Consider the following 63,209-nt stretch of genomic DNA (forward strand, 5'->3'; position numbering starts at 1 on the left):
TAGGCGGAGCTTGTTAGTTCAGTAAATAGGATGTATTACAAAGCTATTAACGTATAATGCACGCTAGATATTGACAACAGTCACCCACTACCCTCATTGTCACCCACTACCCTCATTGTCACCCACTACCCTCATTGTTACCCACTACCCTCATTGTCACCCACTACCCTCATTGTCACCCTCGGGCTGTGTGTGTGTTGTGTGTAGTTCATATTACTTAAAACCACATAGTACTTACTAAAGTAATTATAACAAACGAAAGTGTACTTCTTTTAAAGGTTCCCAAATAAATATAAATGGCGCATATTCTACGTTCTAACATCATAGCTAAATCCGTTTAATTCATGCAACATAAAATGACTAAATCGAACTAATGCGTTCCACAACATAGATGATAAATTAAGGTAAAAGGTTGTTATTTATTGGGAGATCTTTGTGGACATTAGACGTTAAAGCGTAGCACAGCTAGACGAACGATTAATTTTTCATAAGGACCTCCAAATAAGTGATAAAGTATACAATGGTTGAAATCTTTTATATTAACTGCCAAGACAAAACCCTTTCCTTGTCTTATACCTTCAGTGTGTGTAGACACGTGACAATAAGTCATAAATGCTACGTCGGAAGGCAACATTTTGCTTCAAATGAAGACCTAAAACAAAGATAACTTTTCTTTTTGCTCATCATTTTAAATAAAACAAAGGGCAGTCTTTGCCGCTTAAAGAGCCCCGTCTTCCTTTTATATCCGGGTTTGATTAGATGATATGTTTCATCGATCACTTCAACAAGGCTGTTTCCAAAATAATGTTTTGACAGTCCTCCATCAGTCGGCGATTTATGAAAAGGTTTGTCGAATTGTTTTAAGAAACTAACTCTCAATCAAAATCTGCTAAAAACCCAAAGGCGGGGCAGTATAAGCGACAAAGACTGCGATATGTGCCTTTTGAAATGTTGAAGAAAAAGTAAAGTTTACTTTGTTTAAAGTTTTCATTTAAAGAAAAATATTGCCTTCCGACGAGTCATTTATGACGCTGTTTATCGCTGTTTATCGCGTGGTATACACACACTGTACCACTTAACAAGGTATATATTTGAAGTTTCGACTGAAGTTTTCAATTTAATAATTGTATTGTATGCATAAGAGACAAGGTGGTACTGTTGATGTCAGGAAAAAATGTTGAACATTAATTAAAGGTTATTAAAACTACTTCCGTACTGAAATCATTTTTTAGGACTAGCATAACCATCTGAATTAATGTTTTAAGTTATCAGGCAAAACATAAGTTCACTCGTGCTCGTGACTAACGGACGAGTGATTTCATCTGCATACAAAAATTTTGCTGGTTGCATAGCATTAAACTTCAGTTTCACAACGTTGACGAATTTGGAAATCAACACTGTATAACCATAATCGAATTATTACAAATTACCCGCTATCTTCTTACGACACAAAACTGGGACGTAGCTGACTGTACGCAAATACGCAATTGCCTTATAAAATTTTGACAGGTCGAAGTTTTTGTCATACCAAAAACACCGATTTTGAAACAAAAACCGAAGGGGGTAGGGGTTGAAAGGATTAATATACTGTCCGCGTACGGCACGTAAAGCGTCGATCAATATGGAATTTAGAGTCGTATGTGTTGAAAAATATTGCCATCTGATTGGCTCAAAAATGATTTGAATCAGTGATGTATTCGAAATACGATGAGCGCGCATGCAAACGTTTAAAAATAGATTTTGCAAACTCAACTCAATTTGACATGAATTTGTAAATATGCGTATGGGTCAACGTTAATCTTGGTTATTGTAACCTCTTTAATACACCTTATTGTATACAGTAAAATACAGACAACAAACGAAGAAATGATTTTCCGAACACCGCAAAAACATTACAGATTGTGTCGTAAAAAACAAACAGCAAAAAAGTTGTGCACAACTCCAGCAAACATATATATCTGCATTAAAACTTATCAGTTTCGTATTGTATTGTATAAATAACCTCACGATTAACGTTTTGCATCCACGCCTTTCTTCTTGTGTTTGTCTAAGGATGGTTGTCTAAGGTTTCAAGGAAAACGCACAACTCGTGCTTTTATTTCCTGTCATTTTGAGGTTTTTGTTCAGATTCTCAATTTTATGTTTCGCTTTCGTCCTTCGGTTTGCAGATTTAACATCTTTATTGTCCATTTTTTGGAAAACAGGTACATGGTTCATTTCTCTTAATCGTCTGGCTGAGGCAATGAGGGTATCCTCTCCATGCTCACATTGTTCACTGTTGTCTCGGGGTAAAAACGGGACCGGAGATTGTGTCTCAATGTCTTAAATCCTTCATATATCCTCGGCAGGTCCGCTAAAATGATTGCTGAAATTGATTGAGGCAATGGCAAATCAAGAGTTCCATTATAGACAGAGGCTAAACCGGTACCGATGATTGTCATAGGTGGTAGTTTAGGTAGGGATGGCGAAAATTATTTTTGCTATAATGTATGTTCGTTTATAAAAAATAATTGATTGATTTAGTGTAAGAAAGCAAGGTGTTTCACCGAATGAGGACCAAAGGTTATATGTCATGAGTGTCTGTGCACCGAGTAAATAAGTTTGTTTGGTATTCAAGAGGGCAAACATTGTATAAATATTGACTGCCTTGAGGGTGACAGTACATATTGTCCACCTGAGGTAAATACTGTCGACCGAGGAGAGGTATAATTATAAGTGCCTTTTAAGGTTGCAATGCCAGTTTTATTTATCATATTGTTCACATACAAATCCAACATGGCGCGTATTGTCAATTTCATGACGTCAGAGGGTAACACTGCGGCAGAGGGTGATAGTGCGGGGTGTTTGTCGAAAATAATGCCCTGGCGTTTTCACTACATGTTTTATAGAAATGAGGTATAATAAATTGCAATATTACACTAAAACATAAGTTAAATCAAATGACGTCAAAACCGTGTGCAAAAGCGTTGCTGTTGAAGACAGAAAAGAGCTCAACATTATTGAAATAGTTAACTAAAAAGTTGTATTTTCGATAAACTCACAGTTTTAAACGGTTGGATTATCCATAAATTGCATTGTTGATTTTCAATGAACCACTGACAGGCATGGAATAAATAAAAAAAAATATTTATAACTTAGAAACTCCATGTTCTATTTATTATGTTGTGATATAATACAATATAATAGAATTTGTAACCACTCCTTACAATGATTATATTTTAAACTGTGTACTGTCTATGTACAATTTTTGTTTCGTTAGTACCTTGTTAGCATGAATGAATCTGCATGTATTCATATATATTGTGATCAACGACCGATTGACATAATTATATAATTATGAATTCCACTGATGTATACTCCTGGGCCTATGGACTTAATGTATTTGAATAAACTATGAAAAAATATACACTATGATATTATCAAAAAGGATTTAAAGCAACATGCAACATCTGTTGTATTAATTTACTATATTTCATTAGAAATATTTCGTATAAGAATTCCACGAAAGAGACATACCACCAAAAATGCACGTCAGCATGGCAACACCAAGAGTGTATCCAACCGCCACAGCGGAAGTCCGATTATCCTCGGCGCTTGTCAACTTCCGGATGGTTGAGGAAAGCTCAGAGCGGTTCACGGACAATTCTTTCTCAATCTGAGGATGTTGAAATGATAAAAGGAAAGGAGATTGTTTATGTGTTTCTACAAGAGTCAGGTCCTTATTTGTTGCTCTCTTGTCACCAATGATAACTGTCAAAACTGAGGCACATTGTTTGATAGGGAAGATAAGTGAACGGTGATCCGTCTTAAGAAGCAGAGCAGATTTCCACCACCGCGAAAAATAGCTTACTATTTGTGTTGTTTATTTGATATCAATGCAATATTATTGTAATTTTAAAAAATCTTAAAAAACTTAATGTGTCAAATCTTATGTAAAAAAATGAAATCAAAAACACGTTGTAAGCATCCGCGTGATTGTAATCATCATCACGCTATATGTGTGACGTCAATGTGATAACTGTTTAAAGCGTGACGTCGGTGTTTAATGTATATAGCGTGATGTGACGGTGATAAATGTATATGGCGTGACGACGTCATCAATATGTACATAGCGTGATGCAATGTGATTACTGTTTATAGCTTGACGATGATGTTTACCTCATATAGCGTGACGTCACGGAAATAAATGTGCACTACGTGACGGCGTGATAAATGTTTATAGCGTGACGTCACGACGATAATGGTATGGCGTGGCGGTTAAAAATGTATAAAGCGTGACGACGGCGATAAATGTATAAAGCGTGACGACGGTGATAACTGTATAAAGCGTGACGACGGTGATAACTGTATAAAGCGTGACGTCAAGGTGATAACTGTATAAAGCGTGATGCAAGGTGATAACTGTATAAAGTGTGACGACGGTGATGACTGCATAAAGCGTGGCGTCAAGGTGATAACTGTATAAAGCGTGATGCAAGGTCATAACTGTTTAAAGCGTGACGGCGGTGATAACTGTATAAAGCGTGACGACGGTGATAACTGTATAAAGCGTGACGACAAGGTGATAACTGTATAAAGCGTGATGCAAGGTGATTACTGTATGAAGCGTGATGCCAGTGATAACTGTATAAAGCGTGACGACGGTGATGACAGCATAAAGTGTGACGACGGTGATAACTGCATAAAGGGAAATAACCACCATGTGTGTTTAGGATTTATCGAAGACTTAGCGTTTTGTACATTGTTATTTGAAGTGGTAGATTTCATGCCATAAGCATACCTGTTTAGTAACATTTTCAAGCGCTTTCTCGATCTCAGTGTAAGATAGGTTTGTAAAGGGCGAGTCCCCATATAGCAGATCATACACCCAGCACTCGCACTCGCATAACTCGCCTGAAATAGTGAATCACTCGGTTACAACTGCACATATCTTCAATTAAGGCACATACGCCTACTGAAATAGTGAATCACTCGTTAACGACTGGGCCTAACTTCAATTAAGGCACATACGCCTACTGAAATAGTGAATCACTCGTTAACGGCTGCGCCTAACTTCAATTAAGGCACATACGCCTACTGAAATAGTGAATCACTCGTTAACGGCTGCGCCTAACTTCAATTAAGGCACATACGCCTACTGAAATAGTGAATCACTCGTTAACGACTGCGCCTAACTTCAATTAAGGCACATACGCCTACTGAAATAGTGAATCACTCGTTAACGACTGCGCCTAACTTCAATTAAGGCACATACGCCTACTGAAATAGTGAATCACTCGTTAACGGCTGCGCCTAACTTCAATTAAGGCACATACGCCTAGTGAAATAGTGAATCACTCGTTAACGGCTGCGCCTAACTTCAATTAAGGCACGTACGCCTACTGAAATAGTGAATCACTCGTTAACGACTGCGCCTAACTTCAATTAAGGCACATACGCCTACTGAAATAGTGAATCACTCGTTAACGGCTGCGCCTAACTTCAATTAAGGCACATACGCCTACTGAAATAGTGAATCACTCGTTAACGGCTGCGCCTAACTTCAATTAAGGCACGTACGCCTACTGAAATAGTAATTCACTCGTTAACGACTGGGCCTAACTTCAATTAAGGCACATACGCCTACTGAAATAGTGAATCACTCGTTAACGACTGCGCCTAACTTCAATTAAGGCACATACGCCTACTGAAATAGTGAATCACTCGTTAACGACTGGGCCTAACTTCAATTAAGGCACATACGCCTACTGAAATAGTGAATCACTCGTTAACGACTGGGCCTAACTTCAATTAAGGCACATACGCCTACCGAAATAGTGAATCACTCGTTAACGACTGCGCCTAACTTCAATTAAGGCACATACGCCTACTGAAATAGTGAATCACTCGTTCGATCTTATGCAACTAAAATACATCGCATGTGACAAAGCGAGTTTTGGTAGATTGATGAATTAGCTTTTACACTTGCATTATTCTTCTAAGAACATAGCACTCTTTGAAATTATAAATATATTGTTGTTAATTTAAACTTGTACGCTGTTAATTGGTCAGATGTAAATAAAACACTCGTTTTAAATCATATACAAGTATAATGGGTCTGTAGTTGAAGATGGTAAATAGCGAGTCTCTGAATAGCAAACCCAACATTCGTACTCGCTGAATTTGAAAACTCGCTTAAGTAACTACAACTGATGCATGGCTTGCATGGTATAGGCTTTTGGAAGATGTTTTAAATACAAATGCCATATGGTCTCGTTCAGATCGTTTAGGTTAAAATAAGACGTTCTCCTATTTTTTTTTAATAATTCTGAATTTCGATTACAACCATAATCTTACCTGAAGCTATTTCCCAGGAGGTTTCTATAACTAAATAATCTGCGGTTATGAATCCACCTGAAAGGAAACTAAAAATTGTACTTACGTCTCGTTATTTAGTTTTAAACCTATTGAAATCAGCTGCATTTCAATTTTCAGTGTTCATGTTTAGGTAATTTATATACTTTACCTATACATTTAACTACTGTTAAAGAATGCGATAAGATTATTATTTAATCAAGTATCGTTGACATTATCATCTTGTCAATAAAACGTCAACATTATAAACTAGTCAAGAATACGTTTAACATTATAAACTAGTCAAAATACGTAAACATTATAAACTAGTCAAAATACGTTAACATTTTAAACTAGTCAAGAATACGTTAACATTTTAAACTAGTCAAGAATACGTTAACATTTTAAACTAGTCAAGAATACGTTAACATTGTAAACATATATAGTATAGAATACATCACATTTTAAACGAGTCAAAAATACCTGAACATTTGACTCGTCAAGAATACAGCAACATTATAAACTAGTGAGGAATACGTTGACATTATAAACTAACCAAAAATACGTTTAACATGATAAACTAGTCAAGAATACGTTTAACGTTATAAACTTGTCAAGAATTCAGTAACACTATAAACTAGTCAAGAATACGTCAACATATATAACTCTTCAAGAACACAGTAACAAACTAGTGAGGAATACGTTAACATTATAAACTAACCAAAAATAATATTATAAACTAGTCAATAATTCGTTAACATTATAAACTAGTCAAGAATACGTTTAACATTATAAACTAGTCAAAATACGTTTAACATTATAAACTAGTCAAGAATACGTCAACATTATCAACAAGTCAAGAATACGTCAACATTATCAACAAGTCAAGAATACGTTAACATTAAAGCTAGTCAAAAATACGCTAATATTTCAATCTAGTCAAGTATCGTTAACATAATCAAATAGTCAACAATACGTCAACAATAACCAATATTCAATAAAATAGTAAAATACGACCTTATGCCTTCATTAGCCGGCGCCGACTTTATTTGATTTTACTAAAGACATTGCTCAGATTAAGAGACAAGTTCATAAATTGCACGATAAAATGTGAAGTTCAATGTGTTCGATAAAAATTTACACTTTAATTGATTATGAAACCTTAAATTAAAATAGCCCTGATTATCATTTTTTGAAAATTTTGATTTTAAATACCAACTTCCCCCCAAATAGATGAAAGTTGCACGGTTCTATTACCATATCATTTATGTTTTTAAAACTCCTACCCAGTAATCTCCCACAAAAAGCGAGAAAAATTAACATTGAGCTTAATTGTTTGTTTTGAAAATGTCATTTGAAAGAATGAATTCAAGATAATTCCCTCTTAATGTATATCATTTTTATCCCCGTACTATTTACTCATAAGAGTAAAATGTGTTCACAAAAACAGATACAATATATAAAGCCCGAAATTCACATAACATGCCGGTATAATTAAAAGGTGAATTTCATGCTATTGAAATTCATGTATTAGACCATTGACTCTATTGTTTTCGAAGTAACGTGTGTATATTTTTGGTATAATTTTGTTTGTACCATAGAATTAGCTTGGGAAAACCAGAATATCTATCATTCCGGGCATAAACTATTGTTACAATATTATCAACCATAATGTCCTTCGGACATATATGTATACCCAACGTGTTATCATTGAAATAATAACCTTTTTTTTGGTTATCTACATGCACGTTTTTCTTCTGATTTTATTGCGCCGACTTGATGCTATGCATCAGTTTTTTCTTTTCTTAAATGAAGTAACACAAAACAACAATGTCTGTGCCAACTTACCCTCTAATACGGTAGGTGTAAAAGTCAGAGTGTTAGGGAGTGGGTTCCCAGTAGCTGTTTCGTACACGTTGATGTATAGACACTGTACTAATATGGGCTCCATCTGAAGGTCATAAAAACCCGGGCTCGGTGGAATTATGAAAGTCTGAAAGAAACACAATGCATATACTGCTTGAATGGTATATGGTGCACAAATAAGGTCAAAGGAATCGAAACATGAACTAAAAAATCGATAATAAAACTGTTGAGAAACACAACATGTACATGTAAAAAGTTGTTTTTAAGTTAAAAGGTGGTTTGCAAAATTTCTTGTTTGAATAAAGCTTCGCTGGCAGTCGCATTAATCGCATTCCTTGTGATTCCAAACTTGTAATATTAACATATATGCTCCTGGAGGACGAAGTGCACAAAAGGAAGCTCACACTACAAGTAGTGTTCTCGAACCTCATCGTGTTCAGTTCAATAAAAAATATTAAACATTTCAGACAAGAAAAACATGTTAAATTGGAAATATAGTCCAAATAGAACGACATTGTTGGTGCATGTAGAGCCCTAAACTTTGGATTGCCACTAAAACATCTAAGTAAACCTTATCAGTGTGAGACGTCTCTAAAAATATCTTTGTGATGCTTATCTATGTGGTGCTTGCCTCAAGAACAATCAAAGTGAAGCTTATCTATGTGAGGCTTGCCTCTAGAACTATCTAAGTGAAGCTTATCTATGTGATGCTTGCCTCAAGAACTATCTTTGTGAAGTTAATCTATTTGATGCCTGCCTCTAGAACAATCTTAGTGAAGCTTATCTATGTGATGCTTGCCTTTAGAACTATCTTAGTGAAGCTTATCTATGTGAGGCTTGCCTCTAGAACTATCTTTGTGAAGCTTATCTATGTGATGCTTGCCTCTAGAACTATCTTTGTGAAGCTTATCTATGTGATGCTTGCCTCAAGAACTATCTTTGTGAAGCTTATCTATGTGAGGCTTGCCTCTAGAACTATCTAAGTGAAGCTTATCTATGTGAGGCTTGCCTCGAGAACTGAAGTTTTAAAATTTAGACGTCGAAGGTTTTATTCGGGACGGCTTTGGCGAACCATCGGGAACCATTCGCGACGTTCGGGAACCCATCGCCATTAACTCGGCATCTTCGGAAAGCCTTCTGCGAGGCTTAGGTTATCATTTAGCCATCCCGAGCGGTATCTGAAGGAAGCTGAATCGATGCTGAAAGCTCCCCAAAGACAACGAGTGAAGAGTTTTATTTCGCGTATACACGCGGAATCTATGCAGATCGTGTATCGCTATGCCGATCATCATGCCGAATCTTTGCTGAAGACACCGATTTAAAAAAAATATATATAGTCATGGTGCGAGACAAGGGCAAGCTACCTAAAAAAGATTTGGCTTGGAATATACTAGACAGCTAGCCCCTGAACACTCAAGTTCGAATGAAGACATAAATCCCTATCTGCCGGGCACCAAGAGTATGAGGCATGTTCCACTTTCTTTCAAATTGGGCGGCCACTTCACCCCAGGCCTCTGGAGTATTGGGAATGGCCCCAGAACGTCATTCTTATACTCCTGAAACAGATCAGTACACCTTTCTGGGACGAAATGGCATACACTTTCCGCAGCAACACGAAAGTCATACGTCAAGGAGGCGTACGTGTCCCCAGATGCCATGTATCTCAGAGTCATCGCAAGCTTTAGGTCAGCAGGAAGGGCATAACGGATCCTTGTGTCCTTTTTCTGAATGCGAGACGCTGGAGTATGTCGTCAAACATTGTTGGCGCGATCCTCAAATACCGTTTGAAGGAGGAGGCATGTTCATATGGGAGTTCTTGCATTACTGTATTATACTGTCCATACTGAAGCCTCCTGTCGTCTGTGAGCCAGGGGCGGACCCATCATCGATGACGACTTCTTCTTCTCAGTCTCAAATACAATGCCAAGGCAAGCATGGCATCCGTTTCAGCTTAGATTTGAAACTGAAATACAAGGTGAAGGCCTCTAACATCCATGGTGTCCCACCAACAATTGATAACAAAATAGTAGTTTGGCATTGTTTATATACCCGGACTCTCAACTCCGCAACATTTCAGCATTCTTTCGCCAACGATTTGGCCACACTTCAGCATGTTCTGCAATGTTACCGTCAACTTTCCGCACGATCGGGAAACATTCGGGAGCCAATTCATGAACTGTCGGCAATCTTCCGCGTCGCATTCGGCTACTTTGGATAGGTGTCGGCGTTCATACCGCAACCTTTCGTATGTCACGCCGCTAATGCTTGCGAATACATGCCGAACTGGCCTGCTTCGTTCATTTATTGATTAGGTTCACAAAACTAGCAAAATGTTATCGAAAACCCTTTAGCAAACCATCGGGGCTGTAGTGGAAGGCAGCTATTAGTGTAGCTTATCTTTGTGACGCTTACAACTAAATCAATCTGAGTGAGGCTTAAGCAAGCGATGCTACTCACTAAAACCAGCTAAGCAAAGATGGCCTACATCCTTACGAAGAGTTTGCACTGGCAGAATTAGCATTTAATCATAGCAGCACGGTGGTCTCTTGTTGTTGTTTTAACCCTCGTTAACCCACCAAACATACAACAGCTACCCACTGATTCATAGGCCAATAGACAATAGACAATAAATTGAAATCCTAAAGCAAATTAAACCACTTTCGTTTTCATCGCTCATCATTTGACTACTGCAAATATTTACCTCTTGGTGTGTTTTATTCAGCAACTCCGTTCTGTTACATGCTTCGTTCCGGAAGTACAACACGAGATCTACGCTGACGTCACTAATCAGCGGTGACGTCACACTCACGTTGAAACCGTAAATCGCTTGGCGAGCGATAAAGGATACCTACATCAAGATAATGAAGTTTGATTTTTTACTCGCAGAAAGTAGGTAAATTATTGAAAATGAAACTGTTTTATAACGTTTCCACTTTTTTTATTTTACTTATGTTACATTATGTTAAATTTCGTGTGATTTCATGGAATTTTCTCAGTACGTATCATGGCGTCTAGGTTTTGTTTAAATTTCAGTTATTACCAAGATAGTTTAAATAAATTTCGATATGGCGAGATTTATACAAGATATGTTACCTACAAAGACATTATTTCCAACTTTATTTTTGGATCACAATTAAGAATCTATACTCAAATGTACTTTGCTGTGTACCTCTATGGCTTCAGAAACTGTGATCGATGTTCCGTCTGATAATGGTGCATCAAAAACTTGGGTATTTACTGAAATACATAAAACTACATACATACTAACCTAGATATGATTGAAAAGAGGTTGATAACAATCACTAAAATAAGCATCCATCATCATCATCATCATCATCATCATCACAGCAACAAAAGCAGCAGAAGAAATTTTGTCACCATCATCAATTTATATTTAATGTTAGCTTTAAACTTTGTTCAAAATATATCAAAATAACTCTCCAAAATATTTATCAAAACTGAGTCGTGTTCTCAATAAAATGTCGTATTATGTCGTATTAAACGTCACTCACTATCCGTGTTGACGTAATTGAACGGTAGGACATTGGAGTTAAATCCTCCACACGTTTCTGTGACGTCACCCTCACACGGATGGGTGCATGTTCCTTGTGACGGAGACGTTGGAGTTGCCGCTAGACACGCGCATGTCACGTTCTAAAGAAAATGGTGAACTAGATTAAACATACACTTATTATGCAATTGTAACCACGCCCCCCAGGTCCGGGTGTATACTGGGGATAGCGGGGAAAATGGGCATTATTTTGAACCGCAGTGCATAGTGAATTCGTAGGTTTTGTTTACCTGGAAGGTAAAAACACGGCCCATTTCCCCCGTTAACCCTGGTGTACCCCCGGACTGGGGAGGGGGGGGGGTGCATGGTTACAATGTTGACCGGTGCATCATACCAGATCAGAAATAGGTTATGAGTTTGCTCCTGGGCCCGTATTCGCTGACATCCTGCATCTGACTTTGAGACTCAGGCTCAGAAAACCAAATTTCAACTTTGTATTAAACTTCTATTTCAGGAGCAAATATGGTCAAAAGTGTTGTATATCTTACAAATAATCTTCTCTACAATCAGCCAAATATCTTTTATCAAACATTGTTCTGTTACAGATATTTAAATTTTTTAAGAGTTCTCAGACTCGGACTCAGCGCCTCAGTGAATAAAGCCGCTGTTATAAACATGATAAAGGGCTAACTATTGTTTGAGAAATTGGATCCAGGTTTGAAGAAGTCAGTTTGTGATGATCATAACAATTTCAAATTAGTGTTCCAGCATTTCGTTTTTCAATTACAGCTTAATTGTTTTATTTGCGAATATTTAACATATTCAAAATGTAAAGAAAGGTTTACTTATTCCACTTCAATACGGGAAACAGCCTTACGTGGAGGGCGCCGTGTGGGTAATTCCTCTCCCGGCAGACGGCAGCACAGTACTTCCGGTTGAGGTTGTAGACGGTCATGTTGACCAGAAACGGATTGGCGTCTAAGGGCTCGTATGAGTAGGTGCAGCTTACTGCATCTATGGCAAATAAGGAACATTGTTAAACCATTTGTTGTTTTCTTAAAGCTTCAATCCCACAAATTCACCGTTTTGACAACTTTTTATTTATTTGTCTTGGAATGAGCCAAATTTTGCGAAAAATTCTGAAAACCATTGATATAAAACTGCTGCTAAACGACCAGATCGCAGTTTTAATATTAACGCTCAAAATTTGATGTTTTATGGCTAAAAGCATTATTAACGCTTTAAGAAACATGAAATTTTAAGCAGTTTCCCAAACAATTGAGATCTGTTCTTTTGTGACTTATATGGCTAAATTGAAAGCACTGGTGCCAAAAACTTGTCAAATCAGCCAAACGTTATTCTCTTAATTAACCATTCAGCGTCTTATAAGAATAACATTTCTGTTGATTTTTAACACGATAAAATGGAATAAACAATTGTTTTTCTCCATAACCTTTTTATTATTTTTAAACACGATTTCAGGAAAACGGTTGACCATTTATGCTCATCAAGGCAAATGCAGTTATGTGCCCCATACTTTTGTGTTAATATTTGAAATGTCTGATTAATTGAGCAAGGGTTAACAACCGTTTCGGAGAAATTGCTTAAAAATGTATAATTGTATATTATTGTTAATAGTATTCACCATCTCTGATGGTTACTGCCACGTTATGTCTATGTTTACCAATACATTATTTGCATTCCTCGCGTGGGCTTGCTTCAAATATCTTTAATCTGTTGGATCTTCATATATATTGTTATTTTCATTAAAAAATCGACATATTTGTCTAGTTCCGTTACGACCAAAACATGTATATCGCATTTTAATCTTTTATAAATGTACGTATCCTTAAAAAGCAACCACATTCGTATTTTCAGCTGCCTTCTGTAGAAGAAGGTGCTCTTTATAAGCTTTTAACTTCCGATCATATTCTGAAATATTTAAAATGAAATAAATGATGTCACTTGTACATTTTCATGAAATAAATATGCTTAAACAAAATAAATTAAATCCGTTGGAACGTCACAGTAGGCATCAAGTTGATTTCATTTATTATTATTTTCATTTATTCAAATATGTTTTTAATTATATAACTGACAAAAAATAATAGCAAACTAATAAAAATATGACACTGAAATATGTTAAACTTAATTTTAAAAAAACGGGTCAAAGACTGAAACAGAGAAATATTGCCGTAGTGAATATTCTTATTGTTCCATTCTTTGAAATTGGATTGGAGACTGAGCCAAAATCTATCTCGAATAAATTGGCAGTAACTTCCGTCAGATAACTTCAGGCCGTATATATATACCTACCGTTGATGAGCGTCACTTACCGTCAAGAAGCGTCATAGGAAGCAGATCCAGCGTGCCACCGGAAGGAACCACGTACACGTATGTGCCGTTAGGAAGGCTGACGGCAGCGGCGGAGTAACGCTCCACTCCCCAACTGGAGTCGGTAAATGCTAGCTGAACGCCGTAGCTACAATCATGAAAGTAACGTCAGATTTAACCTCGTTATAGAGGCCAATCGAATTAACAATGCGATAAGGCTATCACACTATTTTTACTTTTTTATATTTACTGTTTACTGTTCTTCCTTTGAGGATTATTGCGCCTGTAGCGAAAATATACTAGAGGTCAAATTAATTCCGTTTTTTTAAGTAAACAAATCCCAATTTTGTACTTGTGGTTTAAACCTGCTACCATGCTACATTTAAGATTATCGAGAAATCCGATCCTGTGAATATGAGGATTAATAGATGTACATGTGTGTATATTCGTGTAATATAGCTGATCATAGTACAAATTGTGTCCATGTTTTTTGTATTTCTGAGTTCATAAATACATTAACAATCATGTTACTTAAGTTTAAAGTTACCTTATATAGTCTGTAGACCACGTGACCTGTGAGTAGGCATGGCTACCAAGGAAATGCGACATATCAAGCCAATCGGTGTCAGAACTTCCGGTTGCATTAAAAATCGCAGAAAATAGCACGAAGCCTTCGCCATTCCGATAACTGACGCGTACCTGAAAAAATATAACAGTTATATTGAAGATGATAAGAATCAGGGGGTCAAAATGTGTGGATTCTGAATGTATAAGCTGCACGATTGCTAGTTTACATAGTGAAAATAGAAATTTGACTTGAAACTGAGTTTTAGTCAAAGAGTACCATTCTTGTACCTATTTTATCTATTTTATAATGCGATTTTGCATCTGTTTTTTACGTTGGACCCACTGAAGAATAATTGCAAAAATAATATTTTAAAATGTATTTAAAGTAAGCAGAACAGCACTAAGAATCCGATCATATAAATATAGTATTCGTCCCTAACATCGCGACCAATTCGGAGCTCCTCCGCCATTTTTACCTCGGATGTATTTGGGCGGTTAACATACTCAAAAAGTGGTACGTTTAAGTCATCTGCATGTATATCGCGTTGTAATTATGTTTTGCAGTTAAACTTTTTGACTTAACTCTTGGTAATCTTAATTATGTTTGCAATAATACACTTCACTGGCAATCAGTTTAAACTTAGATAAAAAATACAACTCTAAAAGACAACATTTAATCACAGAGACTTGCATTTAATAAATGATATAATTCAAAAATTTACGAACTACTTTAACTGATGTACAGGCATACATCCGAGGTTGTTTTCGATATAAATTGCCGAGGAGCTCCGAATGATCGCGACCGACCTCTAATTCGCGGAAATATTTGTATCTGGTTATTGCGAGATTTGAGCGTATCTGCGAGGCTATTACGGGTTTTCAATAGCGTAGCAGCTGTCAAACTCGCGAAAAGAATGTTTCAACAGATAAATTCACTACAAACAAGTGTGCACATTGCAAAGAAAATATTGTAAGAATTGTATTGTCATGGAAAACAACCATATCTGCCACAAAGCATCTTTCAAAACACGCTGGCTGCTACCTCTTCTGTATATACATATTATCAATGGCCAAAATTATTGTAGTAAGACAATTCAAAAGTCTTAATGTCAAAATAATGTAACTAATGAATGTTAATATCTGTTTCTTTTATTTTGGCACAACCCAGGCAATACAGACTTAATTTTCCAACTGCTCTTAGACATGAGTTTGTACAATAGAGGAAGGCACCTGTGCTTTTAGAGAATCAAGAATGTTAAGATGAGGATTAGTTCTTCTCTCCCCAACTGCGAGAAGAATAAAGTGTAATTTGCAATGATATAATGTTGGGTTTACAAAAAAACTGTAAAAGATTGTGTTTAAAGTTGAAATTTTAACATGTCTCAACTCAAAAAAAATAACAACAATTGATCAAAATAGTGTTAGCTTCATTGAAATGTTTAGACCTAGATTACGACAGAGCTTGGTACTAGAATCAAGACGGTGGCCTAGTATGAGTGGCTGTACTCTGTTGACAATATTTACGTGAGCTTTTGACCAGTTGTGTTTAAATACTTGTGGAAATAAGGATGAATAAATGGCATGTTTGATGAAGTCAGTAAACAAATTGTTTTGTTCAACTTTTTTGTTATTAATCACTTACATCCGCGAATAATGGTTAGTCGAGGATATATATAGAAAACTTCATCGATGTGGGCATCGTCTGATATCCCCGATACACACTTCGCTATGCTTCGTTGTGTACCGTGGGCAATTTGGCTAGGACAATCTCGTAATCATGAATAATTAATGAGGCAGTTTCATTGGTTCCGCAAAATATTAGATGTTTTACGGTTGAAAAATATTCAGGCGATTGCCGGAGTTGAACCGGGTCCGCCGAGAACAGTTCAAGAATATTTGGCAATAGTGAAGACCACATTGACATTGTATTGTTATTAAAAATATTTAAGTGTATCATGGGAATTCATTAGAAGAAGAGTTGTCTCTCCTGCCTCATGCATATTCATTAAAACGAGATTTTGTCAGTAAATTGCCCCATGGTATGTATGAAGTGTGATGGAAGAAAGTACCGTGGTTGGCGCCGATGCGATGGAAGTCGTGCAAACCATGTGCCCAGTACAATACCGTATTCTTATGAAATGCTGGCTTGACCATTGAGAAAACATTGCAAAGAATGTAAAAGCTCTGTAACTATGAAGGTGGTTATAATATATATTTGAATACGGATTGAAAACCTTCTTTCTGCCTCAGTTTAACGAGGACACAATAGTAGGCGATATTCTGAACCGAGCATTTCAGCATAAATTTCATCTATAAAAAGATTCAGAGAACACAATACCTCCGATTCTTATTCAACCAAAAAATTTCCCTTAACGTTCATTGCTTTTATGCGAAACAAAATTGCAAATTAAAATAAAATATAGATTAATATTCCAAAGAGTTCTGAAGCCTAACGGTTATCATTGTGTATCACTGGGTTCCTAATCACACGTGACGATCTTGTGTCACGTATGAATGTATGCTGCAGTGCAGAATTTTCAAACCCGCGAAAAAAGCAAATTGGTGTATAAAGGTGTATAATTAATTGCTAAATTATTCATCCTCAATGCCTCGGATAGAAGGCATCCTATGGAACAATCTATAAAAAATGAATGTAGTATAGCCTTATCGGGAGATTTTATCTCATTTATAGGAGAGGCTTAGTCCTAATAAGGATTGACTTCGTCAAAAATTAAAGATATTTAGTCCAAATGAGTGGTAGTATCTCGTTATTAGGAGACTCAGACTCAAGTCGTTGGTGAAACTGAGCCCAAGATCCATGGTTACGAACAGTCGCGAGTCCGAGTCTTAACTCAGACTCAGAAAAGCAATTCAATTTCATTATAATGTCATCTTTATTCCATGCGTTTAAATCATTGTATAATTTCGAATATTTACAAAATTCATACGATTGTTTGTATATTTGTCCCGACACGCTTTCCGAATGTTCGTACTTTAAAATGAGACTGATAATCAGTGTGTGTGTACCACGTGATAAATTACGTCATATATCCTACGTCGGATGGCAACAGTTTGCTTAATAAAGACTTAAAACAAAGATAACTTTTGTTTTACTACACCATTTTAAATGATACAAAGGGCAGTCTATGCCGCTTATTTAGAGCCCCGCCTCTTTTTATCACCGACGTTTGATAAGGTGATTAGTTTCCTCAAACACTTCGACAAACCTGTTCCCAAAATAATGTTTTGACAGTGCCCGTCAGACGGCCGTATTGTGAAAAGGTTTGTCGAAGTGTTTAAATAAACTAAACTCTCAATCAAACTTTGGTAAAGACCGAAGGCGGGGCTGTGTAAGTGGCTTAGACTGCACTTTGTTTCATTTAAATTGGTGAAGAAATAGTGAAGTTATATTCGTTTAAAGCCTTCATTTGTAGCAAAATGTTGCCTTCCGACATAGCATTTATGACGCACTTTATCACGTGGTATACACACACAGTATAAGGTACTCATGCAATCTTGTGGACTTAATGAGATATAGCATGACATGTCCATAATGTATAAAATAGTTAAAGCTGCGCTCTCACAGATAGACAGTTATGACATTTTTTTATTTTTTTGTCTCAGAATCAGCTGATTTTTGGCATCAATGCCTTCAACTCAGTCATAATAGATATTTTCTTATAGAATAGATCGCCAATTGTTGAAAAACGTCCGAAAATTGCAGTTTTTTTAAAGCAGTAGTAACGCTTTTAGCCATAAAACATTAATTTTCCATTATAAAAATATGAAAATCTGCGATCTAATCTTTTGACTGGTTTCCTGACTTTTACACGAACACCGGCTCATTCCAAAACCACAAATCAAAACAAAGTTTTCAAAACGGTTAATCTGTGAAAGTGCAGCTGGACACTATTCCTGACAAAAAGGTCGAAATATACAGTAAATTAACGAGCAAGCAACATAATTTTGATATATTGTCTGCATATAATTCGTCAAGTCGACTAACATGTATCCGACATTATCACATCATCTGCATTCCACAGAAAATTTGTATATAAATGAACAGGATACATGTCATGTTTTAACGATGCAATTATATGAACTCCAACCGACGACATGTGACCTAAGGATAGTTTACGTTTTTATCGCGAGACTGATTTGGAAACAACGTTTTTATGTAACAAGTGACAAGCCGGTATGAAAGGTTTAGAAAAGCAAAAAGGGTGAGAGGAAAAAGCATTGGATTTTTTTTTGTGTTTACTTAGTTAAAATTAGAGTATGTTTGGTACTTTACGCAAAGAAGACCAAAACAAATGCGATCTTTCTTAGAGTTCAGCGGGAAATGCCCCCGATAACGCTTTTTATATCCGCCAGTGCGCATGTGCGAGCTTCTTAGTAATGAATGAACGTTAGTTTTCGTTACTTCTAATAAATGGAAGTTTGTCGGTAAAATCTGCGGAATTATTTTCTGGTTGTCAGAGCTTTTCTTAAGGTTTTAAACGTGAATCTTTCCAGCAATCCAGTTGGCAGCATGAACATGGACACTAAACTTGATATAAAGTGCTTCGGTTTGGACCTACAAGGCAACAATGGGACATTTGTGATGACACATTAAGTTCGATTTAAAATGGATGAAATAATGTTCCCAATGCAGATATATTGATATGCGACTTAAGTAATCCGATTAGCTACATCGAACTTAGATCCATTGAAGACTTACATTGAATAACATCCCTGGTTGTCTTTTCAGCCATCAAGTGGTAGTGATGTTTAATGTTGATGTCTAGTGGTCCCGTTTATTTTTAACTTTGATATCACTTACTGATTATATATATGTAAATTAAGTAACAAAAAAAGAAAATAAAAAAAGATGCAGTTTGATTTTTTTGTTCTTTATTTCAAACAAAATCGGACGAAAAATGACCTACTAGTATTTTACAATTTCCCAATACCAAAGACAATTGTTTCAGATAATTTGATACCAAAATGTTATGATATCACCAGACCTCCACATTTCACGTTAGCGTTTATTGAACACCTTTAAATACAATTGTTGTGCCCATTCTCTGATAAGATTTGATCGATGTTAAAGTAAATAAAGACATTTCCATTTCCTTTTCCATTTCCCATACACTACGTTTTAAACTCCAAACCAACTATTTCAGAGAAACTAAGAAACTTTAAAAAATCAAATCGAAAAACGTTCATGCACGTACGGAACGATTTGTCATTTTGAAATTTACTTCAAACTCATTTCTAATTACATTATGTCCTGCCGTTCTATACGTATCGTTAGTCCCAAAGATTATTTGATATGCCTTTTTTTAGAATTAGCAGAATCCCTTATGGAAATTTTAGTAATCTTCTCTACAAATAAGTCAGTACTCTGATATAGCTCTGTGAAAGATGCTTTTACTCCTAAATAAAATGTACCACAATTAATACATTTGTTTTAATTTATCGAAAAGGATTAATAAATATGGTACAAAATGGTAATTATGAAGGATATCGTGTTTAATTTGAAAGAAAGGTGCAAAAACACGGTATTTCTACCTTATGGGACGATAGTTGATCACTGTTAATCTTTTAGGACCCACCAGTCATTTAATATTTCAGCTATTAAATACACAGTAATATCTTGTTATCAGTAATAAATAGTTTCCATAAATACATTATTTAGTAAAAAGTTAAAGGTTTATCACTCAATGTTTGTTAAACATGAGTCTGTATCAATTCCCACTTTAATTTTGCAATGTTTGATGGCCAATATTGTTAATACACTGATTTCAATAGTTTTGTATATTTCTTTTTCTGGACACAAAACCTTAAAATGATACCAAAACAATATTGGTTTACAAGGCTTCAAAAGTTCACATATATTTGTGTGTGTATTGGAATCACTTAGAATTTTTTTATACTAACTCTATCCGGTGCATATGACGCCCAGTTATCGACAACCGGCCGGTTCCGGTAGCCCTGTGAGCCGGAGGCCATCAAAGCGCTGAATGTCGTATTCACGTCACTGTTGTACGAGCTCGAGACGTCAGACCATACGTCAACGGGGCTGACGGTTGACCCAGGCTTCAGGAGCAATAGTGTGGTCCAGTCTGAAAAAGGATGGAAAAATGGTTTTTATATGCTCGTTGGCGAAACGCCAACCCTAACCCGACACTGTCATACTCATGATTCTACTACTACGACTACTTCTGCTGCTACTACTGCTACTGCTACTGCTTCTGCTTCTACTACTAGTAGCTGCTGCTGTTACTACTGCTGCTGCTACTACTACGACTACTACGACTTCTGCTACTGCTTCTGCTGCTGCTTCTTCTACTAGTAGCTGCTGCTGTTACTGCTACTACTGCTGATGCTACTACTACGACTGCTGCTGCTACTACTAAGACTACTACCACTGCTACTGCTTCTGCTACTGCTTCTTCTACTAGTAGCTGCTGTTGTTACTGCTACAACTGCTGATGCTACTACTTCGACTACTACTGCTGCTGCTACTACTACGACTACTACTGCTGCTGCTGCTACTGCAACAAGGAGTTTCGTGATGCAAGATTTTGTCCAAATTTCTGTATAGGCGTTTTGTGTTACAAGTTGTTGCCAATATTTCCATCTAGGAGTATCCTGTCAAAAGTGTTTGTCCAGATTTCTATGTAGGAGTTTCGTGTTACAAGTTTATGCTCGGATTTCTATTTAGGAGTTTCGTGTTACAAGTTTTTGCTCAAATGTCTATGTATGAGTTTGGTGTCACAAAGATTTTGCCCAGATTTCTATGTAGGTGTTTCATGTTACAAGTTTTTACTCCGATTTGTATATGGGAGTTTCATGTAACAAGTTTTCACTCCGATTTCTATATGGGAGTTTCATGTAACAAGTTTTCACTCCGATTTCTATATGGAGTTTCATGTTACAAGTTTTCACTCCGATTTCTGTATGGGAGTTTCATGTAACAAGTTTTCACTCCGATTTCTATATGGGAGTTTCATGTAACAAGTTTTCACTCCGATTTCTATATGGGAGTTTCATGTAACAAGTTTTCACTCCGATTTCTATATGGGAGTTTCATGTAACAAGTTTTCACTCCGATTTCTATATGGGAGTTTCATGTAACAAGTTTTCACTCCGATTTCTATATGGGAGTTTCATGTAACAAGTTTTCACTCCGATTTCTATATGGGAGTTTCATGTAACAAGTTTTCACTCCGATTTCTATATGGGAGTTTCATGTAACAAGTTTTCACTCCGATTTCTATATGGGAGTTTCATGTAACAAGTTTTCACTCCGATTTCTATATGGGAGTTTCATGTTACAAGTTTTCACTCCGATTTCTATATGGAGTTTCATGTTACAAGTTTTCACTCCGATTTCTATATGGGAGTTTCATGTAACAAGTTTTCACTCCGATTTCTATGTTGGAGTGTTTTTGCTTCGTGTTAAACGTTTTTTTCCTATTATCCTGTAATTGTACTCATGTCCTTTTGAGTTGTGCTGCAGACGTGTACCGAGGATAAGGCGGAAATGGGGTCAACTTTGGACGTGCATTTTTTCCATTATTGTCGTAAGTGGGGTTTTGGGCGCGACCATAAAAAAATAAAATAATAAAATGAATAATAAAATAAAAAATCAATCAATGAAAATAAAATAAAAAATAATATTAAGATAAAAAGAAAAAAACCCATAAAGAAATAAATAGACATACAAACAAACATAAAAACAAACAAATCAATCAATCGTGTAATCAATCAATTGGTCAATCAATCAGTCAATCAATCAATAAATAACAAAATTATAAAAATAATAATAACATAATATAATCCGCAATGACGTCGATTCTTAAGCACATTGTTGTTTATAATGCTTTATTACATTTTTATATTTCCTGTTAAGAAATGGTTCCGGTTGAAAATCATTCTTATGTCACGAGTGTATTGAAAAAACCCATAACGATTTGATAAATATTGTGTTCTTTGGAGATGATATTAATGAGACGATTGATTAATTTAGATAGAAGCCTGATTGCCCAATTGGACCAGCGCAAATATAGCGAATGTTTGCATGGAATTGTAATATGATCTGGTATACATCTGCAATATGATCGTGGAAAAAAGTGCACAGGAACAGATCGATCGCAAACGATAAACATTGCATTGTATATTAGCAGCATTGTCATTCAGGTATAATTCCATATAGATAATCAGTATAACAATGGTTACAATGTCTGCATTTCAGAGCATCTTTAACCCACAGGGCCATTGTAACTTTGAACAATCATTGTAAAAGACAACTACATACAAGATGCTTAATGAAGTAGTTTGGAAAAATTAAGAATTATTTTCTCCATCTTAATTTGTATGCATTAGATAACTCAATAATTGCAGCAGTTGGCCATTCTTGTATTGTTATATGTCACTGTCCTGATAGCTCCCTATCTCAATAGATGCAAAAGGTTGTAGATTCATGATTCTCCTGGTCTAATATGTCATACAGAAAGAAGATGTTGAATGTAGAATCAAGAAGCTTTCTTTTCAGGCACTCCAAATTGAATAGTACTGTAATATTTGGAGTGCCAATAATTTGTTGGATTCCTAAGCAACAGGTATCAGGTGTTGCAGTACATTTGGCAAATACTTTTCACCCGTCCTTGTAAATCTAAAAAAGCTTTCATTTCGCAAAAGTAGTTCATATAACTATATTAAGATTGCTAAATCAGAGTTTGAATAATTCTGCAAACTAGACGTGCCTTTAATTGCAGCAATTTGAACTCCAACTCATAATGTCAATTAAGCTGGTTAAGCAATACTGCAGTTCCTTGGTGTGGGGATTGCTTTATTTACTTTAATAAACAAACAGTTCTTACGTTGGAAAGTACAATGTATTAATATGCATTTTACTTGCCCTGACTCCATCCAAGCCTTAAATCTTAGATCATCATGTACTTGGGGCTATGTGTAATATCAATGAGAACTATAAATTATGTTCAATTTAGTGCCACTTATGATATTTCATTCCACATACAAAAACACTAACATGTTCTTTAAAACCAATATCCTATGTCATGATAAAACCATTGCCAAGTTGGTAATTTGAAAAGACAAGAAATTATATCTGGTCAGGGTTTTGACATAGTCTTTCTAGATAGCGTGCTGGACTTGTTTTGCAGTTACTTTGAAAATATTCAAAAGCTAAACTGAACAAGACTGGAGCAAAAAACTCACAATACCAAAAGGGGTTTAGACCTACGAGATCATTCTCACATCACCTATACCATTAGTTCTTATCTACAAACTTAAGTCAACATAATAATTAATATGTTTAAGAAGCCGTAACTTTATCAAAACTTTTGTGTCAAAACAACGCAATCTGCCCCCTGTCTGTGGTAAGAGAGGAAATCAAAATTGAGCATGCAAGATTGTTTTATCAATGGCGATGGTTTATCACAATGTCATGTACTTACACTGAGAGTGGCTCCAAGACTTTTCTATACAAATAGGTAGACAATCATCTTATTCATAGATGCTGTGCACATATTCATGCATGTGGCTTCATTTAGAATGAAACTTCATAAATAAGTATGCGCATATTTGATATTTTTTATCTCCATTTTGCAAAACGAACTTGGTATTGCTTGAAAATTTACGTGTCAAATTAAAAATGCTACCCACGGTAAGATGAAAATAAATCCGTTTGATGGTGGTAATCATTCAATGGCGGCTTTATTGATAAATTTCCTCAATAAAACACTATGAAATTCACATCATCAGCATCCGGAAGTAGTGATAACATACATGTCTGTCTGAATCATTCGGCCGCTCTAATCAGAGTAAATTTTGAGGTCAATAAGTAGACTGGTACCCTGATTTACTTTTCCTAAAAAATATATACAGGTACGCGGCATATGGTTTTTAGTCAACATTAATAGTATTTGAACAATAAATACCAAAATCATGTTGTATTTAAAAATGTGTTAAGTGCCATGCGATGATTAGTTAAAAAACTTTGTATCGAAAAGACAATATCACGGAAACATGCAAATTATGTCGAAAAAAAGAACAGGGACCGACTTCGGAATACCAACATTGTATGCAAAGGATAACAATACTTTTTTTAAACCAACTTTCCTGGTTGTTTTCTACTTAGACCGCACGCTTTATTCGCTTTACGTATGAATTCATAAGACATTTCGAATGCGCGACAGGCACCGCAGTTAGCCGATACTGGTTTCTTTTCGGATAAAAGAGAAAGAGGGTACCAGTCTATCAATACAGAGCGTTGAACGGAAAAATTTCGATGCGTACTCTTCCAATATGTTCATATTCTTATTGCATATAATCTGACAATATGCAAGAATATTCATGTAGTTAACCCGATTAACTCACTCGCTACGTATGAATTTCTTGTGCTTCATTTAAAAGAACATACAGTTAGCTTGAATTGTTAAGAGAACTATTTTTATTGGATGTTTTCATTGTAATCAGTTCTGGTACTACTTTGATTATTCAAATTCGCTATCGGCACTCCAATCAAAATACAGCGTATGAATACATTACGTCAGTGAACCCCCAGATGCGGCTTGAGAATGCAGAGAGCGCGTTTTTGGCTATGAACTAGGCCACAAGTGCCCTAGTCCCAAAACAGTAAATACCACTGAGTGCGTTCTTACAGAAAGGTGACCGACCAGTCAGCCCACTCACTTTGATCGGACAGAAGCCAAAGGCCGAGATCAATTCTATGTGTGTGTGCGGACTGGGAGGTCAGTATAGTGTCAGTAGATCCGGAATGGCCTGTACTAGTTCTTATCAAACCGCTCTTTATTGCTTTAAAAACAAATATAAAATGTTTTCTACGTAGAAAGACATCTTTTTCTGTCAAAGAAGCTCATTCAAACGACAGTCTGGTTTTGGACTGAAACGCTTAAGTAGAGCCTGCTTAGCTGGTACACACAAGTAGCCTTCAGCGGGCCTTATTTAAGAAATTGTATACAGACCACTGAGAACCACTTTGCACTATTGTGACCTCGCAGTCAGGCTACAGACGTTGAACGTTTTCTGGCTGAGGTTACTAAAAGTCAGGAGATCCGAAGTATTCTGTATCATTTCTTATATTGAACCGCTCCTTATTGCTTTAAACTTAAAAAGGAAGTGTTTTTTTTTTCTACACTTAAATTCATTTTATTCTGTAAAACAAGCACTAAGTCCGCCCACTATAATTTTGTTCTGCAGTTTTTAAAACATAATGTAAAATTATGATAAAATACGAGTTTTCAGGTTCATAACCGGTAAAACAAAATTTTGATCGAAAGCTAGGAGTGAGTTCTTTTAAATATAAATGATATAAGATAAACGATCTTTATTTTCCTTGCAGTATATTTCATATTGAACGTAATCATTGGGTGTGTTCAGAGTTTCCGATTGCAAAATTCAGTCTAATAGCTGTTGTCGTTGTAAATTGAGCGATGTTTTAAAATCATTGTTGATTATAGGACATGTCTGTGGCCTTGTAATGTTTAAATAAACGTTGCATTGTCCCCAGTCAATAACTTGCCAGGGAAAACATTAGAACGTATTGAAATAGCTTTCAAATATAAGCGGAATGAAGTGACGTTGCAGACAAAAGAATGGAGTGCCATTTTTAAATAAACGAGCTTTGAATGCTAATTGAACTTTGAAATGTGTCACATGATAGATGGGCATACTCCTTTGTAGTGTATGTCCGTTATTATGCTTACACAATGAGAGGAACAGAAATTATTCATCAATATATGTAGACCACATTTTAGCCAGATTTCCAAAGTTTGTATCCAGTGTTTTTTTTTTCTTGCTTACTTATTTTAGAATGCACGTTAGGTCGTTCTGATCAGAATTGTATTCAATCAAAGACCAGTCATATGATATTGATAATATTACAAGGCATTTCTGAAAAAAACTGTATTAAGGTAACTATTTCTGTTCTTTTTTTCTGTTTCCTTGTCCGTTCCTTCAAAAAACAAGTATTGGGTAAGACAAGGAGTTAGAAAATAAAAAAATAAACTATTCTGATGGAGTGTATGATCATTTCAAATTCCACTAGAAATCACATGAGATCTGCTATTCCTTTTTTAAAAAAATACTGAAGCTATAATGAATTCAAAAGCCACTAACACTGCCTCGAACGTTACTCTATATGTTATGATCACAAAGTCCTATTGAATTATCACAAAGTCCTATTGAATGATCACAAAGTCCTATTGAATTATCACAAAGTCCTATTGAATGATCACAAAGTCCTATTGAATGATCACAAACTCCTTTTTAATGACCACAAAGTCCAATCTAATGATCACAAAGTCCAATTTTATGATCACAAAGTCCTATTTGATAATATCAAAGTCATATTCAAGGATCCCGAAGGACAAGAATATAAATAACTACATCGTGGACGACAACGTTCGGTGATCTTATCTCAGCAGCAACATGGCTCTTAAAGATTCACTCTTACTCCTAGATATGATGTTGCATTATTATAAACACAATTGTTTTATTATGCCAAAAAGGATAAATAAATGTCGAAAACAATGGTTCCCATTAAGAAGACCCTGTTTGTTTTGAAAGGTAGGTGCAGAAAACACGGTTTTTCTACCTAATGAGACGATAGTTGATCACTGTAAATCTTTTATAACCCACCAGTCGATTAATATTAAGCGTTTTCAACTATTAAATCCATGGTTACAATATTCTTCTCAGTATTGTGTTTTCCATAAATGCATTATTTAGTTAGAAGTTAAAGGTTTATCACTTAAAATTTACGTTTGCTATACATGTGTATATATTATTTTTAAATGCGAGTATCACGTTAACGCCAATTACTAGTATAGTGGAAGTATACAATATTTTCGAAAATTTGTGAACGTCTCACTTCGGTTAAAGAATTGTTTGGTATTGGCTTTTAATAGTTAATTTCTCTGAACAACAACGTATCGTGACAGGTCATTGTATGAAGTATGTTTACTTGGACATTACGCCCAATAAAATGTGCTTTTAACCAAAGGTACGGGGTATCAGAAGACGTTTGTACCTGATGACAGAATGCGTAGTAGCCCACACAGAGTCTACTGTAATGTCTTAGAACCTTCACTTTTTCCGACTTCCGATTTTGAACTAGTAAGAGATTTTAAGCTCTGATGATCAAAGAATATTAAATAGCTTTATTCAGAAATATTCGATGATTGAGTTTCAGTAAATAAATATCAATTTTCACAAGTCCGGTGAGCTCGCAGAGTAGAATAATTTGTGTTTGATTGAAAGAATAGGTTGCTGCTTGTATAAATTGGACCAACTTTGTTAAGCCATCTAATTAAAATGGTGTCGGGTTGAATTTCTAGGTAATTGGGTCCTCAATTGGCCGTCAACGCCGTTTTCCGGTAGGAAATGGTTAAATGCGGTAGGCAAAAGCAAAACAAGAACAAGAGTTGTATTCAATTTTTACAATTAAATGAAATTTCGCAAAATTTAATATAAAAAATGTTTATTTATTCTGCCCAGAATTTCATACTAATAGTCTTGTGAATGTCAAATATAATTAAAGGTTCATGATACTCGAAAGAAATTGTATCGTTTTTTTTCTAAATTGGAAAGATGCATACTGAAAATCTGTATCAAGGGGCCCAGATTTTAAGAGGCTGTAGAGGTAGACGAAACCATTGCTTACTGATTGGCAAGAAGACATTTAAAATGGTGGGAATGATATTCAAAAATCTGTTTTTAGAGGCCCAGATTTCAGAACGCCCGGATCAGTCAATGAATTGAGAAAACAATATAAAAAATGAAAAAAAATAATAATGAAAAAACATAATCCCCAATAATACGTCGATTTTTAAGCACATTGTTGTTTATAATGCTTTATTTCATGTTAATAATACCTGTTAATAAATGGTTTCGGTTGAAAATCATTATTATGTCACGAGTGTATTGAAATAACCCATAACGATTTGATAAATATTGTGTTCTTTGGAGATGATATTAATGAGACGATTGATTAATTTAGACAGAAGCCTGATTGCCCAATTGGACCAGCGCAAATATAGCGAATGTTTGCATGGAATTGTAATATGATCCGGTATGCATCTGCAATATGATCGTGGGCAATAGTGCACAGAAACAGATCGATCGCAAACGATAAACATTGGAGCAAGTGTGAAGTAAGCTAAACATACGACATTGGACATTGGACAATGGGATTTCGAAAATAAATGTCTTGCTAGCACGACATTGGACATTGGACATTCAAAATCGAATGTTGTGCTGGCACGACATTGGACATTGGACATTCAAAATCGAATGTTGTGCTGGCACGACATTGGACATTGTACATTCAAAATCGAATGTTGTGCTGGCACGACATTGGACATTCAAAATCGAATGTTGTGCTGGCACGACATTGGACATTCAAAAATAAATGTCGTGCCAGCACGACATTGGACATAGGACATTGGGATTTCGAAAATGAATTTCGACATTCGACATTGGACATTCAAAAGTGAAAGTCGTGCTGGCACGACATTGGACATTGGACATTCAAAACTGAATGTTGTGCTGGCACGACATTGGACATTGGACATTCAAAAGTGAAAGTCGTGCTGGCACGACATTGGACATTGTACATTCAAAAATGATTGTCGTGCTGGAACGACATTGGACATTAAAAAATGAATGTCTTGCTGGCATGGCATTGGACATTCAAAAAAAGAACGTCGTGCTGGCACGACATTGGACATTCAAAACCGAAATGGCACGACATTGGGCATTCAACATATGTCGTGGTGGTTAGTTGTCTAGTTAATAAATATCAATTTTGGACCCATGATAGAGAGACTTCGAATGATCCTTTAAGATAGATTTTAGCAGTTTACGCGTCCATGAGCTGAATAATACGGGACCAGTACTGTTGTCGAATTTAACTGTTTGTTTTATATTTGAACAATTATTGAGCGCGTAATTATGAAATGTTGCAGATGTTAGCACCAAAAAATTGAAATCCAAATTGTACATAGTTATAGTCATTGTATACATAAAGGTAGTAGATATATCACTAAATAATGATCCTTTACAAATTTTATTGTATAACCTCAATATGAATTATTGTTTGGTGGGACGCAATTTTGCAATCGATTGTGTTTTTTTTTCTTTTACTCATAAATTGTGTTAATTGCATTTATTGTTGATATACAGCATACGTCTTATTTTAATTTGGATAGTTTTAATCCATCAAAGGTGGACACCCTGCTGAGAGCCGGAATATGTTCAGTAAGGGTGTTATATTTTTATTGCTCAATATAATCCGCAGAAACAATAACGCTTTATCTAGCTCTTTCATTTTACATTTTATTATTTTCATAATCATCAAAGTCTTTTGTTTGAAAAATAACTTATACAAGGTATGCATACTTTTGATGACTAACCAAAAAAACTGATATTGAAAAGGAATAGGCCATTTTGTGAACATATCTAAGTAAACCTCAGAGAATGAGTGTCGAGCGGATAATTTCAAACCGTTTTGATTTTGAATGTCCAATGTCCAATGTCCTACCAGCACAACATTCGATTTTGAATGTCCAATGTCCAATGTCGTGCTATCAAGACATTCATTTTTGAAATCCCAATGTCCAATGTCCAATGTCGTGCTGGCACGACATTCATTTTTGAATGTCCAATGTCGTGCCAGCAAGACTTTCAATTTTGAATGTCCAATGTCGTGACAGCACAACATTCAATTTTTAATGTCCAATGTCGTGCTAGCACGACATTCATTTCCGAAATCCCAATGTCCAATGTCCAATGTCGTGCCAGCACAACTTTCAATTTTGAATGTCCAATGTCCAATGTCGTGCCAGCACAACATTCTATTTTGAATATCCAATGTCGTGCCAGCACGACTTTCACTTTTGAATGTCCAATGTTCAAAGTTATGCCAGCACGACATTCATTTTTGAAAGTCCAATGTCCAATGTCGTGCCAGCACAACATTCGATTTTGAATGCCAAATGTCGTGCCAGCACAACATTAGATTTTGAATATCCAATGTCGTGCCAGCACGACTTTCACTTTTGAATGTCCAATGTCCAATGTCGTGACAGCACGACATTCTTTTTTGAATGTCCAATGTCGTGCCAGCACAACATTCGATTTTGAATGTCCAATGTCCAATGTCGTGCCAGCACAACATTCGCTTTTGATGTCCAATGTCCAATGTCGTGCTAGCACGACATTCATTTTCGAAATCCCAATGTCCAATGTCGTGCCAGCACAACATTTGATTTAGAATGTCCAATGTCCAATCTCTTTCATTTTTGAAATCCCAATGTCTAATGTCCAATGTCGTGCTGGCACGACATTCATTTTTGAATGTCCAATGTCCAATGTCGTGCCAGCACAACATTCGATTTTGAATGTCCAATGTCCAATGTTGTATGTTTAGCTAACTTCACACAGCTTAACATTGGATTGTATATTAGCAGCATTGTCATTCAGGTATAATGCCATATATATAATCAGTATAACAATGGTTACACTGCTTGCATTTCAAATAACCGAGTCAGTCCAACAAAGCAAGACCGCAAATTCATTTTATACCGAAGGTACAGTCTCAAGACTTGGTTTAACTTTTAAAATGGATTACATTTTCACCGCGCCATTATGAGCGTGATTTAAAGCTACTGTTTTTGTCTGTAGCAGCATAATATGTAAACCGGTCGGGTTGTTTTATTTAAAGCATGGGCGACCAGGATTAATGTTAGTTTTTAATGAAAGTAAGTATTGAATAACAATTTTGGAAAGAAATAATGAACTATTACTGTAAATGAAAGGAATGCATTGCGTGATTGATGTCATGATCGGGAATATGAACGCAATTGGGTTGGTTGATGGGCGCATGGAGTCCGAATTCGAACCAGCCTAACTGCATTCATACCCCGATAATAACATCAAACATGCAATTCGTTTCTGAATTGATATGTGATATATTTAATAAAGCAGTAAAGTGATATTCTAATCATAATCCTATTCATGCAACAAAATGTCAAATAAGGGTGGTTCATAAAAGAAAACGAGGGAAAGGGGTCGCAAGGTTTGATCGTAGAATGAAACGAAAATTACTTAAATATACTAATAGCGAATAATTTAGCTATGGAAGACATCGATTACTTTTTAGGCTTTTCTGTAGACTTTTATAATCGTAAATCGGAATCTATCATCGGCAGGTCGACATCACATCTTTAATATATGACGAAATAATGCGCACACGGGCGTATCGAACCCAACGCTGAAAGAACTGCGATGGTCAACGACATTTTATACGTTTACATTTACATTTAATTTATCTAATTACAAGTCGGTACTTATAGCTACGGAGATGCGTTCTGCATTTTAAGAAGCCTGCTTAAAGTAGCGCTAAAATTAGTATTCGATATATAATGCGATTAATATAGTGCGAATAAGCTGCGTTTTTGTGTAATTACGCAATTAAAATCATAGAAAACGCAATCAACGACAAGTTACAAAACGTAACATAAAAAGCAAAATACGCAAAAAGGTTCAAAATGAACGCGTACTGAATAAAAAAATATATACGTATATATATGCGTACGTAGGCGGCCGAAAGCATTTCAACGCCTTAAACCCTTTGATTTTACAACTAAGCTCACGTACGTGATCACACTACCTAAAACAGTAAATACCACTGAGTGTGTTCTTACAGAAAGGTGACCGGCCAGTCAGTCCACTCACATTGATCGGACAGAAGCCAAAGGCCGATATCCACTCTATGTTTGTGGGCGGACTGGGCGGTCAGTATAGTGTCAGGAGGTCCGGAATGGCCTGTACTAGTTCTTATCAAATCGCTCTTTATTGCTTTGAAAACAAATATGAAATATTTTCTACATGAAAAGACATATTTTTCTGTCAAACAAGTTAATTCAAACGACAGTCTGGTTTTGGACTGATACGCTTAATAAGAGTCTGCTTAGCTGTAACACACAACTAGCATTGAGCTGGCCTTATTTAAGAAATTGTATACAGACCACTGAGGACCACCTTGCATTATTGTGACCTCGCAGTCAAGCTACAAACGTTAAACGTTTTCTGGCTGACTGCTAGGTTACTATAAGTCACGAGATCCGAAGTAGTCTGTATCATTTTATTCTGTAAAACAAGCACTAAGTCCTCCCACTATTATTTTGTTCTGCAGTTTTTAAAACATAGAGTAAAAATGATAAAATACGGGATTTCAGATTCATAACTGGTAAAACAAAATTTTGATCGAAAGCTAGGAGTGAGTTCATTTAAATATAAATGACGTATGCTTAACTTTAAATCTTTATTTTCCTGTTTTAATATTTCATATTGAATGTAATCATTGGGTGTGTTCAGAGTTTCCGATTGCAAAATTCAGTCTAATAGCTGTTGTGGTTGTAAATTGAGCGATGCTTTTAAATTCATTGTTGATTTTAGAACACTTCTGTGGTCTTGTAATGTTTAAATAAACGTTGCATTGTCCTCAGTCAATAACTAGCCAGGAAAAAATTAGAACGTATAGATATAGCTTTCAAATATAAGCGGAGTGAAGTGACGATGCCGACAAAAGAATGGAGTGCCTTTTTTAAATAAACGAACTTAAAATGCTAATTGAACTTTGAAAACTGTCACATGATAGATGGACATACTCTTTTGTAGTACATGTTCATTTTAATGTTAACTAAATGAGAGGAATAGAAATCAATCATCAATATTAATTATGTAGACCACATTTTAGCCAGATTTGCATTGTTAGTGTCCAGATTCCTTTTCCGCTCATGCACGTAAGGCGGTTTTGATCATAATTGTATTTAACCAAAAAAGCATTCATATTATACATTTTGTATTGGTAGAATTACAAAGCATTTATGAGAATCATTTTTAGGCCATTATTTTTGTGTGTGTGTGTTTTGTATCGCTGTCCTTTCCTAACACAAAACAACATTGGGTCAGATAAGTAATTAAAAAAAAAAAAATAAGGCGAAGGTCCAATAAAAAAAATAACCCTGTTCTGATGTAGTTTATTATCACTGTAGAATTCAGATGAGATATGCAATTCCTTTATAAAATCATAAAAGCTAGGATCGCAACAATAGCTTCTAACAATGGCTCAGATGTTTGTCTACATTCACTTATCAATAAGTCATATTCAAGGATCCCGAAAAATACGAATATAATATTAAAGATATGATAATGTATATGATATGAACAACTACACTATGGAGCCTCCACATGGCTCTTAACGCCAACCATAGTGGTTTGCTTATACACTATATCTCAGGTAACACATGTCGTTGAACATTCGTGAATGTTTCACCCTTTTTCATGCTCCAAATATGAAAATCAGGTCAGCTCTAAGACAAGGATTAGTTTAGTCCTAAGGCAGGGACAACGGGATGTTTATATATAAAGCTTAGTTGTAAAAACGTCCACGTGACCTATAAACGTAACAATATGTGTATAGTTTTTCAAGTTTATTACTATTTTTTTTAAGAAAGTAAATAAAAGTCCGTACCGGTCAACTCCGAATATCCCATGTCTAGAAAGAATATAAGCACCGAAAATTCTTGGAAGAGGAATTCTATTTTCAGTTATTTTGGAAGAATTATTTCACGAAATAAAGTAACAATGTATTTCAGCATTTAATATCTCTTGCCCAATGGTGTTGAACTATTAAAAAAATATTCAGAGCAGCTTTTCTGTCCAACTCTCTCGACTATTGGAGATGAAAAATGATCGATGTAATAGATTTTGAACTGACATCAATGACAAGTTATCAAACAGAGTTCGCTTTACGAACCATATTAGGAACAACTTAGTTTAACCAGCGAGCCAGCGATCCGGAGGGTCGCAGGGGATATATCCATTATCAACACGATTCTGTTTTTCCTCGTCCCGTGACAATCCTTTTGTCGGCCAGGGTTGGGATTAAATTCCAATATAAAAAGAAAACTTAACGGTTATCTGGTTAAAGAAGTGTTTGGAATTGGCTTTTAATTGTTATATTCTCTGAACAATATTGTATCGTCACAGGTCATTGTATGAAGTATGTTTACTTGGAAATGACGTCCAATAAAATGTGCTTTTAACCGAAGATACAGGATATCAGAAGACGTTTGTACCTGATAACAGAATGCTAAGTAGCCCACACAGAGTCTACTGTAATACTGTCTACTGTAATATCTTAACACCTTCACTTTTAAAGAAAACAAAAGTTCAAAAGTTCTAAGGTCGCACCTTCTTTTTTCCGACTTCCGATTTTAAACGAGTAAGGGATTTTAAGCTCTGATGATCAAAGCATATTAAATAGCGTTATCCAGAAATCTTCGATCATTGAGATTCAGTAAATAAATAGCGTCTTTCATAAGTCCGGTGAGCTCTCAGAGTAGAATAGTTTGTGCTTGACTGAAAGAACAGATTGTTGCTGGTATAACTTTGCTAAGCCATCTCATTAAAATGGTGTCGGGTTGAAATTCTATGTAATTGGGTCCCCAATTGGCCGTCAATGCCGTTTTTCGGTAGGAAATGTTTAGATGCAGTAGGCTGCTAAGCAAAACTAGAACAAGAGTTAGTTGAAAATTGCTCAAATTTTATGGAGTCACCGACCTCCCACCATGTGCCATTTGTCACACATTTAAAACGACATATTAAATCATAGGCCGTATCCATAAAGCAACTAAGATTAAACGTTCAACAGAATTGAAAAATTAGCCTTTTCCTCTGTTGGAAACAAATTCAAATTGTTTAAGTTGTATGTGCATGTAAATAAAAATGTATGCTGAAGCGATTTATGTAATTCATTGTCGAAAATAGTAATTTTTCAATTAATTGAAATTCGAAAATTTAAAATATATATATATAAATATTAATTCAAAATTTCATGTCAAATATGATGAAAGGTGCATGATACTCTAAATTTAGTGTGTCGTTGTTGTTGTGTTTTGCAAAATGTAAGTATGCATACTGAATTTCGGTAAAAAGGGTTCCAGAAGTTAAGAGCGCTACAGACGGAAAAGAAACCATTGCATACTGATTTGCACAGTTTTGAAGGAACCCGGCTGATTAAAAGACACTGAAAATGGTGGGAGTCAAATTCAAAATTCTATAATAAGGGGCGCAGATTTAAAGACGCCCGGATCAATCAATGAATGTAAGAGAACAATATACAAAATAAAAATAATAATAATAACATAATATAATCCACAATAACGTCGATTCTAAAATATATTGTTGTTTATAATGCTTTATTACAATTTAATATTATCTGTTAATAAATGGTTACGGTTGAAAATCCTTTCTATGTCATCAGTGTATTGAAATAACCCATCCCATTACGATTTGATAAATATTGTGTTCTTTGGAAATGATATTAATGAGACGATTGATTAATTTAGATAGAAGCCTGATTGCCCAATTGGACCAGCGCAAATATATTGAATGTTTGCATGGAATTGTAATATGATCCGGTATGCATCTGCAATATCATCGTGGGCAATAGTGCACAGGAACAGATCGATCGCAAACGATAAACTTTGGATTGTTTAATAGCGGCATTGTCATTCAGGTAAACTTCCATATAGATTATCAGTATAACAATGGTTTTGCATTTCAAATAACCGAATCAGTCCAACAAAGCAAGACCGCAAAATCATTTAATACCGAAGAGTCAGTCTCAAGACTTGTTTTAACTCTTTAGATGGATTACATTTTCACCGCGCCTATATGAGCGTGATTGAAAGCTATTGTTTTTGTCTGTAGCAATATTATATGTAAACCGGTCGGGTTGTTTTATTTAAAGCATGATGCCAAGGAGTACCGTTATGGTTTTTTAATGAAATAAAGTATTCAATAACAATTTTGGAAAGAAAAAAATGAACTATTGGTGTAAGTAAAAGTAATGAATTGTGTGATTGATGTCATGATCGGGGATACGAATGCAGTTGGGTTGGTTGCAGTAAGCGTGGAGTCCGAATTTGTAACAGCCTAACTGCATTCCTACCCCGATAATAACATCAATCATGCAATTCTTTCCTTAATTGTTGTGTCAGATATTTAATAAAGCAGTAAAATGATATTCTAATCATAATCCTATTCATGCAACAAAAGGTGAGACAAGGGTGGTTCATAGAACAAAACGCGGGAAAGGGGTCGTAAGGTTGGATCGTAGAATAAAACAAAAAATACTTATATACTAATAGTGAATAATTTAGCCGCGCAAGACAAAGATGACTTTTTAGGCTTTTCTGTAGACTTTTATAATCGTAAATCGGAATCTATCATCGGCAGGTCGACATCGCATCTTTAATATATGACGAAATAATGCGCACACGGGCGTATCGACCCCACGCTAAAAGAACTGCGATGGTCAAAAGCAGGCCGAAAGCATTTCAACGCCGTAAACATTTTGATTTCACAAATAAGCCCACGTACGTGATCACACTATCTCAAAAACAGTAAATACTACTGAGTGTGTCCTTACAGAAAGGTGACCGACCAGTCAGTCCACTCACATTGATCGGACAGAAGCCAAAGGCCGATATCCATTCTATGTTTGTGGACGGACTGAGAGGTCATTATAGTGTCAGGAGGTCCGAAATGGTCTGTACAAACGAACAGCTCTTTATTGCTTTGAAAACAAATATGAAATATTTTTCTACGTAGAAAGACATCTTTTTCTGTCAAACAAGAAGAGTCTGCTTAGCTGTTATACACAACTAGCCTTCAGCGAGCCTAATTTAAGAAATTGTATACAGGCCACTGAGGACCACCTTGCATTATTGTGACCTCGCAGTCAGGCTACAAACGTTGAACGTTTTCTGGCTGACTGCTAGGTTACTATAAGTCAGGAGATCCGAAGTAGTCTGTATCATTTCTTATTTTGAAGAATGGAGTGACATTTTTAAATAAAAGAACTTTAAATGCTAATTGGACTTTGAAATCTGTAACATGATAGATGGGCCTACTCCTTTGAAGTGTCCATTTTATTCATCAATATATGTAGACCACATTTTAGCCAGATTTTCAAAGTTTGTATCCAGGTTGTTTTTGTTGCTTACGTATTTTAGCATGCACGTCAAATCGTTCTGATCATAATTGTATTCAATCAAAGAGCAGTCATATATGTTGATAGTATTAAAAAGCATTTCTGAGAAACTGTATTAAGGCAACTATTTTTGTTTCGCTGTCCGTTCCTTCAAAAACAAGTATTGGGTAAGACAAGGAGTTAAAAAAATAAAAATTACAAAATGGAAGTCCACTAAAAAACTTATTCTGATGGAGTGTATGATCATTTAAAATTCCACTAGAAATCACATGAGATCTGCAATTCCTTTTTAAAGAAAATATAGAAGCTATAATTAATTCAATGGCCGCTAACAATATCTCGAACGTTACGCTATATGTAATGATCAGGCCAAATAAAAAATAGGTGCGTTTCAGGTAACGCTGCCAAAAAAAATAGGGTAGGTAGGTCGGAATATTTTTTTATTTTTTATATTTTTTTTTGATATATTGATTTCAGTAACTGTTGACTCAGAAGGTATCAAAAATAAAAGTCATCAATTCAGGTTTATCAGTAGTTTTTAAACATGTTCCATGCTTCAAAGGAAACATTCTTTATTTGTCTGGTTAAATACTTTGACAATGATGGTTGGATTTCAATTAAGTTATGGACAGAGTGTGCTATTATTTAAGACTTTCCAGGAACGGGTTTACTTTTCTTTATGCACCCTTTTGCTTTCAATCACCCTCTGTAGAATGCTAATGTCGCGGGGTCAATTTGCCCTGCTCTATATGTTTGTGTTAGTGTCATATGTCTACATGTATGTTTATCCAGTACACGTACTTTCCAAGTCCATCTTTCTTGTGATGATCCATTTTCCTATTCTTCCATTCCTTTCAGTCATTCCTATCATTCACTAATTCATATACTAATTTCACTTTCATTTTCGCTTTTACTTTCTATATTTATTAAAGTAGTTCGCCTCGTGCACAGCTGGTGGCGGTATTTTCCTCGTGCACAGCGCACTCATATTTTGTCGATGGAGACGTAAACATCGTTGGATACATTTGGAAACTTTATTGTTTCATTTCTTTATAAAAGTGTATTTTGATAATTCCAGGTATGATTTATTACTATAATATACATGTTGGCATTGTGTGAATTTGTCTTTTGTGTAATTTGATGTATTGGCACTCATATTTTGTCGATGGAGACGTAAACATCGTTGGATAATATGGAAACTTTATTGTTTCATTTCTTTATAAAAGTGTATTTGGATAATTCCAGTCGCCCTGAGATACGAACCATTTTCATTCGCGACACTAACCTCCCTGTAACATAATTACATGAAGAGTGGGACAGCAAATTTACCATATAAGCCATCAGCCAAGGAAACCTCAATGCTGTCAAGAGGACCTGGGGTTCAGGTTTGAAGAACAAGTAACATGCAGGTTTTATTGCCAAAATTGCACACTTAAGTCTGACATATCAATCCGAAAGTCAGTATCTGACACATTTGTATCTGACAAGAAAATATAGTTCAAGAATTGAAATATACCTGCCACACAAGCACAAACTACCCGTAATTCACTTTAGAGTTCGGACAATCTAAAAATTCGGACATCCACTATTATTTTCAAAAATAATTAACTTTAGGTACCTAATTTTCGGACACCCAAAGGACATCGATTGTAACTTTTACAGTTACTTAGTCTCACAGACAAATATTATTGATCTTTATCGGTACAATGCCTGCCTAGATTACCTAACCGTATACATCACTGTGACAAGTAAATTAGTTACTACCCATCCTAAGCGATTTATTGCCTGTTGAAAGGGATGTGTGATATATTAAATGGAGGATTAAAGGAAACAACAAGGGCAATCAAGAGATTAAGAAAACACAGACATGACATGTTTGTAAAACGATCCGCCAATAAACTTTGAAACTTGTACCACACTTTTATTATAGACTTTATGAAGCAATAACCATACAGTAATACTCATTGTAACATCAATAGAACAATAAAAATCAACACATTCAGTGATACAGGTAACTATTTAATGTGATGAATTAAAGTTAGAAATGCAATCCTTAAGTTACAATCGAAAACACCACTCAGAAACATTAATCCTGCATAGCAATATCCATTCTCTCCATGAGATCCTCGTGGGTATAACTGAGAGTTATGTGACGTCACACAATGTGACTGTTTGATCTGAAGCCGATAAAAGGTGTTTATTCATTTCAATGCATGTATAAAATGGTGTTGAATGGGATTTTAATTAACTTGATGAAGGAGTTACACTTATAGGCGTAATAACCATTGATAACTACGGATAAATTAATAAGTGGTAAAATGCAGACATGAAGAAAAAAGGCAGGTTTACCATACATGTAGATGAAATGTAAAAATTGTTATTTTCTATGAATTAGGAGAGCGAAAAATTCATTAGTTTAAGGTGTCCGAACTCTAAGGTGAAGTACGGTAAATACATTCAGAAATCCAACTCTAATATTGTCAACTTTACGTACATACATTTCGTAACAAATGCTTTTCGTACCCAAATCACATTTTTTTCAGGGAAAAATAGGTTAGGGTCGGCGGGAAAAAATAGGGTCGGTCGGGTAACCTGAAACAGACCTATTTTTAATTGGCCTCACAAAGTCATATTTATTTATCACAAAGTCCTATTTAATGATCACAAACTCCTATTTAGTGATCGCAAAGTCCAATTTAATGATCACAAAGTTATATTCAATGATCACAAAGTCCAATTTAATGTTCAAAAAGTCCTATTTGATAATCTCAAAGTCCTATTCAAGGATCCCGAAGGACAAGAATATAAATAACTACACTGTGGACGACAACGTTCGCTGATTTTTTTCAGCATCCACATGGCTCTTAAAGATTCACTCTTACTACCAAAATAATAGGTACCATAATTATTAACACAATTGTTTTATTATGCCAAAAAGGATAAATAAATGTCGAAAACAATGGTTCCCATAAAGAAGACCCTGTTTGTTTTGAAAGGTAGGTGCAGAAAACACGGTTTTCCTACCTAATTAGACGATGGTTGATCACTATAAATCTTTATAACCCACCAGTCAAATAATATCAAGCGTTTTCAACTATTAAATCCATGGTTACAATATTCTTCTCAGTATTTTTTTCCCATAAATGCAATTTTTAGTTACAAGTTAAAGGTTTATCGCTTAAAATTTATGTTTACTATACATGTGTATGTATTTTTTTTTAAAATGCGAGTATTAATATCTCAATATATATTACTACAATACCTTCGAAAATTCGTGAACGTTTCACTATTTTCATGAAAAATATGAAATTCAAGTTCAGTTCTAAGACAAACATCAGTTTAGTACTAAGAAAATGATAAAGGAAAGTTTAATTAAAGTTACGTAATATAAAAGTCAATGTGACCAATTAGCGTAACAATTTATAAACATATTTTCAAGATTATTATTAATTTACAAGAAAGTAAATTAAAAGTCCGTACCGGTAAACTCCGAAAATCCCATGTCTAGAAAAAATATTAGCACTAAAAATCCTTGGAAGAGAAATTCCATTTTCAGTTATTTTGGCAGAATTTTTCCACGAAATATAGTAGCCATGTTTTCAGCATTTAATAGGTCTTCTCCCAATGGTGTTGAACTATTAAAGAACAACCTTTTCAGAGCAACGTTTCTGTCCAACTGCCTTTGTTATTGGAGATGAAAAATGATCGATGTAGTTGATTTTGAACTGACATCAATGACAAGTTATCTAACAGAGTTCGCTTTACAAACCATATTAGGAATAACTCAGTTTTACCAGCGAGCTAGCGAACCGGACGTATCAATTATCAACACGATTCTGTTTTTCCTCGCCCCGTAACAATCCTTTTGACGGCCAGGGTTGGGATTTAATTCCAATATAAAGAGCAAACTTAACGGTTATCTGGTTAATGAAGTGTTTGGTATTGGCTTTTAATTGTTATATTCTCTGAACAACATCGTACCGTCACAAGTCATTGTATGAAGTATGTTTACTTGGAAATGACGTCCAATAAAGTGTGCTTTTAACCAAAGATACAGGGTATCAGAAGACGTTTGTACCTGATAACAGAATGCTAATTAGCCCACACAGAGTCTACTGTAAACTCTTAGAACCTTCACTTTTGAAGAAAACAAATGTTCAAACGTTATAAGGTCGCACCTTCTTTTTTGCCGATTTCCGATTTCAAACGAGTAAGGGATTTTAAGAGTATTAGATAGTTCCATTCAGAAATCTTCGATCATTGAGTTTCAGTAAATAAATATCATCTTTCATAAGTCCGGTGAGCTCGCAGAGAAGAATAGTTTTTGCTTTACTGAAAGAACAGGTCGTGCTTGTATAAATTGCACCAACTTTGTTAAGCCATCTAATTAAAATGGTGTCGGGTTAAAATTCTATGTAATTGGGTCCTCAATTAGCCGCCAATGCCATTTTCCGATAGGAAATGTTTAAATGCGGTAGGCTGCTAACCAAAACAAGAACATGAGTTAGTTGAAAATTGCCTATATTTTAAGGAGACACCGTCCTCCCATGATGTGCTGTTTGTCCCTTTTTTTGAAATGACATATTAAATCAAAGGCCGTATTCATAAAACAACTAAGACTAAACGTTAAACAGAATTGGAAATTGGCCCATTCGTCAGTTGAGAACAAATTCAATTTTTCAATTAAGAGGCCCAGATTTCAAGACGCCCGGATCAATCAATGAATATAAAAGAACAGCATAAAAAATAAAAATAATACTTATTAAATGATGTAATCCGCAATTACGTCGATTCTTAAACACATTGTGGTTTATAATACTTTTTTACATTTGAATATTTCCTATCAATAAATGGTTCCGGTTGAAAATCATATTTATGCCACTAGTGTATTGAAATAACCCATGACGATTTGATAAATATTGTGTTCTTTGGAGGTGATATTAATGAGACGATTGATTAATTTAGACAGAAGCCTGATTGCCCAATTGGACCTGAGCAAGTATAGTGAATGTTTGCGTGAAATTGTAATACGATCCGGTATGCATCTAAAATATAATCGTGGACAAAAGTGCACATGAACAGATCGATCGCAAACAATAAACTATGAATTGTATATTAGCAGCATTGTCATTCAGGTAAAGTTCCATATAGATAATCAGTATAACAATGGTGACACTGTTTGCATTTCAAATAACCGAATAAGTCCAATAAAGGAAGACCGTAAATTCATGTTATAACGAGGATATAGACTCAAGACTTGGTTTAACTCTACAATGGGTTTCATTTTCACAGCAGCGTTTTATGAGCGTGGTTTAAAGCTACAATTGAAGTGAAAGCAAAGTATGCGATGCGAAGGGTATGAGCCCTAATCTTCAGTAGTTAGTTACATGTGATACGTATACACTACGGTATACACTGTACACTAAATTGCTGATGACTGCAGTCGATTTCTTAGATGTGTAAAGTTGAGTGACATGCTATAGATGTTTCAATTGAAAGCTTGGAGAAGTTAACACCACGATTATTCACTGCCCCAAAATCTACATTCGCTTTGAAAAAAGTTGACCAACCTAAATTTGTGTTAATATTTCGGTTAAAAAAGCAGTTTTAAACATTTTTGGATCATTTTGCTTGAAAGATTTGATGGTTGTCGTAATTTCCGAGCAAGTCGATAGACGGTTATGGTGTTCCTGGAAAAATGTACGTTTTCACAGCCGAAAATAGTGCATAAAGCCGCGATGTAGCTACTAACCGATGCGTGTAATCCACTTACCAGTATTAATTATTAGATGTTCGTGCAATCATATTTACAACTCAACTTTCATTCCTTCAATGAATGGACTTTCGGCAATTGTGAATATTTTCCGACGACACAGCATCTACGGATATGTTCGGATCGCGAATCATCGCGTATTAATATACATGTGAAAAGTATACTATTGTTTGTACTGTGTCAGCAGGCCACGAATGTTTTAATAAACATGTTGAAGAGTTTTAATGTATTATTTGTTAAATGTATTGTTATTATTAGCGTTTCAGTTTAACGTTAGAAAGCAATTTTCTTTTCCGACTGTTTATGTCCGTAGCAATAAAATGTAAAAACCTGTCGGGTTATTTAAAGCACGAGTGTGAAAGAATTACTTTAAGGTTTTCTTAAATGAAACTAAGATTTTAATTACAATTTTGGAAAGAAATAATAAACTATTTGTGAGAATATAAGTAATGTATCGCGAGAATGATTTCATTATCGGGGGTACGAACGCAGTTGGGCTGTATTTAAGTACACGGCGAGTCCTTCGAATAGTACATACTATAAGAACAATATAGCTGTGCATGATAAAGATTTTTTTCAACCCGCGTAAATGATCACATATCTTAATAAACGGTGCATACCATTGAGTGCCTCCTTACAAAACGTGACCGACCAGTCAGCCCACGAGCATTGATCGGACCGAAGCCAAAGGCCGAACACAACTAGTCTTCAGTGGGCCTTAAAGAAAGCGGTGACTGGTGACTATTTTTTATTAAGGCCCTGCTTAACTGCATGTTGAAATTTAAACTATTTTAAGGACCACTATCAATTTAAATATAAGAAACATAGGAACATACTTATGTAAGGTTTAAAATATGTTTTTCATTGCTATTCAACTCTGATAGAGAGTAGACTTTTCAATTTAGGATGGACTAGTTTAGACTAGTTTTCAGAATTAATTCAACTTTTTCCCTTATGATTATATCTGTAAAAGAGACTGTTGCACTCTTTACTACAAACTTTCAATCGAAAGCTAGGAGTAAGTTGTTTTAAATCAAATGCGGTAAAAAAAGATCTTTATTTTCCTGGCTGTATATTTCATATTGAATGTAATAATTGGGTGTGTTCAGAGTTTCCGATTGCAAAATTCAGTCTAATAGCTGTTGTGGTTGTAAATTGAACGATGCTTTAAAATCATTGTTGATTAATGTTCAAATAAACGTTGCATTGTCCCCAGTCAATATCTTGCCAGAAAAAAATAGAACGTATAGAAATAGCTTTCAAATATAAGTGGAGTGAAGTGATGATGCAGACAAAAGAATGGAGTGCCTTTTTTAAATAAACGAACTTTAAATGCAAATTGAACTTTAAAAACTGTCACATGATAGATGGGCATACTCCTGTGTAGTTATATGCCCATTATTATGTTTACAAAATGAAAGGAACACATATTTTTCGTCAATATCTGTAGACCACATTTTAGACAGATTTTCAAAGCTTGTTTTCTAGTTTCGTTTTCTTCCCGCAAGTGTATACTATCATTCAAGTAACTAAATAATGGTTGTAATCATGATTGTACTCGATCCAAAATTAATCGTGTTGTACTGGTATAATTACAAAGAATTTATGAGAATCAGTATTAATGCCACTGTTTGTGTGTGCTTATTTCTGATCCGCTGGCTATTCTTTAAGAAATAAACTTTGGGTCAGACCGGGAGTTAATTTCTTTCAAAATATGTCCAATAACAAAAAAACTGTTCTGCTGCAGAGTATTATCACTTCAAATTCCACTAGAACTCACATGAGATCTACAATTCCTATTTTAAAAATCACAGAAGCTAGATTTAAAACAAAGACCACCAACAATGGGTCAAACGTAATGATCACAAAGTCATATTTAATGATCAAAAAGTCCAATTTAATGATCACAAAGTCCAATTTAATGATCACAAAGTCCTATTTGATAATCTCAAAGTCCTATTCAAGGATCCCGAAGGACAAGAATAATAAATAACTACACCGTGGACGACAACGTTCGGTGATCTTATTTCAGCAGCCACATGGCTTTTTTAAAGTTTCACTCTTACTCTCAAAATAAGATGTAACCTAATTATTAACACATTTGTTTTATTATGTCAAAAAGGATAAATAAATGTAGAAAACAATGGTCCCCATGGCCATGCAGGAGGACGTGTTTGTTTTGAAAGATAGGCGCAAAGTTAAAGGTTTATCACTTAAAATGTATGTTTGCTATACATGTGTACGTATTGATTTTAAATGCGAGTATCACGTTAACGCCAATTACTAGTATAGTGGAACTATACAATATCTTCGAAAATTCGTGTACGTTTCACTTTTTTCATGAAAATATGAAATTCAAGTTCACTTCTAAGACGAACATCTGTTTAGTACTACGAAAAGGATAACGGAATGTTTAATTAAAGTTGCGTAATATAAAAGTCAATGTGGCCAATAAGTGTAACAATTTTTAAACATATTTTCAAGATTATTATTAATTTACAAGAAATTAAATTAAAAGTCCGTACCGGTAAAATCCGAATATCCCATGTCTAGAAAGAATATTAGCACCAAAAATCCTTGGAAGAGGAATTCCATTTTCAGTTATTTCGGAAGAATTATTCCACGAATATAGTTACCATGTTTTCAGCATTTAGTATGTCTTCTCCCAATGGTGTTGAACTATTTAAGAACAACCTTTTCAGAGCAACGTTTCTGTCCAACTGCTTTAGTTATTGGAGATGAAAAATGATCGAAGTAATTGATTTTGAACTGACATCAATGACAAGTTATCAAACAGAGTTCGTTTTACGAACCATATTAGGAATTACTTAGTTTATACAGCAAGCTAGCGAACCGGAGGTTCGCCGGGGATGTATCCATCATCAACACGATTCTGTTTTTCCTCGCCCTGTGCGTCCTTTTGTCGGCCAGGGTTGGGATTTAATTCCAATATTAAGAACAAACTTAACAGTTATCTGGTTAAAGAAGTGTTTGGTATTGGCTTTTAATTGATATATTCTCTGAACAACATCGTATCGTCACAGGTCATTGTATGAAGTATGTTTACTTGGAAATGACGTCCAATAAAATGTGCTTTTAACTAAAGATACAGGGTATCAGAAGGCGTTTGTACCTGATAACAGAATGCTAAGTAAACCACACAAAGTCTACTATAATATTATAGAAACTTCACTTTTGAAGAAAACAAATGTTCAAACGTTATAAGGTCGCACCTTCTTTTTTCCGACTTCCGATTTTAAACGAGTAAGGGATTTTAAGCTCTGATGATCAAAGAATATTAAATAGCTTCATTCAGAAATCTTCGATCATTGAGTTTCAGTAAATAAATATCAATTTTCATAAACCCGGTGAGCTCGCAGAGTAGAATATTTAGTGTTTGGTTGAAAGAACAGGTTGTTGCTTGTTTAAATTCTGAGCCATGTTCAAAGGACAAGCGATCTGAATCCGTTATCCGAATAATAGCACTCTAATCTACTTCTATTACTGAGAGAAAAAAGTTCACGCCTATATTAAACGTTCGGTCGTCAATCGAACCGCACAATTTTCTTTCATCCCCAGTTATATTGGACAACAATGTAACAGCCAATAAATCTGACATTAGCCGCCAAGAAATGTCAATATTTACCGGAATTTGGCGCGATGTACGGTAATTAAAATGTGGCATATTGCACCAACTTTGTTAAGCCATCTAATTAAAATGGTGTCGGGTTGATTGTTATGGTCACGTGATCAGGTGAAGAAGTCAAAATTTCGAGCTCTGCTAGATTTTGTGTTTTTTCTTTGGAACACTGGACTAAACTTAAATAAATTTGTATCAGTTATGTTAATTATAGTATTAGTGACGCTCTTTTCCGAAAAATAGTGTTAATTCATGGGAAGACGTGGAAATAAACGTAGAAAAGCAAGCGACGATAGCGTAAACAATGAACCTGAGGAAAAGCGGGAAAAATGGAGTAAAACACCGGAGGGGATAAATACATGTTTAAGTAAAGTTCTAAGTCAAACAAATTCTGTTTTATATGCTAGTGACAGAGATTATCTGGAGAACAGTGGATTTTTGACGAATCTTTTCTCGGAGAGTGATGAGGAGTCATCGAATACCGTGACGAATTTTGAATCTTCAAACATGGCGGAGGTAAACAAAGAACCCACCAACGCGGACATCATGCAATGTTTAAGTGACATTCTAAATTGACACAACTAGATGGGAGAATGGAAAGTCAGACCCAAACTTTGGAAACTTTACAAACGAAGGTGGGGAGTTTTGAAAATGATTTGAAAAAACTTTGGACATATATACATGACAATGAGAAGAAGACCAGTGAGCGAATAAACAGGGTGGAGGACCGGGTCGAATCAGCGGACTTCAACTTAACTAAGATGTCGGAACAGGTGTTGGGATTGGAAACCAGGGAGGAAGAAATGAGGGCAGAGCTTGTGTACCTTCAGGCGCAATCCATGCGCAATAACCTGGTTTTCAGCAACATACCGGAGACTCAGGGAGCTAATGCTAGCCCAGAGGACTGCGAGAGAGTGATCAGGGACTTTATGATGGAGAAGATGAAACTGGCACAGGAGCTTGTGGACAGCTTTAAGTTTGACAGAGTACACAGAATGGGTCAGAGAAGGCAGGGGTCCAGTAGAAATATTGTTGCCAAATTTACACTTTTTAAGGAGAGGGAGCTGGTAAGGAGGCAGTCAAGTGCGTTAAAGGGGACTGGCAACTATGTTTTCGAGCAATTCCCACGGGAGGTTAGCGAGAAACGTAGACGAATGGTGCCACGTATGAAGGAAGAACAGCGGAAGGGTAACCGTGCCTGGCTGTCATATGACACTCTGTACGTGAACGGACACCCTGTGAGTGAGGGAATTGCGACGAAGAGATAGGGATTTGACGAGGGTGGGCTTAAGGTCTGTTCCTGGAATGTAAATGGACTTTCACATGATAAAAGACAATCTGAGGAGTTTACAGATATTATTACTGCTAATGATATTATATTTCTGTTTGAAACTTGGTTGTCAAAAGATACTGATATAGAACTTTCGGGTTATTGTAGCTATAATTTATACAGAAAATTTCAAAACAGACGAGCACGTAGAAATAGTGGTGGCACCGTTTTATATTTTAAAGAACATTTAAAACCAGGAATAGAGGTAGTCCGTAACCACCACGATACTGTAATATGGTTAAAGTTAGACAATATTTTTTTCCATACAGAATCAGATATTTTCATATGTGGTGTATACATTTGGTGTGAAGATTCGCCTGTATATAATGTTGTAAATGTTGACTTATTTGATGTTATACAAAATGATATAAATGACTTTACGGATTTAGGTGCTGTATATATTGCTGGAGATTGGAATAGTAGAGTGGGAAACAAGCCTGATTGTATTTTAAATGATACCTACAACGTTGAGTTAGATGATGTTGAATATAGCCCTGATTTATATATGCCAAGGTATTCACCTGATAAAATATGCAATGGTCATGGATACAAGTTAATTGACCTGTGTAAGTCCACAGGTGTTAGAATTGTAAATGGGAGATTATACAGTGACTCTATTGGTAAATACACATTTGCAAATTCTAGAGGTGCTTCAGTCATAGATATGCTGTTGTGTAAAGAATGTGATTTTTCTATGCTAAATTCTTTTGAAATCAGTGATTTTAATGAATACAGTGATCATGCCAGTATTATATTTACAATAAAGTGTAATACTTTGAAAGACAGTGCAAAGGTTACTGCTGGTACCAAATTTACATGGAATGATAATTTTAAACAGCAATTTAGAGCTGGTTTAATTGGAAATTTGACAGTATTAAATAATTTAGTGAGTGACATAGATACTAGCAGTAGAGAATCTATAAACACTGTTTTAAATAATTTTACCAAGGTGTTCAGAAATGTAGCGGATCCATTGTTTATGAAAAAATTTGAATATAAGGAAAAACACAGGTTCTATGATAAGCCTATTGTTGAAAATAAGGATTGGTTTGATATGGAATGTGAGAGAGCAAAAACTCAGTACATAAATGATTTGAAATGTTTTCACTGTTTAAATACAATTGAGAATAGAAGAAAGTTTTGTACATCTAAAAAATTGTATAAAGATATGTGTAAAAGAAAAAAAAAGGCATACAAGCTGAAAAAGTTTGCTGATATTGAAAAATTGAAACATTCTCGACCAAAAGAATTTTGGAAATATTTCAAAAAAACAACAAAGTCAACAAACAACATTAGTCTAGATGAATTCAAAAAATATTTTGCAAATCTTGGAAACATTGACTTACAAAATGCTAATATTGAGGCAGAATTTTTTTGTCAAAATCATAACTTTGAAGACTGTGAAAATCTTAATGTAGGCGAGCTGGACATGAATATTACATTAGAAGAAGTGATTAAAGCTGCTAAATCATTAAAGAGAAATAAAGCTATAGGCAGTGATTTTATAATGAATGAATACTTAATTGAAAGTATGGATATCATAGGCTCACATTTGTGTGACATTTTTAATGCAATTCTAAGCTCAGGTTATTTTCCAGAAAAATGGATGGAGGGAGTAATTGTACCCTTACATAAAAAGGGAGATACAAATAACGTTAATAACTATAGAGGCATAACCTTAGTTAGTTGCCTTTCAAAATTGTTTACAACAATATTAAATAATAGAATTACAAAGTTTTGTGAAAATAATAATGTTGTATCAGATGCTCAATTTGGCTTTAGAAAAGGAAGATCCACTTTAGATGCACTGTACATACTGTCTAGCATTGTGCAAAATTATATTTTTGAGAAGAAACGTCTATACTGTGTATTTATTGACCTTAGTAAATGTTTCGATACTATTTATAGAAATGCTTTGTGGATGAAAATGTTTAAAACAGGAATTCAAGGAAAAACTTTACGTATAATTAAAGATATGTATCAGAAAGTTTAGTCATGTGTTAGAAATTGTAATAGTTATAGTGACTATTTTGAATATGCTGTTGGATTGCGTCAAGGCGAAATTATGTCGCCAATGTTATTTTCAATATTTGTAGAAGATCTAGAGTTATTCCTAGTAGATGATATTAATTCAGGAATCCATATAGATGATATTGTTTTAATTTTGTTGTTATTTGCAGATGATATGGTTATACTAGCAAAAAGTCCTGGTGAACTACAACATAACCTTGACTTAATGTATCAGTATTGCCAAAGTTGGGGCCTAAAAGTAAACACAGATAAAAGTAAAATTATGGTTTTTCGAAAAAGGGGCAGATTACTTGAAAATGAAAAGTGGACCTACAATGGAAATGAAATTGAAATTGTTGATAGTTTTACATACTTAGGTACAGTTTTCAGTTATACAGGAAATTTTAATCTAAACGAGCAATATACAACTGGAAAAGGACTGAAGGCATTAAATGTATTGTTAAAACACTGTAGAAAATTAAAATTTACTCCCAAAACATTATGTCAATTGTTTGATGCTTTTGTGAGTTCAATTTTATGTTACTCATCAGAATTGTGGGGTTTCAAAAAACACAAGCAAATTGAGAGGCTGCACTTAAAATTTTGTAAACATATCCTAAATGTGAGAACAAGTACAAGTAATGCTGGTGTTTATGGGGAACTTGGGAGACATCCTTTATATATTGTTCACTGGTTAAGAATTGTCAAGTATTGGCTTAAAATTATAAATACAGATAATATCATAATACAGAAAGTATATAGCCTTGCTGTAGAAGATTGTAATAAAGGAGCTAAGAACTGGGTATATAATTTGAAAAATTTGCTATTTACAAATGGTTATAGATATGTATGGGAGAACCCGTCTTGTGTTTCTCCGCAGTTATTTGTTACTATGTTTAAGAAGACACTCACTGACTGTTTTGTACAGGAGTGGACAGCAAATGTAAATTTGAGCAATGTATTAATGGTGTATACAAATTGTAAATCATATTTTGACTATGAAAATTATTTAGATGTTCTTCCAGATTATTTGAGGAAATTTATAACTAGACTAAGAATATCTGCACACTCATTACGAATACATACTGGGAGATACACACATACTCGAATTCCCCATGAAGAACGATATTGTCAATGCTGTGATAAAAGAGATTTAGAAGATGAATTCCATTTTACACTAATTTGCCCATGTTTTAATGAATATAGAGCTAGATATATTAAGAGGTACTATAGTCTACATTTAAGCTCTGTTGATTAAGTTTAGAAGGTAGATTGACCGTGATCTTAAGATGTCTTTATTGTATGTATTTAAATTATATAATTACTGCATATTTCAACAATGTTTACTTATCTGACGTGCAAGTTGGCATTTGCTGCCTCGAAGTTAGTTAGAAATGTTAATCCTATGCTAAGTGTCATGACTTAGTTTACACATAGACATCCTCGGAATACATACAGATTTATAGTTAAACGACACATATCATATATTACTTCTTTAATATAAACAATCGTACTTTATGCTTTTCAAGATCATAACATCACGTGTTATCCGATTTATTAAATGTCCGGAATGATACGTATATTAAGTCACGTGATCGTATATGACTACAGTCCGGTTACCGGTTTCCGCGAATGACTATAGTTAAACTTGAAAAGCTTGATACGTCAATAATACTTTTTTTTTTTTTTTTTTTTTTTTTTTTTTAAATATACTCTAGGATATATAATGTGCTACGATATACTATTAGCGTTGTACAGTTTGTCTATAAAGGTAGCATTAAATAGTTGTTTTAAGAATGCTACATCCTCGTTTTCATTTAACTCACAAACAAGTATTGCTCTATGATGTTGTATTTCTTTTCCTTTATTTGTTTGTCTGTCTGGTGTTTGTTTGGTGTTCTGTCTTGTTTTTTTGTTTTTTTTGTTTTTTTTTTGGTATTTACCTGACACGTGATTGTTTACTATATTTATTTATATATACATATCATCATACATATTGAATGTTATTTGTATATTTCATGAAATATGTATATGTTTATAGACAATGTACCATGTACACGTCGGAATAAATATTTCTGTCTGTCTGTCTGTCTGTTGAAATTCTAGGTAATTGGGTCCTCAATTGGCCGTCAACGCCGTTTTCCGGTAGGAAATGTTTAAATGCGGTAGGCCGCTGAGCAAAACAAGAAGATGACTAAGCCGAAAATTGCTTATCATTTTTAGGAGTCACCGACCTCCCATCATGTGCCATTTGTCACACATTTTTGACGACAAATTAAATCATGGACCGTATGCATAAAACAACTAAGACTAAACGTTCAACAGAATGGAAAATTGGCCTTTTCCTGAGTTGAAAACAAGTTCTAATTGCTGAAGGGATTTATGTTATTCATTGTCGAAAATAGTCAATTTTCCCTTTAATTGAAATCACGCACTGTTAATAAAATACATAAAACGGCCCATAACCTTATATTTGTGATTGTGAAATATAATCAAGGTTCATAATACGCAAATGTAGTGTTGTTGTTTTTTTCAAAATTATTGGTAGCATAAACAAAGTTCTGTGAAAAGAAGCCCAGAGTTTAAGACGAAACTGTTGCATAATGATTTGTGTATGTAAACTAATTTATACTCGCACTCGGGCATTGCCCATTCGGCGAGTCCTCCGATAAAATTGTTCGTCAGTTTATGTATTTTGGAGCGTAGTGCGCAGACAGAATGTAGCCCTAGTTAGAGCTACCCTGTAACTTTAACGTAAATTAGATTACAACACTGTCACACGGGACCCCTATTTTTAACAACCCTCCCGAAAGACGATTAGTATTTGTTAAGTGGTGTGGCGGGGAATCGAACCTGCGACCCCTGGATGAACAGTCAAGTGTGTTATCACTAGACCACGGATCCGCTTAGTCAGTCGAGCCAGGGTGAGGAATCACGTGACCTTAAGAGGTTCTCACATTGGTGTAAACAAACAAATAAGTGATATTTAATTCTAAATAGTCTAAGCCTATAAAAGACTATGCTGTTTCCTATTTCTACACGTGTGAAATATTCTAGTTTGCTTAAATTTTAATGATGCAATTATCACTGAAAAGGTTGAGCGTTCAGACACACAAACCTAGCATATCCATAGCCTTGTAAAATAGCGTTTGGGTCCGTGTTGTGTGGTTAGATACCACTAAACAATCCTCTACATGCTTTAGTCAACATACCGATTTGCATGCGAAATAGCTCTGATAGTTCCACTATATAGTGTAAGAAAAAGAAATTGATTAAACGTTCCCCCCGTGTATTCGATAAAGTGACCACATCCGATGTAGCAGTACAAACAATTTGGAAGAAAAATAAAATGTCCAATATGGTATAACATTGCTTTGATTCACTGTCATGTGCTAAACAAGAAGAACACATGTTACCTTGAGTAGCCACTTGTTAATCTGTGTAATTCACCGTAATAAGGGTCAGTGAATTGATCTTTTTCAGGAGCAAAGATGAATGGTACCTATAAGCAAGTCTTACCCGTTTTTCAATTTCGTATATCATAATGATATAAAGCATACAGTAACATAGAATTTCACAATACATGTCCGATCTTTTTATGGAAAATTAATCCTAAACAATCGTTCAAATGAATGTTACTGTTACTATGCATCGAACGTTTCTTCACAACATCGAGAAGTTGACAGTGTGGCAACTGATGTATCTCCTCTAATATATCAACTTTATTTTTTCTTTGGACCGTCTTAAAAATATTAAAAAGAAGATAAAACATAAAAGACCAGATGCGTATGTTTCCACATTTCTTGAAGTGTATGGAGTGTTTCTCATGTATCTCTATCGATAGATTTCCTAAGGTCGTTGAAACTCTTCGGACGTCCTCAATAGTGGAATCAATTAATTTAATTAACCCTTTTCCAGTCATGCATATATTCTCCAACTTAAGGTCGTTGTGAGCCATATTATTCTCATGAATATAATTAAGTGCAGTGATGGTCTGGAAAGTAATCCTGCACTTCAGCCTCATAGTTAGTTTCTTGAAAAGTGCATCGAGGTACTTCTAGTGTTTGAAAATCGGACTCTTTTTGCTATCGATAATCGAATCGAATCGGACCAGGCATTTCGATTTACTATCGAACAATAATCGAAAGTTCATGATATCAGTAAGGAATACATTATTTATACATAGTATCACGAGCATGGTTAAACCTGGATTCAGTACGTGTGATGCTATATGCATGCTTTATGCAACAGAAAGTAAGTTTCCATAACCCCGTTTTGTCTTTAAACAACTGAACGAAAAAAACATTAACTGCCAAATGATGCACACTGGAACATGTAAGATATCTTATTTTTTATACATGTAAACGCATATCAAATTTTTGTGAACCTGTTAAATTCATCATTTCATTAGAACATCTTAATTTCTTAAAATTTCAACAAAAAAGTAATTTAGTTAATTACAAACCAAACCAAAAACGGTTTCAAAAACATAATGCATCGAGCCGGGATCCCCGGTATTTACAGGAAAGACCGGATCCACTACATCATAGAGACAGGTTTTTGAAAAATGTTTTATGAAATATATAAACAATTAAGATTAATTTGTAATTTTGGAAGAGGTTTTAAGTTTTTAAGCAAAAGTGTTTACATTCACATCAATTATATAAGAGAGTGACATCTCTTGTTTAAATAACCTCAACGAGAATTTACCTGAAAGAAAAATTTACATTTACTCGACTTTTGCCACAGAACAAAAAATACGTAGTTACCGGAAGTAACATTAGCGACATCGATTTTGGACAACCACTATCGATTGTCGCCGATATAGCATTGCCAGCGACTATGAATCGATTGTACTCGATTATCGTTTCATTACTAGGTACTTCCCCATATTTCCACCATTCACATACTCCATCACCATAACATCAAGTGTTCATACTCTTTGAGCTGATCGCCTGCGATATCTTTTCTGCTCACTTTTGCGGCTAGTTTGTTCGCTTAGAAGTTCAATACACTCCTCCGCTTGGCAAAGTTAATGTAAGAGTTGCTAAAACATATCATTTGTCGAATGACGTATCCTCCAATAGTGACCCCTTTCATCTGTAATTTCTTGTTCAATCTGGGGGGGGGGTGATTATTTCGATAAGCTAGATGTTAGTAGTAAAACTTCCCTTGATCATGTTCAGTAATACCTCCCTGTAGTATGCGTTGTACATTGTCAAGCCATACAGTACCATACTACCTCATCGTAAGAACACGTGCGCTACACATTGTCAAACAATACCGTACACAAATACTCCCTCGTCATAAGAGACCATTGGCGTTGTACATTGTGGAACTATACCGTACAATAATACTCCCTCGTCATAAGAGACCATTGGCGTTGTACATTGTGGAACAATACCGTACAATAATACTCCCTCGTCATAAGAGACCATTGGTGTTGTACATTGTGGAACAATACCGTACACTAATACTCCCTCGTCATAAGAGACCATTGGTGTTGTACATTGTGGAACAATACCGTACACTAATACACCCTCGTCATAAAAGAACACTGGCGTTGTACATTGTCGAACAATACCGTACAGTAATACCTCATCGTCATAACAGAACACTGGCATTGTACATTGTCGAACAATACCGTACAATAATACTCCCTCGTCATAATAGACCACTGGCGTTGTTCATTGTGGAACAATACCGTACAGTAATACCTTATCGCCAATAATACCTCACCGTCATAAGAGATCATTAGCGTTGTTTATTGTGAAACTATAACGTTCAATAATATATCACCATCATAAGAGACCATTGGCGTTTTTATTGTGGATCAATACCGTACAATAATACCTCACCGACATAAAAGACCACTGGCGCTATACATTGAGGAACAATACCGTACACTAATATATCACCGTCATGAGAGGTCACTGGCGTTGTTCTTTGTGGAACAATACCGTACAGTAATACCTTATCGCCAATAATACCTCACCGTCATAAGAGATCACTGGCGTTGTACATTTTTGAAAAATACCGTACATAAATACCTCCTCGTCATAAAAGACCACTGGCATTGTATATTGTGGAACAATACCGTACAGTAATACCTTACCGTCATAAGAGAACACCGGCGTTGTTCATTGTAGAACAATACCGTACAAATATACCTCACAGGCATAAGTGACCACTGGCGTTGTACATTGTGGAACAATACCGTACAGTAATATCTCATCGTCATAAGAGAACACTGGCGTTGTTCATTGTGGAACAATACCGTACAATAATACCTGATCGTCATAAGAGATCACTGGCGTTGTTCATTGTGGAACAGTACCGTACAATAATACCTCATCGTCTTCAGAGACCACTGTCGTTGTTCATTGTGGAACAATACCGTACAATAATACCACACAGTCATAAGAGACCACTGGCGTTTTTCATTGTGGAACAGTACCGTACAATAATACCTCATCGTCTTAAGAGACCACTGGCGTTGTTCATGGCGGAACAGTACCGTACAATAATACCACATCGTCATAAGAGAGCACTGGCGTAGATCATTGTGGAACAGTACCGTATAATAATACCTAATCGTCATAAAAGACCACTGGCGTTGTTCATTGTGGAACAGTACCGTACAATAATACCCCGTCGTCTTAACAGACCACTGGCGTTGTTCATTGTGGAACAGTACCGTACAATAAAACCACACCGTCATAAGAGACCACTGACGTTGAACAGTGTGATACAATACCGTACAATAATACCTCATCGGCATAAGAGTCCACTGGGGTTGTACATTGTGGAACAATACCGTACAAGTATACCTCATCGTCATAAGAGACCACTGGCGTTGTTCATTGTGGAACAGTACCGTACAGTAATACCTCATCGTCATGAGAGACCACTGGCGTTGTTCTTTGTGGAACAATACCGTACAGTAATACCTCATCGTCATAAGAGACCACTGACGTTATGCATTGTAAAAAAACAATACCGTACAGTAATACCTCATCGTCATAAGAGACCACTGGCGTTGTACAGTGTGGAACAATACTGTAAAATTATACCTCATCGTCATAAAACACCACTGGCGTTGTACAGTGTGGAAAAATACCGTGCAATTATACCCCATCGTCTTCAGAGACCACTGGCGTTTTTCATTGTGGAACAGTACCGTACAATAATACCCCACCGCCTTAAGAGACCACTGGCGTTGTACAGTGTGGAACAGTACCGTACAATAATACCTCATCGTCTTAAGAGACCACTGGCGTTGTTCATGGCGGAACAGTACCGTACAATAATACCACATCGTCATAAGAGAGCACTGGCGTAGATCATTGTGGAACAGTACCGTACAATAATACCACATCGTCATAAGAGAGCACTGGCGTAGATCATTGTGGAACAGTACCGTATAATAAAACCTAATCGTCATAAGAGACCACTGGCGTTGTTCATTGTGGAATAGTACCTTTTAATAATACCCCGTCGTCTTAACAGACCTCTGGCGTTGTTCATTGTGGAACAGTACCGTACAATAATACCCTACCGCCTTAAGAGACCACTGGCGTTGTACAGTGTGGACCAGTACCGTACAATTATACCACACCGTCATAAGAGACCACTGACGTTGAACAGTGTGATACAATACCGTACAATAATACCTCATCGGCATAAGAGTCCACTGGGGTTGTACATTGTGGAACAATACCGTACAATTATACCCCATCGTCATAAGAGACCACTGGCGTTGTTCATTGTGGAACAATACCGTACAATAATACCACATCGTCATAAGAGACCACTTGCGTTGATCATTGTGGAACAGTACCGTACAATAATACCTAATCGTCACAAGAGACCACTGGCTTTGTTCATTGTGGAACAGTACCGTACAATAATACCCCATCGTCTTAACAGACCACTGGCGTTTTTCATTGTGGAACAGTACCGTACAATAATACCCCACCGCCTTAAGAGACCACTGGCGTTGTACAGTGTGGAACAGTACCGGTCAATTATACCACACCGTCATAAGAGACCACTGACGTTGAACAGTGTGATACAATACCGTGCAATAATACCCCATCGGCATAAGAGTCAACTGGGGTTGTACATTGTGGAACAAAACCGTACAATTATACCCCATCGTCATAAGAGACCACTGGCATTGTACATTGTGGAACAATACCTTACAATAATACCTCATCGTCATAAGGGATCACTGCCGTTGTACATTGCGGAACAAAACCGTACAATTATACCCAATCGTCATAAGGGATCACTGGTGTTGTACATTGTGAAACAATACCGTACAGTAATACCATACCGTCATAAGAGACCACTGGCGTTGTACATTGTGTAACAATACCGTACAATAATACCACATCGTCATAAGAGACCACTGGCGTTGCACATTGTGGAACAATACCGTACAATTATACCTCATCGTCATAAGAGACCACTGGCGTTGTACAGTGTGGAACAATACTGTATAAAAATACCTGATCGTCATAAGAGACCACTGGCGTTTTACATTGTGGAACAATACTGTATAATAATAACTGATCGTCATAAGAGACCACTGGCGTTGTACAGTGTGGAACAATACCGTATAATTATACCTCATCTTCATAAGAGACCACTGGCGTTGTACAGTGTGGAACAATACTGTATAATAATACCTGATCGTCATAAGAGACCACTGGCGTTGTACATTGTGGAACAATACCGTACAAGTATACCTCATCGTCATAAGAGACCACTGACGTTGTACATTGTGGAACAATACCGTACAGTAATACCCCATCGTCATAAGAGACCACTGGCGTTGTTCATTGTGGAACAGTACCGGACAGTAATACCTCATCGTCATGAGAGACCACTGACCTTGTACATTGTGGAAGAATACCGTACAGTAATACCTCATCGTCATAAGAGACCACTGGCGTTGTACAGTGTGGAACAATACCGTATAATTATACCTCATCGTCATAAAAGACCACTGACGTTGTACATTGTGGAACAATACCGTGAAATTATACCCCATCGTCTTCAGAGACCACTGGCGTTGTACATTGTGGAACAATACCGTACAGTAATACCTCACCGTCAAAAGAGACCACTGGCTATGTACGTTGTAGGACAATACCGTACAATAATACCTCATCGTCATAAGAAACCACTGGGTTTGTTTATTGTGCAACAATACCGTACAATAATACCCCACCGCCTTAAGAGACCACTGCCGATGTACAGTGTGGAACAGTACCGTACAATTATACCACACCGTCATAAGAGACCACTGACGTTGAAAAGTGTGATACAATACCGTACAATAATACCCCATTGTCATAAGAGACCACTGGCGTTGTACATTGTGGAACAATACCTTACAATAATACCTCATCGTCATAAGGGATCACTGGCGTTGTATATTGCGGAACAAAACCCTACAATTATACCCCATCGTCATAAGGGATCACTGGCGTTGTACATTGTGAAACAATACCGTACAGTAATATCTGATCGTCATAAGAGACCACTGGCGTTGTACATTGTGGAACAATACTGTATAATAATACCTGATCGTCATAAGAGACCACTGGCGTTGTACAGTGTGGAACAATACCGTACAATTATACCTCATCGTCATAAGAGACCACTGGCGTTGTACAGTGTGGAACAATACTGTATAATAATACCTGATCGTCATAAGAGACCACTGGCGTTGTACAGTGTGGAACAATACCGTACAAGTATACCTCATCGTCATAAGAGACCACTGACGTTGTACATTGTGGAACAGTACCGTACAGTAATACCTCATCGTCATGAGAGACCACTGGCGTTGTATATTGTGGAACAATACCGTACAGTAATACCGCATTGTCATAAGAGACCACTGACGTAGTACATTGTGAAGCAATACCGTACAGTAATACCTCATCGTCATAAGAGACAACTGGCGTTGTACATTGTGGAATAATACCGTACAATTATACCTCATCGTCATAAAAGACCACTGGCGTTGTACATTGTGGAATAATACCGTGCAATTATACCCCATCGTCTTCAGAGACCACTGGCATTGTACATTGTGAAAAAATACCGTACAGTAATACCTCACCGTCAAAAAAGACCACTGGCTTTGTACATTGTGGGACAATACCGTACAATAATACCTCATCGTCATAAGAGACCACTGGCTTTGTTTATTTTGGAAACAATACCGTACAATTATACCCCATCGTCTTATGAGATTACTGGCGTTGTACAATGTGGAACAATACCGTACAGTAATACCTCATCGTCTTAAGAGATTGATGGGGTTGTACAATGTGGAACAATACCGTACAAATATACCACACCGTCATAAGAGACCTCTTTTGTTGAACAGTGTGATAAAATACCGTACAATAATAACCCATCTTCATAAGAGATCACTGGCGTTGTACATTGTGAAACAAAACCGAACAGTAATACCTCACCGTCACAAGAGACCACTGGCGTTTTACATTGTGGAACAATACCGTACAATAATACCTCGACCTCATAAGAGACCACTGGAGTTGTACATTGTGGAACAATACCGTACAGTAATACCTAACCGTAATAAGAGACCACTGGCGTTGTACATTGTGGAACAATACCGTACAATAATACCTCACCTTCATAAGAGACCACTGGCTTTGTACGTTGTGGAACAATACCGTAAAATATTACCTCACCGTTATAAAAGACCACTGACGTTGAACAGTGTGATACAATACCGTACAATAATACCCCATCGTCATAAGAGACCACTGGGGTTGTACATTGTGGAACAATACCTTACAATTATACCCCATCGTCATAAGAGACCACTGGCGTTGTACATTGTGGAACAATACCTTACAATAATACCTCATCGTCATAAGGGATCACTGGCGTTGTACATTGCGGAACAAAACCGTACAATTATACCCCATCGTCATAAGAGACCACTGGCGTTGTACATTGTGGAACAATACCTTACAATAATACCTCATCGTCATAAGGGATCACTGGGGTTGTACATTGTGGAACAATACCGTACAATTATACCCCATCGTCATAAGAGACCACTGGCGTTTTACATTGTGAAACAGTACCTTACAATAATACCTCATCGTCATAAGGGATCACTGGAGTTGTACATTGCGGAACAAAACCGTACAATTATAACCCTCGTCATAAGGGATCACTGGCATTGTACATTGTGAAACAATACCGTACAGTAATACCTGATCGTCATAAGAGACCACTGGCGTTGAACATTGTGGAACAATACTGTATAATAATACCTGATCGTCATAAGAGACCACTGGCGTTGTACATTATGGAACAATACCGTGCAATTATACCCCATCGTCTTCAGAGACCTTTGCCGTTGTACATTGTGGAATAATACAGTACAGTAATACCTCACCGTCAAAAGAGACCACTGGCTTTGTACATTGTGGGACAATACCGTACAATAGTACCTCACCGTCATAAGAGACCACTGGCTTTGTTTATTGTGGAACAATACCGTACAATAATACCACATCGTCATAAGAGATCACTGGCGTTGTTCATTTTAGAACAGTACCGTACAATAATACCTCATCGTCTTAAGAGACCACTGGCGTTGTTCATTGTGGAACAATACCGTACAATAATACCACATCGTCATAAGAGACCACCGTACAATAATACCACATCGTCATAAGAGATCACTGGCGTTGTTCATTGTCGAACAATACCGTACAATAATACCTCATCGTCTTAAGAGACCACTGGCGCTGTTCATTGCGGAACAGTACCGTACAATAATACCACATCTTCATAAGAGACCACTGGTGTTGATGATTGTGGAACTGTACCGTACAATAATACCTAATCGTCATAAGAGACCACTGGCTTTGTTCATTGTGGAACAGTACCGTACAATAATATCCCGTCGTCTTAGCAGACCACTGGCGTTGTTCATTGTGGAACAGTACCGTACAATAATACCCCACCGCCTTAAGAGACCACTGGCGTTGTACAGTGTGGAACAGTACCGTACAATTATACCACACCGTCATTCGAGACCACTGACGTTGAACAGTGTGATACAATACCGTACAATAATACCCCATCGGCATAAGAGACCACAGGGGTTGTACATTGTGGAACAATACAGTACAATTATACCCCATCGTCATAAGAGACCACTGGCATTTTACATTGTGGAACAATACCTTACAATAATACCTCATCGTCATAAGGGATCACTGGCGTTGTACATTGCTGAACAAAACCGTACAATTATACCCCATCGTCATAAGGGATAACTGGCGTTGTACATTGTGAAACAATACCGTACAGTAATACCTCACCGTCATAAGAGACCACTGGCGTTGTACATTGTGTAACAATACCGTAGAGTAATAACTCACCGTCATAAGAGACCACTGGCGTTGCACATTGTGGAACAATACCGTACAATTATACCCCATCGTCATAAGAGACCAGTGGCGTTGTACAGTGTGGAACAATACTGTATAAAAATACCTGATCGTCATAAGAGACCACTGGCGTTGTACATTGTGGAACAATACTGTATAATAATACCTGATCGTCATAAGAGACCACTGGCGTTGTACAGTGTGGAACAATAACGTATAATTATACCACATCGTCATAAGAGACCACTGGCGTTGTACAGTGTGGAACAATACTGTATAATAATAC

At 35.9% G+C, this 63,209-nt stretch overlaps 2 protein-coding genes across 2 annotated transcripts; one reads left to right on the forward strand and one right to left on the reverse strand.

Moving 5' to 3' along the window:
* Window positions 1-1,920: 1,920 nt before the first annotated feature.
* Window positions 1,921-41,377, reverse strand: LOC128233033 (uncharacterized). The gene is made up of 13 exons (XM_052946889.1): window positions 41,190-41,377; window positions 20,534-20,718; window positions 14,592-14,743; window positions 14,047-14,192; window positions 12,588-12,724; window positions 11,712-11,853; window positions 11,369-11,436; window positions 10,901-11,047; window positions 8,182-8,326; window positions 6,337-6,393; window positions 4,781-4,893; window positions 3,517-3,655; window positions 1,921-2,365 (listed from the first exon to the last, which is right to left on the reverse strand). The coding sequence occupies exons 1-13, from the start codon at window positions 41,257-41,259 to the stop codon at window positions 2,223-2,225; spliced, it is 1,644 nt and encodes a 547-aa protein (XP_052802849.1). The 5' UTR covers window positions 41,260-41,377; the 3' UTR covers window positions 1,921-2,222.
* A 6,338-nt stretch (window positions 41,378-47,715) lies between these two features.
* LOC128233041 (uncharacterized) lies at window positions 47,716-48,390 on the forward strand. Its single transcript, XM_052946908.1, has one exon. The coding sequence runs from the start codon at window positions 47,716-47,718 to the stop codon at window positions 48,388-48,390; it is 675 nt and encodes a 224-aa protein (XP_052802868.1).
* Window positions 48,391-63,209: the final 14,819 nt, after the last annotated feature.

The sequence above is a fragment of the Mya arenaria genome, chromosome 4 (genome assembly GCF_026914265.1).
Source record: "Mya arenaria isolate MELC-2E11 chromosome 4, ASM2691426v1".
In the NCBI taxonomy this organism is placed as follows: Eukaryota; Metazoa; Mollusca; class Bivalvia; order Myida; family Myidae; genus Mya; species Mya arenaria.

Coding starts and splice junctions, on each gene's coding strand:
- LOC128233041 (XM_052946908.1), top strand. CDS start 47,716: ATGGAAAGTCAGACCCAAACTTTGGAAACTTTACAAACGAAGGTGGGG.
- LOC128233033 (XM_052946889.1), bottom strand. CDS start 41,259: ATGGAATTTCTCTTCCAAGGATTTTTAGTGCTAATATTTTTTCTAGAC. Junction 14,193..14,591: donor TGGTCTACAGACTATATAAG/GTAACTTTAAAC, acceptor TCATGATTGTAG/CTACGGCGTTCAGCTAGCAT. Junction 4,894..6,336: donor CTCCTGGGAAATAGCTTCAG/GTAAGATTATGG, acceptor TCACTATTTCAG/GCGAGTTATGCGAGTGCGAG.